We start from the raw sequence: 72,089 nt of genomic DNA, 5'->3' as shown, positions 1-72,089 counted from the left end.
GCCTCTGTTTTAGGTCCAATGGAGCTTGGGGCAGTGTAATTTTAAATATATATTCCTCCCTCTCTGGCTACTTCAACCTCGCCAACCGTGGGTGTGGCTTCTGTACTAGGGCCGCCGGAGCCTAGGGTATAGGATCCTAAGGTTGTGGCATGCAAATACAAGATGAAGGCACGATATACAGTGGTTCGTCGCTCCATGGCTGACGATTTGTCGCCACCCCTCTTGTGTGGCTTGTGTTCTAGGCTCACCAGAGCCTAGGATAGTGACTCAGAAATATACAGTCGATATCCACGAGTTGAAACAATCAGTGGTTTCTCAGAAAAACACATTGGACGTCCAGAAATTCAATGAGGAAGTTGAAGGTAGTCTCTCTATGGAGGAACTAGAATTCGTTGAGTTTAATGTCTAGGAACGTAAATTGTGATTTGTGCAAATTCAATTTTCCATTTCATTTTAAGTAATTTTAAAATCCATTGAGTTATAATATCTATTTCATTCTAAATATCGTAATTATATCAATTTATTATACCATATATCAATTTTTAATATATAATTATATCAACTTATGAAATCAGAGTGCCACGAGCAAAGAAACCAGCATTTGTTCTTTCTTTTTTGGTCATAGCTAAAAATATAAATAAGTAGTTGAATGATCAATATAAAGACCAAGCAAAATAAATGGTTTTGGTATTTTATTATTTTAATAATGAATTTTATATTTCTGGTAATCATTTCTTTAAAAAAATTAATGGAAACATTGCTGTCTGATTGTCTCACTCCCTCACACACTATGACCCACGCACGGACAGGATGTCATGCATTTCGTTGTGTAACCGATTCGAATCAAATAACAATCATAATCAATCTAACAGTATCCCTCACTCTCTCAACTGTTACGTTCATTCATCCATGGCTGACGAGTTGTTTAAGGATGCTTCAACCATGCCAACTACTGGTGTGGCCTGTGTTCTACGACCACCGGAGCCTCTCTGCTTCAACCTCGCCAACCGTCGGAGTGACCTGTGTTCTAGGACCACCGGAGCCTAGGGTAGTCACTCAAAAATACAAGTTGAAGGAACAATCAGTTTAAAGATCTTACGATCCGTGTCGATCTTATGATTTACAATTTTTTTACCTCCTTCTGATCTTAGGAAAGATCTCGATTTTAACATCCTTGCATGAATGATCGGAATTACATGTGATGCTGAAATGACATATTACTTTCATTTTTGTTTTAATTTATCATATTCTAGGAGATAAATCCAACCGTATTTCATATATTTCATGTTCCGGTGAGCTAATCTCAGTTCCATAGCAGTTTGATACAACGAAATTTGGCCGAAAAATTTCCCAGCAATAGCGGTTGCGGTTGCGACGTCGTTTTGGCATAAGGAGAGAAATGCAGTGGACATCTTGATTGGCTGTGTAAACGAAGTAGAGTTTCGGTTGCAGAGAGAGAAGGCCTTAGCAGATGAGTTGCCAATTGCCATCATCGAAGAGAAGAAAAGGAGTTGCGAACCACGAAATTTTCATGTTACCTTCTGATTTCTCGTAAGATAGAGGTGTTCGTTGAATATTTCAATGACTTCCAATCAAAATGAGACACGCGTCTCCCTTCCGGCTAACAAATTTAACCATGCATTATTCTCTTTATTTTAAAATAGTAATTTAATTTCTTAATTTATTTTTTTATTTTTCATCTAGTTTCAAAATGAGTAAAGGAAAGTATTCTTTTTGATTAAATTAGAATTCTTCTGTGTAATAAAATAATTCTATATTGACCTACGATAAGTACAATTCATAAGAATGCAATGAAATACAACTAAATAGATTTTGATATTTAGAAGTCATGAGAATAATCTGAAAATTTATTAAATTCAAAATGGCAACAAGTACTACATCATAAGTAAGTCTTAATTAAACAGGATAATGTTCAAGAGACATAGTTGTTCATAGTCTATGAAGCACCGATTTCGACATGACATTTTTGATATGTTTTCGACTCGACACTTTGATACGTTACTTCAAAAATACTAATATTTTGATACGTTCTTAAATGTCTTAGTATTAAATAATATTTTTAATATAAAGAATGTATTTCACATTAATAAAATATAATAGACAAGAGACAAAGGCACGACAAATTAACCAAGAGAATTATTAATAGAATTATTAAACCAAGATAGAATTATTAAACTAATTTGGACAAATTTTGTTCACTGTCAGCGAAAAAAGGGTAGACAAAGACATGATAAAAAAGGAAAAAAGACAATCCGACATTATTAATGTTCTTTTTTATTTTGGTAACAATATTAATGAAAGAAAAAAAAGAAAAAATGAGGTTAAAGACAAACCAAGAGAGAGGTAGGCACAACGCCGAGAAGAGGAAAGAAGAAAGAACCGCATCAAGAAGAGAAAGAAGTGAGTCGGTAGAGATGGCAAACGCAGGAGGAGAGGAAGATGGCGGACGTGAATCAACAGAAGTGAGGCGAAAGACGGCAGAGAAGCGGTAGACGACAGACGCATGGGGAGAGGAAGACGACAGATGGCAGTCAAAGAAGTGAGCTCTCAGTGATTTCGATTTAGGAGGAAGACGTTCGAGGTGAGTATAGAAGTGAGTCAGATTTGGATTTAGGGTATTTTTGTGGCGAAAACCTTCACCCTTCAGTTTGTTAATGTTCACAAACCTGCCATTTGACCGAATCGAATTTGTTGACCCAGCTGATACAAAAAAATCCGCATGGGACGCGTATCGGATATGTAGAAAATTTTTTTTGGGACGTATCAGTGCTTCATAGTTCATAGCAATTCAATTAGGTGGTTCTGTGGTTGGATTCAAATATTAAAAAATTTGTTCGAATTGAATCGTTAACTTTGATAACTAATCATTTTCAAGCTAAGGGTTCAAAAATAAAATAAAATAAAGGGAAATGTTCATAAACTCTCATGGAGTTTACTCTTTTATCACTTAAACCCCTATACTTTTTTTCAATGTTATTAGAACCGGACTGGTCATTGACCCGGCCGAGGTACCGGGTCACTGGGTCAATGGTTAACCGGTGGGTCACTGGTTGAACCGCACGAACTGGATATATATATATATAAATTTATATTTTATACTTAATTATATAATAAATATTTTGAATGAGAAAACTCGGTTTAATGAGAAAACCGGTACCACACCGGGTCACTGGGTCAAACCCGGATCACATACTTAGGCGGTCCAATGTTAGAACCGGGCCAACCGGTCGGGCCGGTCTGATTTTAATAACACTGTTTTTTTTTTATGAATTACCCTTTGTGGTTTTTTTTCTTTCATTCAAGTCCACGCTAACCACTGTTTGTAATTGAGCTAAATTGCCCATTTTACCCTTTGCCAATTACAAGTGATAAAAGAGGGGAATTTATGAACTTGCAACTATCTAAACTCCTTCCCACTAGGCTCAACTAAACTTAAACCAATTCACATTTAAAAGAATTATCTCAAAGTATGTGTTGGGTATGGCTCATAGTTCGCATGCTGATGAGGGTCTTAATTATTGGAGTCAGCATAAAGGCAACTGGTTACTATTGTGGACCTCTGTTTTATTGTAATTTTCATAGCAGTTTGGGCTTGGGCCTATGAATAGCTGCTGTTAGGGTTTTCTAATCCTATTTATATTTTTCTTGTAAACCGATTGACTTGTAACGAGTGGCGGTGATGTGAATATAGTACAGACAAGCTGGACGTAGCCTAAATTGGGTGAACCAGGGTATATCGCTGTTATTGAAGACAGTGGGTGATATTATATCACTAATAGATTTGAACCCATGTATAAAGCAGAGGAGGTAGATGATCAGAATTATCACTGTGCAATTAAAAATATTAAAAGCAGACTTACTTGATATGTATGAAACAGACAGAATCAGAGGAATGAAAAATGCAGTATCAGAGGAATAAAATCCGAGCCCACAGAACGTGTCTCCTTAAGACAATTTGCCCCTTCACTGATGCCAAAGGTTGATGGACACTTGTCTCCCAGGATAGAACGTATTTCGTCTGAAGAGTGGCGGCACTACCAGTCAACAGCCCAAACAAACACAACAAAATGCCAGAGGAAATCACACAGGAGTATGAACAAGAATATGCAAACCGGAAGGAGAAAAATTCCGGATGAGTTTCAGTGCAGGAAAAATTGGATCCATTTTCTGAAGGTGTCAGTGTCTATTTATAGACAACGTAAAGTCACGTTCCAAAAGGTACCTATTCGACGACGAAACAACACATCCGTTGGACACGAAAAGACACATTCGTTCGACACGAAAAGACACATTCGTTCAACACGAAAAGACACCCATTCAAGGATGAAACAACATGTCCGTTAGGATGAAACAACACATCGTTTAGGATGAAAAGATACATCTGTTTGTCGATGAAAATGCACACCTTTTCACTACCAAACTTCTTATTCATAACCAATAGATTGTCTATACAATTTATATATATATATATATATATATATATATATATATATATATAAATTCCAACAATCCCCCACATGGATAAGAAGTCAAATCATCGTGACAAAAAATGCACAAGAGTATAAATGCAAAATGTAATTTCCTCAACGAGAAACAACTGCATCGAGACAGGTGGAGTTACCTTTGAACCTTCTCTAGTGAAAACCTATCGGATATACTCGGTCAATCGGTGGTCTAGGTCGACTTGAACCGTCAACCTTTAGTGTATACCTAGACAATAGGAGTCACACAATTTCTTCTCTAGCATTGTTGGTCCTTTGTTGCGCCCATTTTGGCCGTGGGACACCTGCCTAGTTCTGTGAGTGTTTTAGAGAATCGGCCTTTGTAAAATTCTCATAGAAGCAGCCCTCACTTCACACTCACATAGGTGATTTCTTGTGATGTAACTCACTATACATCATCTGAACACAACAGATTAAGAAATCATTAAAAGCCTAAGTGCTTACCCTCATAAATACACTGCCTTGTCTTAGGAATGAGTATGAGTTTAAAAACTCCACAGTGTTTGAACAGTCGACCATCACTTAGTTGTCTCTTTGAACCTAGTTCATGGGATCTCCACTCTTCTAGGTAGAGTTACCGCAATGCTCAACAATTGATAGGCCTTAAACCCATTCCTTTCGACAAATTTTCAACCAACTCTCTAGGAATCCCTTTGGTTAATTGAAATGATTCCATTCGAGAGTAGTTGTCTTACGGTATCATGTCTACGACGTATGTGTCTAGACTTACCGTTATACATGACGTTCTTGGCCCTTCCAATAGATGCTTGGCTATCACAATGTATGCATACAGATGGTACCGGTCTTGGCCAATTAGGAACATCCTCAATAAAATTACGAAGCCATTCGACTTCTTCACCGGCCTTATCTAAAGCAATAAATTCTGCTTCCATGGTTGACCTTGCAATGCAGGTTTGCTTGGACGATTTCCAAGACACAGCACCTCCACCAAGGGTGAACACATATCCACTTGTGGATCTAGTGTCGTTAGAGCCGGTGATCCAATTTGCATCACAATACCCTTCTATAACCGCGGGGTATTTCTCGTAATGCAAAACATAATTCTGAGTATACTTCAAGTATCCCAAAACTCTTACCATAGCTTTCCAATGATTCTCATTTGGATTACTGGTAAAGCGACTTAACAGACTTACTGCATAAGCAATATCAGGTCTGGTGCAGTTCATAACATACATAAGGCTTCCCAACACTTGAGCATATAGCTTTTGTGCTGCAGCTTTACCAGTGTTCTTTAGTAAACTAAGATTACAATCGACAGGGTTCCTCACAGGAGTTATATTCAAACTTTTGAATTTCTCAAGAACCTTAGCTATATAGTGAGCCTGTGATAAGGTCAACCCTGCAGATGTTCTATGGATTTTAATACCTAGGATAACGTCCGCTATCCCCATATCTTTCATATCAAACTTACTATTAAGTAACTGTTTAGTAGCTTTAATCATTTGATTATTACTACCCATGATCAACATGTCGTCTACATAAAGACAGACAATGGCAAAACCTTTTTCAGTATTTCGAACATAGACACATTTGTCACATTCATTAATTCGAAATCCATTTGACAACATAACTTTGTCAAATTTCTCATGCCATTGTTTTGGAGCTTGCTTTAACCCGTAAAGGGATTTTATTAAGCGACAAACTTTCTGTTCTTGTCCTGGAACAACAAAATCTTCAGGTTGTTCTAAATATATCTCTTTTTCTAGGTCGCCATTCAAGAAGGCGGTTTTAACATTTGATGTATTTCTAATCAATTTAATGTAGCTACCGCGATCAACATCCTGATGGATGTGATCCTTGTAACAGGTGAATAAGTATCGAAATAGTTGAGACCTTCACGTTGCTTGTAGCCTATTACCACAAGTCTTGCTTTATATTTATCAATAGTGCCATTCTCTTTCATTTTTCTTTTGAACACCCACTTACTTCCTAAAGGCTTATTGCTAGGAGAAAGATTTACCAATTCCAAGTGTGGTTGGACAAAATAGACTCTATCTCACTATTAATAGCCTCTTCCCAGAATGGTCCTTCCGGGGACGTTATAGCTTCCTCATACGTCCGAGGCTCATTTTCTAATAGACATGTCATAAAATCAGGTCCAAAGGATGTGGCGGTCCTTTGCCTCTTGCTACGTCTAGGTTCATCTTCTACATCCTCTACAGGATCAATATTAGTTGTAGCATCCCGAGGTATCACAATCTGATCATCATTATTACCACTTGATTCATGTATTTTCTTATACAGAAATACTCAAAGAAAGTAACTTCCCTTGACTCAATAACTGTATTAACATGTATATCTGAGACATCAGATTTACTAACTAGAAACCAATAAGCACTACTATTAAGTGCATAACCGATGAATACACAATCCACGGTTTTAGGTCCGATTTTCAACCCTTTTGGGTTTAGGAACCGCAACCTTAGCCAAGCACCCCCACACTCTAAAGTATTTCAGGGATGGCTTCTTTCCTTTCCATATGTCGTATGGTATGCTCTTTGTCAAACACCCCCACACTTCAAGATAATTCAAGGTAGGTTCCCTACCTTTCCATATTTCATAGGGGATGTTCTTAATTTACTCGTGGGGTACTTTACTGATTATATATAATTTGTCATTAAATGACGTTCCCCCACAAACCAGACATAAACAAGATCATTTCATTTAATGTCTGGGTCTTTGTCTCAGCAATCCCATTGGATTGTGAAGCATAAGGAGCAATCAATTGGTGTGCAATACATCACTCCAAACAGAACTCCTCGAATGGTCATCATAATCTCTCCCTCAATTGCTCCTTAAGCATCTTATTTTTTCTTACTGAACATTAACATATATCAAATAATAAATGCAATTTAATCATAAAATGATATACTATTATCATGTCATCTACAATATTCAAAGTCATCCATTGACCTTGATCATGCCATCATGATAGCTCTTTCGAGTTCACATAGAATCAAATATTTCACTGGATATAAAACTCTCATATCCATTATTACCACATATTGCATTTAATTCTATGCAATACACAATTAATTTTTACATTCAATTCACACCTCAATAAATGCAATTAGTCACAAAGTATTCATATACATAAACATAAATTAATGATATCCAATGCGATCAAATTCATCAAGCACAGTATGTACCATAAAACGAAATCAAATTCCACCGCAATTATGATAATAAATGCATTCGAGGTTGCCTTCACATTAACGGGTAATAAAATGGAAGTTTTGAATACAAATCATGATGCACCATTGCATCGGTACATGAAATCGGTTACTCAAATCATGATGCACCATTGCATCGGTTCATAAAGGAAATATCTCAGTCACGATTACAATAATTAATTTGTAACCACAAGACATTAATTGGTTCAAATGCCATTAAAGACTAAAAATGCATTCAGACAAAATGTCACGAGGTCAATGTATTTACATATTCAATACAATTTAAAACATTAATCATGTGAGACATTTAAATGTATGATAAAAAATTAAAAAAAAATTAAATACCACGAGGAACAGTTCCATAACCATTGCGGATATCAGGAACATGATCAATGCAACATACTATAATCATTCATCCATCCACACAGGAAGCAAACGTTCAATCCCAGTATTTAAAGGATACAACTTTTTACATAATAATGGTGCAGCAGTTTTTTTTTTTTTTTTGAAATACTAGTGTAGGTGTTACACTTACAATGGTTTAACATTACATATAATCATCGTTTTCGTATCGCTTAAATTGGTACGCAATTTTCGAATTCAAAATGTCAGCGTCAATGGAATTTTTAAATTCCAAAACACGATAAACAAAAGCAATATGTATTGCACCATCTTTAACTTCCAGTATTCAAGCACAGTTTAAATATGGAAGAATGTTGAAAGCAAATTATGGTATCAACATCAAGTAAAACTATTTGTGTCTCATGTGTGATGTGTGTCAATTGGTTTGATTAATAATAAAAGAGGCTTTAAGGTAATTGACGTTTCGCATTAATGATAATTGACGTTTTAACGTTTTGCATTATGGTAACGTTTCGCATTAATGGTAATTGACGTTTTGACGTTTCGCATTAAGGGAAGTTAATTAGAAATAACTGTGATAGGCCAGTTATATAATAGTTTATATGGTCAGTTTTCAAATAAGGGTATCTGATAGAAAACAAACGTCCTTCTGAGTCTGCCTAGAAAAGTTGTATCCTATCCCTATCAAAGAAGGTACAAGAACGGTAAAGTTGTATCCTATCCCTATCAAAGAAGGTACAAGAACGGTGAAAGGGTTAAGGCTTAGAGAAAGCATTCTACTGTTAAAGATCTTCCGCAATTATGGACAAAGGTATGTTTGTGTGAAACTCATGAATTCTGAAGATCCTATGTCATGTTCTTGACTGATTACTGTTGAACATGAATCATGAATTACTGATTAAACTGCTTACATGTGGTATCAGATCATGTGTTTAAGAATTTGTGTTTTTCCATAAATAATTATGAATGAATTTCTGATTCATGAAAAGTTAGGGTTTTTGAAAATAAAATCCACGATCATCATTGAAAATTTTCGATCATCATGCTTAAAGGTACTTCTCGATAGCCATTCGGTTTTCAATTTGGTTTCATGAATCACTGCCATTTGTGTCCACACTTGATTTTGAAAAGAATCGTGAGTTTTGAAGGAAAAATTCAAATTGACTTTGTATTCACAAAAGGACAAAGTTGGAAAGATTGCCATTCGGTTTGTATTTGAAAATAATGCATACTGTATGCAAAGAGATTGAATCGGCTTGTATTATCAACTTGTCAATAATCGATATATATGCATACAGTATTGTTGCTCATTAATTTTAAAAGTCAATCGGTGGGTTTCATTAAAGTATAATAAGAAGACCCATAATAGTTTTAGCTATTGATTGAATCGGCTTTTAGGTACTGTATGAATATTTTATTTTTATTTTTTCCTTCTAAACCGTGAATGTGAATCATTATATGATGTGGTTGGATTAAAATTGAATATGAAAATTTAATCCTATTATTGTTTATGAAATATTAAAGTTTTGGAAATTAAATTATGATAGATTTGTTAGTCACCAAAGTGGCCAAATCTTGAAGAGTTATTTTAATTTCAAATATTATGAATTTTATTTCAATTACCATGACTGTGATGTTATGAATAGTATGATATAATTATTATAGTTATGGTATATTGAAGTTCATTATTATAGAACAGTTGGGGATCAACCCAAAGGTTGATTATTTGTTTTATAAAATAAACATGGATGTTGGTATTGTTGGCATATTTCCTCACATTTGGACATCCAAAGATGACAAATAATTATGATAGGGGTATGCATCATTGCCAAATTATGTGAAATTTATATAGCATCATTATAGTTAATGTTGTATGTTAATGGATCCCCAAAGGCGAACATTAATATGCATAGCAGTTAGTATAGTTGAATCTATGAAGTATGTCAGTATGTGACATGTATGACTCAAAGCATTAAGTCAGCTCTTCCACAAACTGAAAGTACCATCGAAATGATGAACTTGTGGAAGAGCGCTCCCAAACCGCTGATAAGTATCTTGTTGGGACACTTATGAGTACACTGACCACCATGAAGTTTGATGGTTCGCGCACTATGCATGAGCATGTTATTGAAATGACAAGCATTGCGGCAAAATTAAAATCATTGAGCATGTTATTAAAATCATTCTGTCAATTATGTAAAGCATCAAGAAGCTGAAAAGTTTAAAGGTAAGATGCATGAGAAGAAAGGAGGAGGAGGAGAACCCCTTAAAGTGAATGAGGCCTCTTCTTCTAAAATCCACAAGGCCAAATGAAAAGTTTGTCTTTATGGGCAATAGAGTGAAAGTTCCGGTGGAAGCTGTTGGGACGTATCGTTTAATTCTCGACAGTGGATATCATTTGGACTTATGTGAAACTTTGTATGTCCCTAGTATATCTAGGAATTGAGTTTCAATTTCCAAACTTGATGTTGCTGGATACTCTTTTAAATTTGGTAGTGGTAGTTTCAGTTTGTACAAGCACAATCATTTGATTGGTAATGGTACTTTATGTGATGGATTATATAAATTATGTCTTGATAATCTTTATGCTGAAACACTTATGACTCTGCATCATAATGTTGGTACTAAACGTACCTTAATTAATGAGTGTTCCGCTTACTTGTGGCACAAACATTTGGGACATATTTCCAAAGAAAGGATGAAAAGATTGGTAAATAATGAAATCCTTCCGGATTTAGACTTTACTGATTTGAATGTTTGTGTGGATTGTATTAAAGGAAAACAAACAAAACACACAAAGAAAGGAGCCACAAGGAGCACTCAGCTTCTTGAAATTATACACACTGATGTATGTGGTCCGTTTGATGTTAATGCCTTCAATAAAGAAAAATATTTTATCACTTTCATTGATGATTATTCACATTATGGTTATGTCTATTTGCTGCATGATAAGTCTCAAGCTGCAAATGCTTTGGAGATTTATATTAATGAAGTTGAAAGGCAATTAGCCAGAAATGTGAAGATTGTCAGGTCTGATAGGGGTGGTGAATATTATGGAAGGTATGATGAAAGTGGACAACATCCGGGCCCATTTGCTAAATTTCTGGAAAAGCGTGATATTTGTGCTCAATACACAATGCCCGGTACACCGCAACAGAATGGTGTATCAGAAAGGCGTAATAGGACCTTATATGAGTATGCTACCTACACTATCTCTTATATGCTATCATTGTGTATACACATCACCCTCTTTGGCTACGTCATTATTCTATACACAGTGATCTGCAACCTCAAAGATATCTTCTCTATAGATACCTGAGAGCACTTAGATCCAAGATCAATATACTAGTCACCTACTGAACATCTCTATCCCCTAGATACAACCATATTCATAATTAAAAGAGTTTGATTAACTTGTGTCATTTAATAAATTTATCTCCTACACACATATAAAAGTGTGTGGGACATGTGCGGATAAGAGAGAGAAAGAGAAAAACATGTACCTCACATACTTTTATGTATATGTAGAAGATAAATTTATATCCTACAATATGAGAAATATTAAATCATTATTTTTCGGGGGTTTCACAATGGGGTCATAGTACTTGCTTTTGTTTTTCTTTTCTTTTATAAAAATTTATTATTTATATACATTTACATATAATATTACTTTATTTTTTCGATATCTCCGCCAATTTATCCATCATCCAATTTAATCATGAGTTTGATGTTTTTCATATTATAGGAGATAATTTGTCTCCTACACATATATAAAAGTGTGTGGGGCCCATGTGAAGAAAAGAGAGAAAAAATAAAACATTGGTCTCATGCATTTTTATGTGTATATAGAAGATAAAATTATGGGAAAAACTATTCTCATGTTACATGAGATAAATTTTTCCTCTTACACATCATTCGATAATTGTGCGACTTTTTTTTTCCAGGTGGTGAAGCTCACAAGTTTGTCTCTATGATATGAGATAATATATTTCTTTTAACATGAGATTAATAAAACCCTAAAATTATTTCTTATAATATGAGAAACATTAATCCCTTTAAACATATTAGATATGGTTGGATTGGATAGGAGGTGATTCTCCTAACATTACTTTATATAACTAAAATTTTTATCATCTAATCAATTATAACTATTGTCTTTATTCTCTGCTTACTTGCATTCTGATACAGACAAAGGATTTGGAAGGTACAAGCTAGAGAGGCAGCGTGTGATTGAATCCCCCATTGGAAAAAAAAAAAAAATTATAGGAAAGAAATTATCATTTTAATTGTTTTGATGATAATCCGCACTCTTTTGGTGACTTGTAAGAATTAAGAAGAAACACACTATGGTGTACAGAATTGGAAATATTTGACATTTTTGGCAGATACATCTTTTTGCTGCTCTGAGTGGAAAATGGGTACGTACACGTTTGGTCACTCAAGGTCACAATCCTTCTCAGTGCGAGGTCAATTATCTTATGGCAGCTTTGGCTAATTGCAAGCTGTGTGAATCACAGCAAGGAATCCCGAGACCTCGAAAAGGAAATTGTAAAACAAAAATAGTTCCTATACCCTTAACCTTATTTTATGTAAAAAGCTGCTTGAGTTTTTTTTTTTTTTTAAACAAATTATATATCAGCTTGGTTTTTTTTCCTTTTTTTTTTTTTACGGGTTTGAAATTGATTACTTTTTTCTTATTTATTTATTTTGTTGTTTTTTTGCTGTTGAAGATTTGGGATTGATTTTTTCACATACAAAAGTGGTTATCGTGTAGGCAAAGAATTAAATGTTTGTGCTGTGGCGCTCATTCACCTTACTGGAATGCCTACTAGTTCAATTGAATATTGGCAATAAAACAGAAAACTACGTCAAAAGTCAGAAATTTTTATGTCAAGCAGCATTGGTTGATAAAATAATGAGTTCGTTTTTTCTACATTTAATATAGATAACTTATCTACATTGAGCTCAAAACGATGTTATTTTGAGACAGAAATCAAAGTATTTTTGTAATTATAATTTATTTCAGGGTTATAATAATCTTTTTCATTATAATTTTTCAATGCAAAACGACGTTGTTTTGAGAGCGAATGTAAATAATTTATTTACATTCACTTTAGAAACATTAAAGCCTAAAATAATATACGTAGCTAACTACCAAAATAATAATAATATATGTAGCTCAACTATTTTTACGTTTAATATTATTTTCTCCGAATCCCAGTCTACTTTTGTATAATAAATTATACTTGAGAGTGACTTAATCTTTTAGTTTATTTATTTTTAAAAAGGAAACATGTTATTCTTAACTTTTATTTGTTTAGAATTCAAATTCAATTTTTTCGAATTAACTATATATATATATATTATACTTTTCAATTTTCATCTTTTAACTTCTATTTTTTAAATTTTATTTGAATTTATCATGCATATATTATTTATAATTTGGAATGTTTTAAAATAATACTTTTTAAATTTAAATACTCATTACAATATACAAACTATTTGTTATGTAAATATTCATAACATATTATAAGAAAAAATTATTTAATATTAAGATGTCTAAGATTTAATTATAAAAAATTTATATTTAATTATGATTTGAATTCGTTGCTATTACTCCTCTCCCTCTTAAATTATAAATGTATTTTACATCTTTTCAATTGTTCAGTTGCATTTATCTGTTTATAGTAGTAGAAACAAAAACCCTAAACCTCAATGCAGGGCATGACTAGAATTGAACAAGAGACTGGGACCAGCGGTGAATCGCGTGTAGCCGGCTGTATGGAGCTCATGGCCGTGAGATAATAGTTAATAGTTATATTGCATCAATACGAAACACGAGACAGACACGATACGACGTTTTGACATGTCAAATTTTTTAAAATATCGGTGTTTCGTAGATTATTAGGCTAAACGATAATTTTATGATAATAAATGAGTTTAGTTTTTTTTAATATTGAGTATATGAGTCCCTCTGCTTATTCAGTTTTTACTTCACCCGTTTCTATTTAATATGGGATTTTACCCCTTACATTTGAAATCTCAACATAGGGCTTTGTTGTTTACAATTAAAATAACTTACTTTTTTATTTTTTATTTAAATATCAATTCAATAAAATATCATATTATAGTCAGTTATGTGAATAATTTCAGTTAAAATTGAAGGAATGGTTAAAATAAAAATAATATTTTTCCAATTAAAAAAATTAAAGTATGGTACAATTCATCTTTTTATTTTTAGGGTTTTTTAATTAGGGATATTTTTAAAATTTTATATATAGATTAATATTTTACATATTAAGGATGTTTTTGATTTTTTATACAATACAAATATTTTTAATATTCAAGGAAGGAATCAAGTTATACACATTACACACAGCAACCATAATGGTCTAGGTGATAAATTTAAAAAGTGATAGATGTTATAATTAAAGGCGGTGAAAGTGGAGTTTTTTTTATTTTATTTAATATTATTTATTTATTATTTAATTTTTAGTTATTAATGATATTTATTTATATTTATATGTGTCTATTATCATACGTGGGACAAATGGCGTCTTGTTCACTTTTAAAATCGCACATGATTCTTCCAAGTCCAATTAGGGGTGTAAATATGCTAGATTAGACTAGGCTTTGATTTAAATAAACCAGGTCTGTATAAAAGATCTTATGTCTAACTTGATCTACATTTAAAAAATAAAAGTTTTGGCTTAGGCCTATTAGCCTGTTTAAGTCTATTAAACATTCAATAATTAAAAAAATAACTAAAATAATATTACTTTATTCTTCAAAATTATTAAAAAAATAATTTTATTTATTTTATTTAAAATAAATAATATTATATAGGCTAGTCTATAGGCTTATAGGTCTGACATGTACAAAAAAGTTTATGGCTTATTTTTTAAATAAGCTTTTTTAAAAACTTAGACCTATTTTATTTGACTATTTGTAATAAGTCAAATTTAACCTAATATAAACTAGGTCGTAGACCTCTGTAGACCGTCCTAACCCATTTACACCCCTAAGCCTAATTGATTCAATATTTTAAAGTGGCAAGAATTGCATATTTCTCAACATTAATTATGAAACGGAGTGGAGGATTTTGTCTTGATTGCTAAACTAGCATAACATATAAGCCTTTTTTTAAGTGCTCCCATCAGCGCATACCTTTCACATGCAGCCTAGAGAATACACCATTATATTACAAAATGTTGTAATACAAATAGGTCTCCTCCTAAATGGAAGACCCATTTTCCGCCTAACTTCCAATCAGTTAGCGCTAGTAGGGAAACGACTATTAGGGGGCATTTCTTTGTGGAAATTTTTTTGGAACAGTAGAGAAATGTAATAGATACAGAAATGATTGGAAAGTGAGATAAAATGAGATAGGTAGAAAAATATAAAAAAAAGTTTACTGGAAAAATTAAGTAACTTTTATGAAATCAACAGTGCATTAAAAGTGAGATAACCGGTTTTCCAAAAAATCTCACCTTCAAACTGGGTTTCTAAACAGTGCGGATATCTATGTTTCTCATAAATCCATACAAATTGGATAGATGGATTTTTGGTGAAAATATGTTGAAACAAACACGGTGTTTCTAAAAGTCATACTTGAGAAACATAGATATTTCTTGAAAAGCTCCAAACCAAACACCACCTTAGGTATATCTTTTTCTAAGTAGTCGTTATGAAAGTTATATTTACAAACTTTTATAAATTATATTATGTCTGACTGATAATATATTCTTGAATGAAGTATTACCGGCAAGACATGATGTAATTTGTAAAAATTTATAAAAAAATTTATAAACAGATCATTCGCGATTAATTATATCTAAATTTGTATTATATCTAAATTTGTACAGATCACTTAACACAACAGTACTTTATGCACATATTATATTCACAACACACATACACAGACGGACATATATAATATTTGTTACTTAAGTTAATCCTTTATCCATAGGCACGAACAGATAAACTAAAAGAGTCACAAAATATTAAATATCCCTGATGAGACTCTTCGATCAGTAGGAGTTGCATTTATTAGGGCAAATTAATAAATAAATGTCAGTTTGTAGTTAGTCATTATTAATTTCTTTGTCTATCATACACAATTTTTTTTTTTTATACAAAGTTGGGATCTTGCATGCTTAAACTTGCAAGAAAAGGGTAAAAATAAAATTTTAAAATTATAAATATTATTAAGATTAATAAGAGATATTAATTATTATAAATATTTTTAAGGGAGTAGTTAATTATTAATACTAATAACTTATTATTATTAAAAAATATTATTTTATATATAAAGTAATAATAAATTAAAATTTAAGGAGAAGCGATTGCCAATACTAACCCTTCCCTCGTTCTGCCTCTAATCATGGGGAAACTCTCAATTGAACAATGTAAATAATTAAGTCAAACGCAGTCAAACCCATAAATCGGCAAGAAAATGAGACGAAAATTAGATAGCATAATAAATGCCAATTTTAACTACCATCTGTCATTGTAAGTTATGTGTTTTATTTTACCTACTCTAAGAAACAAAAATCGTTTCGCTTTCAATCCAGCTACTTATAACCGGTCTCAAACTGCTAATAATAGAATACTGGCCAAGGGGTCCCTTCATACTGATGTGGATTCTCCCAATTTGTTTACCTCTATTGAATCGTTCCTTTCACTTTTTCTGCCACACTCTGCATCCTCTCTCTCTCAGTGTGTCCACTATCCCTCTCTATACTACCCCTTCTAATTTATGACTCTCCTCTTTCTTATTGCCATACTCGGAACAGTGATTAAACTATGAAACCATATTTTTTATCATATTGTGACGTGTGATGATTCGTTATCACTAGTAGTGAATTTTAGGACTAATAATTTCAAGACACGTGATCATATTGCGTACCAAACATATAACAATAATTTGCTACCAGTCGTATCAAATTATTCTATATAACAGTCTGGTAAAAAATATTGTTCCGCCATGCTCCGTAACAAGAAAAACCATTAATGACAACACAAACTTAAATTTTCAAACCATATTTTTTTTTCTCTCTCTCTTTGGTTGGGTTGTTTCACAACACAAGTTGAGATAGTTTATAGAGTACTACTACTACCATTAGGATCTCAGTTAACTCATATTTAATTTTGCCTCTTAGTTTAGATGGGGAATGACTTCAAGAGAGTGACATAAAAGGCATTCATGGCTTCACTTAATTCATATTATAACTTCACCATCTTGCTTATCATAGTTCTAGTGAACCACTTGATGTGTTCAGTTTCTTGCTTCAATCAACCGCAGCCTGCAATTCCTTCAAGGGTAGGCTTTAATGTAAAGCAATGGTGTTTTTTCCTCTTCACTCCCTTTGCCTCTGTTTTATGTGTGTGTGTGTGTATACTTTGGTTTGAAAAGGATTCAATTGGGTATGTATGTTATGTGCAGGACTTGTTATATGAAGAGGAAAACAGGTTAGGTTCAATTCCTCCTAGATGCCACAACAAGTGCAACCAGTGTCATCCATGCATGGCAGTGCAAGTTCCAGACTTGCCTAGCCATGAGCGGGTTCAGCCAGATCTTGCCATGGAAAGTTTCTTTCTTCAAGGTAATAGGTACTCCAATTACAAGCCTTTGAGTTGGAAATGCCATTGTGGTGGCCACTTCTTCAACCCTTAGAAATTTTTTGTTTCTTATTCTGATGGGGATTATCCTCACACCTTCATTTGTAAAATGGAAATTGCCCCCCCCCCCCCCCTTTTATTTTTTGGTTTTATAATTATAAGTTTTAATTATAACTGATATTGTGCCTGAAGAAGGGTCAATGGGAATGCTTAGGTTTCACAGATGTGTGTAACTTGCGTCACCATTGATTGTATACCTTGGAGTTTGATACACTTGTACAGTGTTTGTTACGGACCTGAAATCTTACTTTATGGTTGAGTCTAAATTTTGTGATAGTTTCCTTTGTACTGCTTTTCTATGTGCTTATTTAATTCTCCTTCCAGTCAATGAAGACTATATGCTAACCTTGGGGGTCCTGATTCCTGAACAGAAGGCGAGTGTGATTTGAAAAAAAATAAAAAAGGTTTTGCAACATAAATAGACTGTTAATATGTATAAGGTTGTGTGAGTCAAATACACTTGTCCCTACAATTTATCTTTAAACATGATAAGTTGTGCCTACATAAAATTGTTTCGTTGTGATAGTTCTTAGTTGTCCATAGGAAATGTTCTTTTCCTTCTTTATTCCCTTTTAGTTTCCCGATGACCCTTTAAGCTCTTTCTTGAAGGGAAAGGCCGTAAGAGAGCATGATGAACTAAACGGTGGTAGTTCAGTTGGCGCACAACAGCTGAGCATGTGAGGATGAGAGAATGTATTCAATCACTTTCAGTATTATCTTTGAGAGAAATTTAAAACTTTAATCCTGACTTTGCCCCAAATCTTGATTTATCAAAAAATAAAATAAAAAAGAGAGCATGACCAACTATTAAGCATGTCATTAAAATGTTAGCGTATAATCTTAACCGTGATGAAGTGACGGATGACTTAGGGTGGATATCGCCCCATTATATAAGAATCTTTATCTTATTTTCTATTTAAACTTAAGGGGGTATTTGGTAGAGGAAAAAAAAAATTTATCCGGGAATCTCAATTTTCAAAAATATGATTTTTACCTTCAGTTTACGGTAATATTTGAAAATACAAAATTTAAAAAAATTCAATTGTCCAATAATCCTGGAAAATTCCGTATACCAAACGTGTCCCCTAAGAGAAATGTAGAATAATAAAAGTTTACCCTCTCAACCTTAATCTTACAACTTTCGTCTTTATTATTTCTTATATATAAATAAAATATGAAAAAAAAATCTGACTACTTATTAACCCATAATCATTTCACCCTATGTGAGTTGTGTAAATTTAGTTTTCTTCCCCCTTTTCATAATTTTTTTTGTTTCCACAATTGAATCATACGGGTGTAGACGGATGGCTACGTTCAGCTTGTCTGTACTATGTTTATCTCACGGCCACTCATTACAAGTCACTCGGTTTACAATAAAAATATAAATATGATTAGAAAATCTTAACAACAGTTATTCATGGACCCAAACTCAAATTACTAAGAAAATTATAATAAATCAAAGGCCCACTACAGGCATGGGGGCACTGACCCCCGAACCTCTGCCCGCTCACTTGAGAACGGAATCTTAGTTGTCTTTATACTGACCCTGACAACAAGAACCCTCGTCACCATACGAAGTATAAGTCATACCAACAATACCCTCCCTTTTTAACAGCTTTACGAAAATATCCATGCACTGTTTCTCTCTTGATTCCAAAAATAAAAATTGGATAATAAAAAAGTTTAAAGATCCCTATTTGTAAAATTATTCTTTAAATTCCTTATTATAATGTAATAAAGTGACGTGAAATTCACGCACATTAATTGGAGGAAAATGATTCCTATTGGGAAAGGTTTTTTTTTTTCTTTTGGTGGCTTTTACAAGACTTCAGTAACATTTCACCTACAAAGAGAAAACTGACACTGACATGTGTTATCGCAAAAATTGTTACTGAAGCATGACTTTAATGCTTCCTCTTTCGTGCTATGAACCTAAACTCCTATCGAATATTTAAGCAGTGTCTTCCGTTTATGTGTTAGGCTAAACCCACCAGCCATCAAGGGAATCTACTATTTCAGCTGACTGAATAAGACGCCAATAACTACCACACCAACATTCAGAAAGTGTCTTATTACTCCTTATAAAGAAGCTGTTCTACCGTTAAATGCTGCAATACCCTTTGCCCTGTTAGCTGTAGCTGTGAACTTTGCCACGTTCATTCATTTTCTTGACATTAAAAGATGTCGAGTTTAGCTTGTACTTCGTGCTAGTAACACTAATAGTGAGTTTTTATTAAGCTTGATAGGAGAGAAGTTCTCTCTTATTCTGAAAAATATCTAATATATTACTGTCTCACTATTTGCTTGGTGCTACCAGTCAATAGAAATTCATGAATAATTGTGATATTTGTACACATAAGAGAGAGAAATGTTTTTTTATCCAAATGTCACTTGTTCAAGGAAAGAGCTACCTACTACAGTTGTATAGAAGATGTTGTCCATATTGTATAGAAGATGTTGTCCATATTCTGACACAATGAAACGAGGTCTATCAATTTTTTGTTTTAGAAAAATAGCTCATTTTTCTATGTCAGAGAAATATGAGTGTTTTCTTTTACTTCATAAAAAAATGATTTTCCTTTCAGTAATCTTAAGACGAAAAAAATGGCAGCTCGTGCCTCATCAATTATTTTAGTAGTTTCAATATTTTCTTAGTTATATATATTGTAAAGCAATTAAATGCGAGCTGGGCCTGACCGCATGGATATGCAGCTTGTAATGTTGATTTGGGTTATAAAGTTTTTTTTTAAAAAAAATAAAATAAAATACATACACACTAATAAACAATCGTTTCACCCAACAACTTAAGTTTATAGGTGAAGAACCATCAAAGGGCATGAAGCATTAATATTGTACACGTCCATTCTTTTTCTACCTTATATTGACTTGATTTCACTAAAAAATGATGGGCGATAATTATTGAATTGGTAAATCCATAATCAAGAGGCTCTGATATTAGGATAAACAATTATCTCACTCAATAACTAAAGAAAGCTTATGAGTGAAGGCTCGTTAATAATTTTTATATTTCTCTAATACTAACATAAGTTTTAGATTGGGAAATGATTTTTATATAATTCCTTATGTTGGAAAAACTAAAAAGAAAAATGATTAAATAATGTGTTTTATATATTTTATTATCTTGCTAAAATAAAATATATAAAAAATGATGTGTAAGTAAAATTGTTTAAGATTTGTCCGCATCAAAAAACTCACACCGTTGACAGAAGTTGGCATGTTTTGGCATCTGTTCTTAAGCCAAGCATTCCAAAAGAATCTCTTTCTCAACTATTGATGTCATCACTTGTGCAAACTTTTCCACAAGGACACGTTGAAATCATCAACTCAACCACTTCCTTTGATCTATTAATTAATTATAGTAATGGAATATTGATCCCATGCTAGCTTTTGTCAATGAATAAATCTACAAAACGCAGTAAACTGCATAGACTAGAATCAGAACATTAGAAGAAAAAAATGAAGTCTTCACATACAAAGTCCCAACCCCATGTAGTGTGTGTTCCCTTCCCAGGACAGGGACATATAAACCCTTTTATGCAATTGGCCAAGGTCCTTCACTGGAAAGGGTTCCACATAACTTTTGTCAACACTGAATCCAATCATAGACGTTTGGTCAGGTCTCTGGGACAAACCTTTGTTAAGAGCCAACCAGGTTTTGATTTTGAGACTATCCCAGATAGTTTACCACAAAGAGATGGTGATACAAACCCAGATGTCTCAGCCCTGTGTGATTCAACCCGAAAGAACTTTTTGGCACCATTCAAGAAGCTTTTGACCAAGCTAAACACATCTTCAAGGGTTCCTCCTGTTAGTTGCATAATATCTGATGGGGTCATGAGCTTTGCAATTAAAGCTGCTCAGGAATTGAACATACCTGAAGCTCAGTTTTGGACTGCATCTGCTTGTGGATTCATGGGATACTTGCAATTCGGTGAACTAGCTAACAGAGGCATTATTCCATTCAAAGGTTGCTTTTTGTTATTGATTATGAATTATTTTGTTATAATAATGTTGTTGGAGATATATAAAACCATTAATGTAGTCTCACGTAACAGTTTAAGCTTTTGAGTTGAATTGATTTTTTACATGGTATCAGAGTCTCGATGTCCCGAGTTTGATCCTCGCCGCACTCCATTTTCTTTATGAATTTCTTAGCAGAGGTAGGCTGAGCTGATGCATCATCAATCTTTCAAACTCAATGTGCTCTTTTGTGAGGGGGCGTGTGAGACATATATAATATCATTAACGTAGCCTCACTCAATAGCTTAAACTTTTGGATTAAATTAGTTCTTTACACATGTTTTGCATTATATATAAATGTTTGGATTGGTTAAGTTGCAATTATTTATCATCTTGTTTCAGATAATGAATCCATTACTGACAGTGCACTGGACAAGCCCATAGATTGGATTCCAGGTATGAAAAATGTTAGACTCAAAGACATGCCAAGCTTTATCAGAACAACAAATCTTGATGAGACCATGTTCAATTTCATGGGGTCAGAAGTAGAGAAATGCTTGACATCATCAGCTATCATTTTTAACACATTTCAAGAGTTTGAACTAGAAGTCCTTGCTGCAATAAAGGCCAAGTTTCCCAACATATACAACATTGGCCCACTTCCCTTGTTATGTAGGCATGTCCCTGAGAACAAGTTTATGTCCCTTGGGTCAAGTTTATGGGTGGAAGACTCCAATTGCCTCAGTTGGCTAGATAAATGGCAACCCAATTCAGTTATATATGTGAATTATGGAAGTTGGACTGTGATAACTGAGCATCACCTAAAAGAACTTGCTTGGGGTCTTGCAAATAGCAAGCACCCATTTTTATGGATAATTAGGCATGATGTAGTAATGGGTGAATCAGCAATTTTACCTAAGGAGTTTTCTGATGAGATTAAAGAAAGGGGATACATCACAAGTTGGTGCCCTCAAGATAGAGTACTTGCACATCCATCAATTGGGCTTTTCTTAACACATTGTGGATGGAATTCACTAACAGAAGCTATATGTGGGGGTGTGCCTATCATATGCTGGCCTTTCTTTGCAGAGCAGCAAATGAATTGTAGATATGCGTGTACAAATTGGAGAATAGGGGTGGAGATAAATCATGATGTAAAGCGTGGAGAGATTGCTGAGCTTGTTAAGGAAATGATGGAAGGAGATAAGGCAAAGGAAAAGAAGCAAAACGTTTTAGAATGGAGGAAAAAAGCAGTACAAGCAACGGATATAGGTGGCTCATCCTATAATGATTTCAATAGGTTAATAGAAGAGGCTCTTCATTTTGGAGAGTGATTCAAAATTTCATCAGTGTTATGGTCTTGTAAGAGGCTATTGTAATAAAAGCCTCTTCTTCTTCTTCTTTTTATTTTGTAGAGTAATTTAATAAATTTAGTAAATGTTCAGGTCGTGTAAAAGTAACTCACACTTTTTTTCAGTAACTGAAGGGTATCCTCACCCCCTTCGGGGGTGAGATTAATCCCAAACGAGCACCGTAGGACCCTTGCGGGGGCGGCTCTACCCAACCCTTTTTTTCCATACCCAGGACTCGAACTCGAGACCACTGGTTAAGGGAACACAGCCTCCGGACCAACTGTGCCAAAAGATTTGAGTAAGTAGCTCACACTTTAAGTTCTTGTTCTATGTTTAATGGAAAGAACCACGCAGGGGAAATAATAATAAAATAAAAAATTTGTGAGCTCTAATTAGAAGTATCTAAGTAAACCAAACCATAGTAAAATAAAGTACATAAATCGCAAATTATGTCCATCAAATTTACTGTGAGAAAACCCTCCTCAACGTGGAAAAAATTATTCACAGGACTATAAAAGCTATGCTATTGTTACCAAAACCAGAAATGCAAAGGAGTTTATGCAGTCTCAAGTAATAGATATAAAAATATTATCAACACATTCTTCAATACTCTTTCAATTATTTTGTGAAGTTTCTTACTTAGTCCACTAAAAAAATAACCTAGCCCACTCTATATTGGTGTGGCCAGAATGAAATTTCACTCAAAACTAGTGTGTTATGAAGCGAGTGCCAGAGAACATGTTATCAGTATTTCTCCAAGATCAAAGAGTAAACCACTAAACCACAAAGACCTAAAGTTATCAACAAGATAGCAATAGTCAAAAAGAGTTAACAAAGGTCACTACAAAAATCATTTCTGTTCACGATTTATCAAGGAATTATACAGGGGAAATTCAAATCAGAGTATCCAGCTTGAAGAAAAATGAATGAAATGTATGAAGAATCTCAAGATAAAATTTCAGCTCAAATGAAATATATATATGAGAAAAACTAATATTACGTAACATGATATAACAATTTTTACCTACTCACCCATTGATTTTTGCACCAGCATTTTTTATTTTTTGTTTTTATTATATGTATGGGACCTACATGATTTTTGTTTGAGTAGGAAAAATGCTTTAGATTATGTTGCAGGATAGTAGGTTTACCCTATATATATATATATATATATATATATATATATATATATATATATATATATATATATACTATTTAAAGTAAGAATTTTCTCCTAATTTTTTTTTAAACCTCCCCTTTTTTCTTCTCAACTCAATTACCCCCTCCCTCCCCTTTAAAGCAGTCATAAAAATGTACTGAATATTTAGTATACGATCTTAAGAATTTTGATCCAATCATAGAAGTTAGTTAAATTTAAATATTGATAAGAATTACTCCAAAAACAATCTATTGGGATTGCTCTAGGAAAATAGATTTTATTAATGAAAGAACAAATATAACAAACGTGCTATATAATGCTTTAGTTGTAAGTTTCTCAAACGAAATCCCAATATGGAATATTAGTTAAATTACTTTCAACAGAGTACAGGTAAAACCAAAGGGGTGGTGGCGCAGTTGGCTAGCGCGTAGGTCTCATAGCTTCTGAGTTATCCTGAGGTCGAGAGTTCGAGCCTCTCTCACCCCATCATTTTTTTATAGCCCCTTTATTTATTTATCTTTTAGTGTTTGTTATTCTCAAACATTTCTTTTGTACTTGTTGAGTTGTTTGAAAGGTACTTGCTCTTAAATATCCCTGCAAATGACCACTGTCATCGCATGTTAAAAGAATTCAAGTCGCTTCTACTTAGATCAACACGCGCGCATCAATCACTGCAACTCTTAATCATCACAATTGTCACATATTACTACTTCCAAATTTTCTTGCTTCTGCTAGTGCTGGAACTTGCTGGAACTTTAACTGATATTAGCATAAGTTAACTGGGACGTGCAAAATATGCCAACAATAAGGGATTTTGTATTCTTCTTTCTTTATAAATAACATTAAGTAAATGAGTGCACATCATTCGGCTTTGTCTAAAAGAAATAAAGTTACAAAAAGCAAGTAAATTCCAATGAAGAAAAATATCTCTAGTTTATTCTGCTCTTCATATCCATGTGTCTATAACGACTAATAACCTACACCCACCAATACATGCTCACCCCTCCAACATTTCTATAATAAATAGCTTCTCCAAGTTCTCAGTCTAAAGGTCAAGAATGGAGCATCCATAAAAAGGAAAAGAATATTTATGGGGTTATAAATACATAGGACATAAAGGTTCCCACAAAAAATTATCTCGTAATGGTGGCAGCCTTCTTGCCTTTGCTTAAATCAGCAAGTTCCTCAATAAGTTTTTTCTCATCGCTGCTCAGTCTTTTAGGGATTTCAACTTGCACTCGAACCAATTGATCACCCCTCATATTCTTTTTATTCAGCAGGGGGACACCTTTCTTAGCCATAACAAGTGTTGAGCCTGGTTGAGTCCCAGGTGGGATTTTCAAATCCACCATGCCGTCTACAGTTGGAACCTTAATTTTAGTCCCCAAGATTGCATCAATATAAGACACCTTACATGAGTATAAAATGTTAGTGTCATCTCGTTTAAGCACAGGATCTGGGATAACTTCAAGAACAACAAAGAGGTCACCAGGAGAACCCCCGCGCCTTCCAGCATTACCTTCATTTTGGACCCTTAAACGGCTACCAGAATCCACACCAGCTGGAATCTTTAGAGTTATCTGCTTTGTTTTCCTCACTCGACCATCCCCAGAACATGTACTGCAAGGTGTTGAAATTTCTCCAGTACCATTGCAAGAAGAGCATGTCATTGTCTGCTGAAAGATACCTAATGGAGTCCTTGTTGACGAGACAACACGACCCTGACCACGACAAGTGCTGCATTTGGATGATTTAGTCCCTGGTTTAGTCCCTGAACCCTTGCAAGTTCCGCAGCTCTCTAATCTCTTAATCTCTATATCCTTTTCCACTCCAAAAACAGCTTCTTTAAAGTTCAAAACATAACTGTAATACTCATCCTCACCATCAGCTGCTCCATTCCAAGAACCTCTGGTGTTCATGCCACCATTCATGCCCTCAAATAGTGTCTCGAACAGATCAAAAGCATTACTGAAATCCTAATATAACAAAGATAATCTTTCTTTGAGAAACAGGAATATGTGATAACAAAATAAAATTCCCCATCACCTTCAGATGTAACTTACCCCCGTTCCCATTCCTGAACCTTTAAGCCCATCCTCTCCATATCTGTCATATATGGGTCGTTTCTCATCATCTGATAAGACCTACAAAAGAATTTAAAATACAGAAGATCAATTATGACTAGAAATGCATAATGGCCAGCTGTGTTCAATAATCTGTAGTTTTACCTCATATGCATTACTAATATCTTTAAACTTCTGTTCTGCACCAGGTTCCCTGCAGCATAAAGTGAATATACAATAGTTCAACAATAAGCAACATTAATCAAATGATTATGACAAGAGAAAATCATGCAACTAGCAAAATTGACATGTGACGAGGTAGGTACTTGGCCAAAAGAATTTATCCAATAAGCAGGTCAGGAAGTATACAAAAACATAAATTTTTAAAAAGGACAGCCTGCAGGCATTATAGTCCAAGACATCTGAAACGCTGTGTCCACAGCAATAGTGAGATAAAAAAGTTAAAAGTTACAAAAGAAAAATACAGTGGGGAGCAAGGAAAAGGAAGGGCATTAGAAAGTAGATGATGTTCAATATGAAAAAGGTCGAAAAAACTCACTTATTCACATCCGGATGATAATTTCGGGCGAGTTTCCGATAAGCTGAAACGTCAAAAGTAGATCGAAATTTGATATTGTAATGACAGAGCAGCAAACTAACCCACAAAAAATATGTGTAATCAAGTAAATCATATGCACGATCTAGTTAATAATAATCTCTTAATCACAACCATCTATCATTAGCCCTGGTTGTTGATGTTTCCCATCCATCACTAACTATAAACTATTTTTGTAAATCTATCCACTACAAAGAAATGAAATCAAATGGATGTTTAGTATCAATTTCTGGAGTCTTGGGTGCAAATTTTCCTAGAGGATCTTACCAGAACTCTAGTTGATGTTTGTCCTATTAGTCTAAACAAAAGTCTCATCATACCATACAATACCAAAGAACAATCAAAGGCATAAAAAATGCAACTAATTTTTAAAATTTCCAATAGTTGGTTCGGAAAGCTAATCCCCTTTACTTAAATCACTAATCAATACTACACATCTTATTGATATCATTACTCTAGTTCTCATCCTAAGTTTTGGCAGATTTCTTAGGCAGTTTTCTTTTAGATTTCGTTATCAGTACATATCCTGTGCACTTCACATGCATTTTAGGTGCACCTTTTTTAGTATTAGTATTTTGATTTCTCAAGATTAAAGGCAGCAGCAAGAGTTATATAAAAGGTGATAATCATTGAGTAATTAACAGACTAAGCCTGCCGTGGTAAGTGATTTTCCTTTACACAGAGATCACTGCTATACTATAAAAATGGTCATTCATGAAGTAATCAACAACTAATGAGTAAATAAAAACAATAAATATGAACGCATCAATTGTTGATGATGGAACCATAATTATATTAATCAGAAAAGGAAGGGGCTGTAGAAGAATACCACTCTTAATTTCAGATTTAGTAGAATTTCTAGACACCCCAAGGACAGAATAGTAATCCTGTATATTGGCACACATTAGATAATCAGTCTAATATATTGAATTTCATAAACAATTTAAAGAGTACTTTCATAAGGCACAATTGTATAGAAAAACCCAAAAGAAAAATCATTGTTGTTTAGAAATGCACGAGCGATTCGAACTTACTGAATCTGCTCTAACTATCAATCTTGATCCCTTGCGATGATGCAAAGTTTGAGATGAACCTATGTCAATTAGTCCACGCAAGGATTCCCGAGAAAAAAAGCTTGAACTTGGGGCAGCCATAAAGCTTACCCTGCTTGTAAAACTGCAAGGAAAATGTGTTAATTTAATTACACCCACCAGCACAAAGAACTATGCAGAAAAAAATCATCTGTACCTATTGAGTAAGACATTGCAGAATAATAATAATGATATCTAATGACAGGTAGGATAGAAAATAGCCCCTAGTTTCCAAGAATCAGAGTATTTACTCAAACAACAAAAAGATAACTATGTTCGACATTTTATGACAATTACAGTAACAAAATCACATCTTATGAACAGCTTATGGTCATATCCCGAGGATAATATGAGATATAACTATGTTCAAAGTAATTAAGCTATTTTCCATGTGCAAGAGCATCAACATTAATCAAGAAATATATAAACATAAAACTCACTTGTGGCAGGATGATGCAATCTTGCCAATTGCACTCGATCTCGTGATAAGCTGAGGACGAATTCCCCATTGAGTAGCTGATGCACTACCAAATGGTGCAATAGCCATCTAAGATATTTTCACAAAGACAATATGCTAATCAATATAAAATTTCTTGATGAAAAATTCTGATAATTTTGGACTGAAAATTTCTGTGCCAAACCTGGGAAGAGACTATCTGAATATATCTAAAAAATTAAAGAAGCAAAACATATGTCCCAATGAATTACAAGGTACCTAAATTCGATTAAAATAAAATAAAGAGGAAAAAAGCACTTTCGAAATGCCAAGTAATGACTAATGAAGGACAAGCTAGTATACCAGAAACCAAAGGAACGAAAAAAAACTTGTAATTTGGCGTACACAAAATAAACAAGAATAGGAATGGAGTTTTGCTTAACCTTAGCCACTGTTACGCGCTGTCTCTGGTGGTATTAGAGAGAAGGGAAGGGCACGGGGTAAGTATTGTTTTGTATGTGTACGTTTGGAACACAAGTGGGAGTTGGAGGATGAGGATACAGTGTTCAGTTTAGTTTTACACCTCACTATCTACTTCGCGGCTTTTAGAACCCTAACAATGCATTCTCCCTTATACTCCAATGCTAAAATACATTCTTGTCACCACGATATTAATTACGGAAAAAATAATATTTTTCCTTTTCAAATGATATAAATTTGTATCATTTTAAACAAAACGACATTATTTTGATGCATAAATGATAAATTTTTGTCTTTTCTCTCCCATATTTTCTCTCCTTTGTGGATTGGAGAGAATATAAAAAATTACTAATTATGCATCAAAACCATATCGTTTCATTTAGAATGACATAAAGGACAAACGTTTTTTTTCATTATATATAAGAAAGAATATTTCTTCAGTAAACTCAAAACAATGTCATTTTGTGATTGAAATATTTAAAAACTAATATAACTCTAAAATAAATTAGAATTACAAAAATACTTTTTTTAAACCCAAAACGATATCATTTTAAACTTCTTGAAAATAAGTTATCTCCCGTCATTAGAAAAACGTTTAATCTTTATTTATAACGGATTAACTATTTAAATTTTATTTTACCCAATGACATAGTTTAGTTGGTGGAATGAAACTAAATAGGTAGAAAAAAACGTCAATTCTATCCCATCAATATCATTTTGTTGAGTATATAAAATTTTAATTCTCGACTTGAGCCTAAATATCAATTAGTCCGAAGAAGGCTCAAATAATCTGTTTTTACCGGTGGTGAAAACCAAAAAAACTATATAAATTTAATTTTATATGTACAATTATTTTTAACATCCTCTTTCTCATACCTTTATAATGTTATAAAATTGAAGTAAAAGTTGCTAGATTATATAAAAAATATTTTATAATATCTTGGTTGTATTTTATTTATTTTAGTATTTATATTATTTCTATATTTCATAATTAGAAAAAGTGTGTATCATTTTAAAGAATGTAAAATTGTGTCATTCTAAAAGAGAAAAAAATAGATAAAGGAGGAGAGAGAATTGACAAAAAAATAAGGTGTGGGTCCCACTTCTTCATGAGAGTAAATGATATAAGTTGTGTCATTTAAAAGAATAAATATTTTTCCCTTTCTAATAAGGGAAGGATCCATTTACAAATTTTTTTTACAAATTGCACTATGTTCTCCGGGAAGAAAATAGTGTGACTAGTGTTCTCTCAGAAGAAGATAATGTAGTTTGTAAACAAAAAAGTTTGTAAATATAACATCTCACTTCTAATATCACAAAACAATCGTGAATGAAGTGTACTTTTTATATATTTATATTTTCTCAACTTGGCTTCCAACAACAACCGACCTTAGCTCAGTTGGTAGAGCGGAGGACTGTAGTGGGTCATTCCTAGCTGGTATCCTTAGGTCGCTGGTTCGAATCCGGCAGGTCGGATTTTTATTTTATTTTTATTCAACAGAACAGATTCAAAGTCTTTTATTTCTCATCATAACGTGAAACCCTATCTTTTTTCATGAATATCCAACAAAATAGTATGTTTCATCTGGGAGACAAACACACTACTAGTCTACTACATATAACATTTGCAATATACTCCTAACAATGTGAGAAAAACATGTCATACACACATTATAAGTTTTTCAATATGTCGAGGGGAAAACAGCAACAATCAGCCCATAATATTACAAAATTCCTGTATCATACACTTTCCAGAGTTCAGAGTGTACTTAGCCTACAGCAATAATTTAACTAATTTATATATAGTGGATGATCCGTTAAGTTTCCTTTCCGATGCTCATATGTATGCCTCTTCATTCTCTCCTTTTTCCCAGCAGCGAACCAATTTTCCAACCTACACCAATTTTCCCAGCATGGCTCATAATCGTGGGGATAAAACAATAGAGAAAAATAAGTATCCACAATGCAGAAAAGTTCTCCCATTTCTAAGGGTCAACCTTTCTGGTCCACCTTGTGACCATTGCTGTGGTTTTCTTGCTTAGATGGATTTAAGGGATCAATGAGGAAGGATTTTAAACTCTTGTACAGTTCATTGGGCTTCTCTGCATTGATTGCATGCCCTGCATCCTTAATGACCACAAGTTGTGCCTTCTCTCCCACAAGACTACACATAAGTAAAACAAAAAAATGAAATTCAAAATTCAAAACAATCAGTTAAATTCACAACACAATAAAACCAACAAAGCTAAAGAATGTGTTTCGAAGATAAATCAATAGTGAACTTAAATTTCTTAAAATTACCGTTTCAGTCTGTGAGCTAATTCCAGTGGGAATACCTGGTCATGTTCTCCCCATATAATTTGTGTTGGCTGCACCATTGAAAAATGATGCCTTTTAGAAGTTACAATGCAAATTAACTCAAAATATAAAGTCAGAAGCAAAAATCAAACCTGGGTTATCTTAGGAAGATCAGACATGTTTCTATCCTTATGCAATGCTTGGATCAGTTCTTTCTTCTCCTGCTGGTATTCCATACACATCACCTGCAAGCAAGAAAAGCCGGTTTCAGAGAGTTTTGTTAAATGAGTAAGCCCATGTTTGTGACATTCAAACCAAGGTAACTAAGCAGTCTCAGTCATTTTCAGTCAAGAAAACAATCGGAAAAGATATAAACTTTCTCCGATCCAAATGTTGCATATCAAATAGGATAATACAACTAATCAGCTACTAAACAAAGCATTGCTCAAGTAACTAATTGATAGACGTTGCAAATCATCAACTTGACATTCAATCATTCATGACAAATATAGTCTCAAAATAACTGTACTGCCCTGCATCCATTGTATAATATAAATCCACATATTATCTAGTTCATTCCTAACCAACATGCCACTAAATTTCTCATCACCCATGCTTGAATTTATAACATACAGGTATATTATATATAGCAACCACCTTCAACCATATATTAAATTTGTAAGAGAAGTATAAAACCATTGAAGTAAACTCACCCAACACAGCTTAAGCTTTTGGATTGAATTGATTCCTGATTGTCACGGATTCAATCCTCACCGCCTCTCTTTAATTAACATTAATCAAATCTTATGGAGTTTTTTAGCACAGTTGACCTCACCCAACAGGCTTTTGGGTTAAATTGATTATTTACAAAATTAAAGAAAAGAAAACTCTGTTTTAGGATAGAAACCACTTACATCAATGAAATCTTTGAGAAAACAAGTTGGCAACACTTTGATAGGCTTAAAGAACGTGAGCTGAACCAATTGCCTCATCTTTTCTGGGGTCAGTGGGAGCAAGATACTCGCAGCATCGTCAACAGATTTCACCTTAAACATCCCTTCATCCATGTCCTTATCTTCCAAGCACACACCCGCACAACACAGCACAACCTTGTCAAAACACTGTGGGAACTGCGCCGCCATGCTATACGCCACAAACCCACCATAGCTTAACCCAACCACGTTCATTTTGCCTACCCCATGAGCCTCCATCAGACCCATGACACACTTGGCTTGGAACATTTCGGATCTCTCGGGTCGGGTCGTGTAGGAATCCCCGAAGAAAACCAAGTCAGGCACGTAGACATTGAAGTGGCACGTGAGTGGGGAAATGAACTGGTTCCACTGCCACAGTGCATTTGCTCCAATGCCATGGATTAGAAGAAGAGAAGGGTTTGAATCGTTGTGGGTTTTGGGGACCCAACAATGCATGATGGTGCCATCACCAAGATCAGTGGTTGTTGATTTGAGACCTGATTTGGAGAATGAATTACGGAAGCACCAGTCACGCCAAGCAGTGAAGCTTAAACATCTGTTACCCATTATTTCAGCTTTTCTGTTTGTTTGTTTTTCTCTTAAATTTGTGTATATGTTATTGTGTTGTGTCGTTGTTGCAGAGTGGAAGATACTGAGAAGGCAAAGAGTCAAAGACACAGTTCACTTCCCAACCACATAGGTAACACGACAAAAGTAGATGAAGAAATACCAGAATATATGTAATAATGGAAAAACTATTGGAGAGTAGGTTTATTTTTCCACACTAATCGATGTTCGTGTTGCTTTATTTTCATTTATAATTATATTTATGATAGAAGAAAATTTTATCACATAAGATTAATAAAACTTATATAATAATCATATTTGTATTTTATTTTAGGAAAATTATTTTTTCATATTGTTGAATATTGTTTTCTCATGCCCTCGGGGTACGGCCCGTTTGGGCTAGCCCCTCATTGTAACAGTGGGTGTACTAAGCTTCGCAACCGGAGAAAGGACGAGACTTATCCCTCAACCGAACATTTTTTTTGGCTTATCCTTTGGCCCCCAAAGATTTTCCAAGAAACTGCTTGATGCAGGGTTTGATCCCTGCACCAAGCAATCCCTTGAGGCAAGGTTTGATCCCTGCACCAAGCAATCCCTTGGGAACTCAGCTGCCAACTGAGCTACCCTTGGCGGTTAATTTATCTGCTATGCACATGTGCCTTATTTTATTTTTTATTTTTCTCTTTACATGATTTCGCATATTTTTATGTGTATATATAAGAGATAAAATTATTCATGAAAAAAGTAGTTCCTTATTTTATATCACTTTTTCTTAAATAATAAAGCAAAATAAGAAAAATAAAAGTTTTCACGCACTATCACTTTACCTTTTTGTTTTTCAAATTATAAAATAAAAGCATTCAGATAATGGAAATATCATGATGAGCAACTTCTAATATATTATTATTAAAAAAAACACTTTCGTAACGTATATATAATTTTTTAACCGGTCAAAACAGGAAAATTACAGAAAAGGAAACCAAGACATCGACTGGCAAGCAACCGGGTCTTATAATTTTGAGTTGGGGTGTTAAAGTGATAGAGTACAACACGAAAGTGGGTGGTACACTTCTTTTTTAAGAGTACATTCTTTCTCAATAAAATTAAAAATATGTAAATTAGCATTAAAAATAAAAAATGGGTGGATTTACAATACTTATCTAATAATTTTTCCCATTAAAATTATAAAAAATAATATTAAAAATAAAAATTGAGTATAGTAAATACGTTAAATAAATTATAAATTTCTAATTTTAACGAGTGCAACACTTACTTCTCCATCCTCAATTTTTTTTCCAATCACTTGTCACTGTCTCATTTGTATTCTTATTGTACATTTTAACCAAAATGCATCAGGAAAGATTTTTTTAAAGATTTTCCTACTAGTTTGAGGGTGTTTTTAATTACTTATCTTTCGAATTTAGTTAGAAGTGAGTAATTCATAAAAAAAATTAAAGAATTCGTATGAATGTTACTTATTGTATAACTATAACTATAAATAATTAGTATAAATAAATTTTGAACTTTTGACTTGCATATTTTTTTTAGTTAAAGTTAAAAAAAAGAGCTTAAAAAATAAAGTTAAAAACTGTTTGATGATTATATAAAATTGTTCTAAGTTTACAGGAAAAAAAAATGTTCTAAGTGTTTTGAAGGAGGGAAGATAAAATAATTTATTACTAGAATAAATTATTAGGGGTAAAGAATACAATTGATAGATACAATAAAAGTGAAACTAAAAAATAAATATAAGAACTCTAAGAAACTAGTATATATCTTTAAGAAAAAAACTCCTCTTGGGAGTTTTTAATTTTTTCTTTTTTCATTTATAAAAAAACTTTTTTTATAATAAAAACTTTAGTAAAAACATATTTGGCTAAGTTTTTGCTTATAAGAAGAACAAAAATAAAAAATAAGAATTCTCAGGAACTTGTGAAGTTCAAGTTGAATTCCAAAAACTAATAAATAATATTAAGCTTTTGGCTTGTATTAACCTTAGATTGAATAAATTAGGAATTCCAATTTAATGTGTTCTTACCGTAAAATATTTTATACAATTATTTTAAATATAATGACATTAAAAAAATTGAACTTTCTTAACGATAATTGTGATGATATTTGAACAATACAAAATTAAATGATTGTATGTAAAATTTATCATGACAATGCATTAGATTTAAATTGATGTAATACATCTACCCATTTGTACAATTTCCTACGAGAAAAAAAAATCGATGTTATTTTTATGCTACATAATTTTAAAAAAAAAATTAATATAATTTTTTAAGAAACTTGTTTTAAAATGAAATACTCTATCTAACATATCACATTATTTTGGTCATTCAGAAAATTAAAAATCATCAATTCAATCTGTTAATAAAAATATATCAAAACATTAAAATACAATTTATCGATTTATTTTTTAAAGTATTTAGTATAAATATATTCATAAAAGACTTCCGAATAAAGAGGACACTGGTGACTAGGTAGTAGTTTATTCTTTGGATTCTTGACTTATGAGACAGACAAATACTGATTAGTTAAATAAAGTTCTTTTGGAAAAGAATGAAAAAGACAAATTATACAAGACGAAACGAACGTGTAGACAGCTAGGCACACCTAAACCCACAATGCAGCGCCACTTGGGTGTATCTCATTCTCATAGTCATTTTTGGAGCTTGAACTTTAATTTATTTTTATTTTTTTTTAAATAACTTTAATTTTTTTCTTTAGAAATATAACTTACTTTTAAGTTTATATATATATATATATATCACTTTAATTTATTTTGTAAAGCTTATTTTAATTTATCATAAAAAATTGTATTATCTCTAAAGAAAGTTTTTGTATGGATAGTTAATAAATAAGATGTTTCAACATGAATAAAATTCTTAATTATTTTTAAATTTTATCACATAAGAATAGCTTTTTATTATTAGGGTTCAAATTAAATCTTTTTTCAATGGTAAACCAAAAAAAAAAACTTATTTTTAATGGATATTATAAACTAAACTAACGGGGAGTGGATCACGTGGAAAAGTAGTCATATGATCATGTTATTTGATCACAATCACTCATTTAAAAATTATACATTTTTTTTCTCTTATATCATCATCAATAAGTAATTATAATCAAATAATATGATTACATGATTTTTTTTTACATAAGATGATGTACTCTCAAACTAATGATAGTTTGTTAACAGAAAGTAGTTAAATCTTAAGGACACTGTCACACTGATGTCATTTAACGGAACCTAAACAAATGATTTAATTACTTTTTCTGTCTTCTCGATATTCTCCCTTCTCTCTCTACTCTGTCTCTCTCTGCAGTAAATACTCCACGTTGAAATTTTCGCAAAAGTTTGTGCTTACCGCTCTTGGGTCACTTTGGTTCTAAAAAAATAAAATTGAGAGTGACATGACATGGATAATAAGGCATACCTTGCGTGCTATGTTATTAAAAGGGATTTAGACGTTATTTTATTTATGTTGCAGCAATATTATTCCTCTTTCTTACGCATACTTGAAATTTTGTACCATTTTTTTTTTAATTTTTTTTATTTTAAGTGATTGCCTTCACTTATTGATGTCTCAGCAGGAAGCATAATTTCTTTCCTACAACTGATGAAAAGTATTTTCTTTATTAAATATACATTTACATAAAAATTTAAAAAAGAAAGAAAGGAACATTTCGATTGTGTATCCTCCAATTTCACTCCATATCATTGAGAGTGACGTGCTGTATATGTTATTAAATATACACTTACATAAAAATTTAAGAAAGAAAGAAAGGAACATTTCCATAGTATATCCTCCAAGTACATGCTCCAAGACACCCCAAGTATTTGTGAATGTATGGACAATTGGAAGAGACAAAATTTAATGGACTCCTTATTCCTCGTTATTGGATTCCTCATTAGTCTTTAGCTTTTTCCTTCCCCAATTTTAACTGTAAACTTGATAGTCATGCGACGCAAAGCAACCTATGTTGCAGCGGTTGCAACTTACAACTAATAATACGTTGATTAAAATATATAGTGGTTTTGATCAGGACCACAAAAAAAAGGAAACACAATATGAAATTATTAAAGGGTAAAAAAATTTCATGATGGAAATAAGTTATATTCGGTGAGCCCAAAATAATGTCGTTTTGAGATAAAAATCAATGTATTTTTGTAATTTTAATATATTGCAAGGTTGTATTAGTCTTTATCATTATAATTTTTTAATCTTATAACTCTCAAAATGACGTCGTTTTGAGTTCATTAGAGATAACTTATCTCCGGTGACTGAAAAAATATTTTTTCCATAATTAAATTGATAATTTATGAATAATTTAGTATTTCTTCATTAATCTAAAAGAATGCGTGGAAATAAAATTCTAAGGCAACAATGCCTTCTTTTTAGCCAGTCAACATGAAGATCTTTTTTTCGTAAAAAATTTAAAATATTACTAATGCGAAATATAACTGTAGTGTTGCTCGAAGAGGAATAGTATTTCCTGCACTAACATTGATTGTCGTGCTTAACTTTTTTTTTTTTTTCAATTTGGGGTCTTGCCTAAAACTACGTGGGCAGGAATTTGATCTCATTCTTATAACATGATACTTGCAACCCCCATTACTAATTTATGAATAATACAAGGGTTTTATTTTTTTATGTCATATGATGGGATCCATTTTATTTTTATTTTTAAAAAAGAGAAAAAAAATAAAATATAAAAATCAAAATGAGAGTTGGAAATAAATTTTCTCTTTATGTGATATAAAAGAAATAAAACCCACAATACAAGTGGTGTAATACTTAACAAAAAAGTTTTGTCCAATTTTCTGTCCGCCGGTTGGGTCACATCAATTTATGTTATGGAGAAAATATCAAATTGGAGAATTGGTGTCGTTACATGGCCAGATCACATTAAATTTATCAAAATGCTCCGAGCCCTACACTGATCAATATATATAGAAGAATTATTAATTGCAGGCTTTTCTAATGACATTTAATGCATATTAAGTAGAAACCAATGAATAGTACCCCCAAAAAGGAGAAGTAGAAACCAATGAATACAATATTTTTAGAGGCTTAACTGCTTAAGTAACATATAAGATTTTTTTAAAGTTAAATAGGTGATGTTATGGCCTCTGACTATCCAAACGGTGATAGTTTAGTTGGCATACGAGAGCTGAGTAAGTGGAGGGAAGAGCATGTATTCGATGAAATTTAAAGTCTTAATTCTGAACTCGCCTCAAATTAGATTAGTTGTGAAACGATGAATTGATTAGAATATTTAAAAAAAAAAACTATCCAAAGTATAAAAGCTTTGCCTAATATATGAGTAACTTTTTTATTTGATACATTCAAAAAGAAAGTACGATTTTATATTTATTATAAAAATAAAAGATAAGTTATATTTATAAAAAAAACTATTTACAAACTACATTATATATTCTCGAAAATACAAAATAAGGGGTGGACTTAAGCCAAATGAATATAATTTTTATAATTTATGCATTTAATATTTAAACTCTGGATGTGAATATATTTCTCTAATATGATTTGTTTTTGTTGAAAAAAGAAGAAGCAATATCTGAATAGTAAAAGAATATCATTGGATAGATATATTTTCAACTTTTTATAAATTATCAATTGAATAAGTTATACGTATTTTTATATCAAGCATAATCATATATTTCACGTTTACAGCTCCTTTAATATTTAAAACATCATGAGTTTTACGTGCCGAAACATTCGTGAGTAAAAGATTTAATGTTATAAATTGACTTATGTTAAAGATCGGTGAAAATATAAATCCATAAAATATCTAAGACTTGTTATATTAGCAATATTTTCTGCTAAAAAATATGACACCGCCCTGCTGCTAATAATTTGTATTTTGTAATAATTAGAGTGGAGACCTATGATTACACAGCTAACATGAGTTGTAGCCTTGTAGGCAATCGGTTCATTCAATATATATAATTTTTTTTGTAATATTTTATTCGGTTCATCGTTTCATGATTAGGCGATTCAGGGTAGGTCTCGAAATTAAAACTTTAAATCTCCTCTCAAATACGGTATTGAAGAGAATCGAATACATGTTTTAACTCCTGCCTGTTCAATTCCCTAGCACAAACTAATTAGCTATCATGGTTTGGTTAACGATAATCTCCTTTTGATAAAGATAATCAAAATGTCGACCATATCTTGAAGCCTTCCTTATATAATCGGCTATACGCTTGGTACATGGGCATGAAAGAAATGCTATACAGATTCGATTGAGTGAATCTGAAACGAGAAGACGAAGTTTTTACTTTGTGGCGAAGCTTAAGAATTGAAGACATGAATAAATATTGTAAGAAATACATCCAAGATAATATTGTAAGATCCTGGATGAATTACAACATCATCATTTGATTATAAATAATTCTAAAAATTGAAGATATAAATAGATAATGATGGCTTGATTTAATATAATATAAAGTTTATTCACATTTCAATCTCGGCTACACCTTTTTAAATTAATAAATAATATGACATTATTTATTTACAATATCAAATAATTTATTTATTTTAGTGTAAACGTTCAGATATCATCATTATTGTATTTCCAAAAAAAAAAAATATCATCATTATTATCATCCTCTATATTCAGGTCCTATCAAACTAGACCACGAGGGATGCAATAATGCAAGTAGGAGTTTGAGTGGAACATTACTTTCAAGTCTAGACATGAATTTAACCAACTTTGTTTGGTTTGCAAAATTTTCAAACCAATCAAACTAGTGGTGCTATAAAACAAATACAAAAAAATTTAGATTAACAGTTTGAAAAGGGAATATATATATATATATATATATATATATATATATATATATATATATATATATATATATATATGAGGGAGGATCATTTGACATCGGTGTCAAATTAATTTTTATAACTTTATTTTTTTTTTGTATATCTTTAAAACTTTATTTTTTAAATTTTTATTTTTTCTTTTCAAAAGAGGGTTGACCCGAACCGATTCCAAACCGATTTTGAACCGAACCACCATTTAAACCAATTCGGTTCGGTTCGACCCATGCACATCCCTAGATTTAACTGATAACATTCTAAAAAAATTGATATAAAATTCAAACTAAATCAGCTAACAAAATCTGAACAAACAATTGGTGGAGAACTGACCAAACCAATCCAATATCAATAAAATTAAAGGTGAACCAATTTAGTTTTTTATTTTTTTATTTTTAATTGAATCAAACTTTTTTTCAATCAAATAGTTACTCAATGTCAAATTACAAAAATTATATAAAGGTTAACGTCTGGATCACACACTGTTATTGTTGAGTTGTGTTTGGGTTGATGAGCTGTTTGTGGGATGCTTTGTGAGATGTTTGGGCTGATACTAGTGCTATGGGAAAATTAGAGGGGACTGAAGAGGGTACCTACAAGGCAAACCGACGCTCAAGTCATTAAATTTTCAAGATGTTCAAATATTGATGGAAGATAATCATAATTGGGGTTAATGTCTCTATATTTATAATAGATGAGCGTCTTACTTTATGATGCCCTAATATAACGGTGTTTGCTTCTATTGGTGGAGAGTGGTAATCTTCATAAGTTATTATCTGGATAAGATACCTATAGTTAGGCTAAGCCTTTATAGATGTAGAGACAAGTAAGTGTTTGTCCTCAAGTCATTGGTTCTCATGAAAATAAGGGTGCTCTGAACAACTGATATCATATAGCTGCAATTGATTGAGTAGCTCGTCATATGTGTCGGGTGGTTACAGATTCTCAAGATACGCGGAATAACCACGTTTCCTTCTTCACTAAGTAATAATCTTTTGGACTCTTTAAACCTTTCATTGATTAGGCCTATGACTATGAGATAGGTCAAAGATCAACATGTAAATGAAGCATGAGATGTCTTGTTAAGTTTTATATATGTTGTAAACTTACATGTTGATATGCCTCCAACATATATATGATTTTAAGCCAAAAAGATAAAGAATCTTGATTAATCTTGATTGAAAAGGGCTAGAATTGTTATTAAGTTGATAAATCTCAATCAGATATCTTGTCACTGATTTTCTTATAATTTTATAGGAAAACAGGACAAAAAGAAGGCCAAATTAGAAGAACCAATCTGACGCACCGCGCTATTAGCGTGGGAAGAACTTTTTGATCCAGAATCACCACGCTTTAGCGTGGCACTGGCGCTAGCAGCGCTAGCCATTCTAGCCAATCGCGCTATCAACGCGGGAACCACGCTAGTAGCGCAGACATGCATTATGCTGAATAAAACTCACGCTATTAGCGCCAAACTGGCTCTAGTAGCGCGGGAGGTACGAGAAAATCTTAAATTTATCTCAGATTGTATATGGGGAAAGATTGAAGCCAAGATTTACGATGAAGATTCAATCAAGATTTCTAAGCAAGGCGTAAGCTCTATAAATAGAGACTCAAACCTCAGAGACAAGGAACTTTTGGCTAGAGAGAATTGTGAGGATCAGAGAATTAAAAGAATTCTTGGAGACTTGCGCTGGAGATCAGGATTCCACCGGAGTTGAAGACTGAAGATCATTGAGCTTCCGTCCTCTTCTTCTTCTTTATTGCTTTTATTAACAATTTTTATTATTTGAATTTGTTTAAGCCAGCTATGTCTAGCTAGTTTTTTTTTGTAGTTGGGATCACGAACCCGATGTGAATCCTTTGTATTTTTTATATTGTTTTTATAATTTAATTAGTTAGTTTATTTTATTCTACCTGTGTTAATTTTTCCATATCCTGATTAGAATTGGCCACTCTAATTATAAGGCTTTGAGGGTTAGGACTCACAATAGACATAATGAGGTTTTAGTCTGGACAAGGGTAGAATAATAATTTGTGCATGACCTAGACATAGGCTTACATAGATTGCAGACTTATAATTCATTTGCTTAATGCTTAATTCAAGAGGGATTACTAAGACATTAAGATTCTAATTGGGTCAAAGGGTTGAATTCACTAAGACATCAGGGTTCAACTATTTTATAGGAAAATAATGAATTGTATGAGCAAAACAATTAGTTAATTATAAAATACAATATAGGAATATAAAGGAGGATCGGAGGTGAAGTGCATCCCTGCTACAGTCTTTTTACAAATTTTTCACCAATATTTTCTTAACGTTCTTGATACTTTTGCATGCGTTCAAATTTAATTAATTTTAAATTCTGTTTTGAAATCCCAAAATCAATTACTTTCACAATACAAACAAATTTTCTTTTTCAACTTAAGGGGAATAGTTGGATTAATACTTGGTGCATTAATCCTCGAGGAAACGATATCTTACTTATCACTTTATTACTTGAAACGAACGGTATACTTGTCGATTTCGCAACAAATGTTCTACTCACCATTTTATGTGGGACTCGTGAGTATAACACCCTCTTAGCTTTATATTTAAATGACTCAATTCATTATTGAACGTGGAACATTTAAACACTAAACATAAAAATAATCTTCTCATTACCTTACTATACTATATGTGATATTAGTTAAATGATTATTATTTAACTTCTTTTTTTTTTGGAGTTACCCAACCCTAATTATCTCTTTGAGACGAGTTGGCTCCCTCCGGTATTCTCACGAGCTTCGACTCTTTGAGCCGGCTATGAGACTAATCCGGAGTGCGGGGGAACAGTGATTGCTAAAGGTTCAGCCCCCTCACCAAGATTGCATTCAGCAGGAATCGAACAAATATGATATTTCTAATAAAAAAATAAACACATGTTATTCAATAAAATCAACAAGATATTTTACTTAATAAGAAATAATATTAGTAAAAGGTAATGTAGATACCCAGTGAAGTACTCCAATCAAATCCAAGCCAGCGACCGCCAGACAAAGATATCATAGCACTAGGCCAGCCAGGACAGACAGAGAGAGTAACCAATAACGTTTGGTCTTTATTTTCAAAGCTCTAATGATCAAGTAGTAAGTAAGTACTAAGTAGTCTAGGGAATCTGGTAATAAAAAAGAAAAAGGAAAGAACAATTTTTGAAAGTACATGAAAGAAATAAGAAGCAAAGGCCCATTAGCTTCTGTTTCAGATTTGCTGCCATCACACTGGTTTCACCCTTTGGAGCATTTGTTTCTGCCAGAAACATGAGCTGTCTGTAATCTTGTTTATTCACTGTTTCATTTCATCTACTTCTTTATTTTACTTTTGTTTTTCAACAAGTTAGAAAAAACAGGTTTTGTTTGTTCTTTTTTTTTTTTTTCTTTTTTTTTTTTGTTGAACCCTATTTGTTAGTACTAAGTTTACTAAAGTTCTTTTGGTCATTCTGGCAATTTTGCTTCACATTGTTTATCTTTACATGAAGTTAACCGTTATTGTTTAATTATTGCAGTTTAATAATGGGTTGATTATTCTGCACTGCAGAGGTGAAGGTTACTCATATGTTAATTGAATATCATGCACATGGTGCCAGAGGTTGATGTCGGTGGAAATGGACTTCGTATTTGTGCTTTTGCTATTGGCTAGTGTACGTTCTTTGGCGCTGCCTGAGCCTGATTTACAAGGTATAATCTTCTGTTCATCTTGCACTCAAGTTATTATGAAGTTATGTGAAAGTTAACTGCAGTTTTGAATTTCCTTCAATTCCCTTCTCCAAGATAGGTTCTGGGTTTCAACTTAATAGAAAATTGAGTTTTTGTCTGCATTTAGATTCAATAATCTTTTTGTTCTTCCCCTTCAATAAGATTGCCCTTGAACCCTATTATTTTGTTTCGGAGGTAGTTGACTGTGTTGTAATTTCCCTTGCCCTTTTTGTTTTCCTTCCTAATCCTTTCTGGTACACAAGTGTCTGTTTGGGTTGACCAGGTGACACTTCGATCCATACTCATTTTGCCTTTTTCCTTATATCATTCAGCAAAATCAGTTGGATTTTTTTTCTCTTCTTAATTTATTCAAATGTGCTCCATATGAATGATCATTCTGTGAAACTAAGAATAAATTGTTTAGTGCATTGAAATTAATGAAACTTAGGAATTTGGATCATTTGCTTACTGGGAAAGATAATTATAGCAGGGGGGAAAATCGTTTTGGCAAATTGTACCTTTTTACATCGTTATAAATTCTGTTATTATTGAAAATTTGAAACAACTGTTAGCATTTGCTTGTCTATTCCTTGCTAATATCCTCTTAAAGTTTTTCATTTAGACATATGCTTCTCAAAGTTTAATTTCCAACTCATTTATGGGGAATACATAGATAAAACACTTTGTTAGCAATATCTGATGATCTTATCATATTTTACAAGATTGTATTAGAAAATGTTAAGGATTTGAAACATATCTGCCTTTCCAGTTTCATCAAAGTTGCGGATGTTGTTGAGTTCTCAGTCTTAGCTCTAATAGGTGTATAATGTTCATGTTCATTTCAGAAGATGCACTATTTGCATTGAAGATATCACTGAATGCTTCAACTAACCAGCTTACTAATTGGAACAAAAATCAAGTAAACCCTTGTACTTGGTCCAATGTTTACTGTGATCAGAATAGCAATGTTGTTCAAGTGTAAGATATTCTTTTCTTAATGCATCCATTGATTGTTTTCTTTTAAATATTTGATCTGCAGAACATGTGAACAATCATTACCTTCATTGGTACTGGAGTATTTTGTGCATGCTTTATAATTATATAAATCACTTCATTGCAGTTCATTAGCATTTATGGGATTCACAGGATCTTTGACGCCAAGAATAGGAGCTTTAAAAAGTCTTACAACTCTGTAAGTATTTATAATATGAAATATCCACAAAACTGGGTCAAATTTAACAGGAGAAGTTTTGCAGCCCCTTGTTTTTGTTCCTAGTCTCATCATTCTTGGTATGTTGCATTATAGTGTTATGACGTGAGTTGTGGAATGATATAGATACATTTCTTTGTTATTTTTATATGCTTGCTCAGGCTTTAAGCTTTTTACAGCTGAATATACTATCTTCTATGCATCTGATGAAATGTAGTAGACTATCCGTTAGGGTTTCTACTTTCCAGTTATTAATTTGAGAACTGAATATGAAAATATGTATATATCATCTGCAGTCCTTAAGTCTCTCTCTCTCTCTCTCTCTTTATATATATATACACACACACACACACACACGTATGTGTGTGGAAATATGTATAATTTGGTTATTTTTGAAAAAGCATTTCATGCTCTTTGGTGAATTTAGTGATTAACTCATACTCTTATTCTTCACGAGTTCATTCTTGTTCATATATTTCCCCTTTTTTTTTTGGTTTTTTGGTTTTTTGGTGTGTGGGTGGTGGTTAGATTCACGCATTGGTTTCATTATGTTTTTGGGGGAAATTATACACACACACACACACACTGAACCTAGCAAGTAAGATTTTTAGGTGTAACCATTGGTATATGTTACACATTTATCATGCAGTTCTTTGCAAGGGAATAGCATCACTGGTGGCATACCAAAAGAATTTGGAAACCTTACAAGCTTGGTTCGATTGGATTTGGAAAACAACAGATTAACTGGTGAAATACCATCTTCCCTTGGTAATCTTAAAAAGCTTCAATTCTTGTAAGTATGGTAGTCTGTTCCTAGGTTTTGCTAATATATAACGAGTCTTAGCATCCGTTTCCTTCTGTAATGTTTAGAAGTGTCTGTTGTTTATCTTGCCACCAGGACATTGAGTCAAAACAATCTCAATGGGACTATCCCAGAATCACTTGCCAGTCTCTCGAGCTTGAGCAATGTGTATGTACACTATTCTTTGACGCTTTTCGTTTTTTACTTCGAAGTATATTTCATTATCATTTCATTATCTGATAAATTGTTCAAACTCCTCTTTTGCAGTCTGCTAGATTCAAATGATCTAAGTGGGCAGATCCCAGAGCAGTTATTCAAAGTTCCTAAATACAAGTATGTATGGTAAACTAGTATTAGATTGAATATTTAAAGCACCGTTTAAAGATGAGTTTGTATCCCTGACCCAAGTACCATATGCAAAACACTTGAAAATTGGTCGCTTGTGTCCAAAAGAACTTCAAATATAGAACTTCACTTAACAATTACTGTTATTAACATACTCAAATAGTAGTGTATGATTCTAATGGTTTAGTTCCCATAGATTGACTTTTTTCCATATACTTGTTATTTAAAATTTTAAAGATTAGAAAAGTAGTGCTTTTTCTCAATTCTTGGAAATACTACTTTTTATTTAAAGATATGTAATCATCATATATTTTGTTAACCACATAATTTTAGCTCCCATTTGATAGGAACCTAGAAACGGGTTCTAAGTTTTCAGAGAGAGATGTGAGAAAAAACAGAGAAAGGAAAGGAAGAAGAATACTTGGGGAGTGTTTATTGAATTACAAAGTAACATAAAGAGAGAATTTTTATGAAGGGTTTCCATAGAGCCTTTGCTCAGTTTTCAAACCTCAATTCCCAAATGCCTCCCTTCTACCTTGCTCCTGCTATTTAAAGCCTGAACTCCAGTGCCTAAATACCTATCCCCTTGGTAGATTCTAACTTTAACCAAGTAAACAAACATCCATCCGTCTAACTTTGAACCTGTTCCTACTTATTCTTCTGGTTCCTATCACCATCCCTTGACTTTATAGTCCATATACTAACTTGTTACTTAATATTAATTTGAATGGTACAACACTAGAAAAGTGGTTGGTTTCCTAGCTTCCTGGAAATGAGATTTATCAGAAAGAAATGGTTTTTCTTACATTTCTAATGGGAAGGCTGTTCTCAGGGACAAGGTTTTATTTGAAGATGTGTTTCAGGCAACAAATAGGAGTGATAACAATAAACAAAATATATGCTTATATTGTAAGATGATATGTAGAAACAGAAGTGTAAGGCATATGTCAATCTAAAACTCTTTTTGTCCCTCCTTTTATCCGGTGTGAGCCATGTGCCATTGCCATGTTGTTTATGGAGTCCTTAAATAGAAATAAAATATTTGAATTTAGGATTCATATGATGTTTTCCTTGTTAGTAACACATTTTATTGTGATTTGTTGTGCTCCTTGTTGCAGTTTCACTGGAAATAACTTGAATTGTGGCGTGAATTATAACCATCTTTGCGCATCTGATAATGCAGATCAAGGTTTCTTGATTGAAATATTTTGTTGGTCCTGTTTTGTTTCGTAAGGGGTTTCCCTAATCCCCCCTCCCCCCCTTCAGGCAACAAGCTGAAATCTAATTTTCTTCACTTGACAGGTTCATCCCACAAACCAAAAGTAGGCCTCATAGTTGGAATAGTTATAGGTTTAGTTGTTATTCTTTGTCTTGGTGGCCTGCTGTTCTTCTGGTGCAGGGGCTACAAGCGTGAAGTTTTTGTAGATGTTGCAGGTTTGAGTTCCTCTTTTACTCTGTACATTGTTCTTGTAGATTGTATGTAGTTGCAGTATTGGAAATTATTGATCTGGTAACCCTATCTACACACTCTGTTCTAAGCTGATCCAATACTGTAAACTCATGAATTAATATGATATAAGACATTATTGTCCCCATTTTGAGATTGATTTATAGGAATGGTATATTGCTTGGCTCTTTATGCACAATTTATTGGAATTGTACTTGTTGAGATATATAAAACCATTAAAAAGCCCTCACCCACCAGCTTAAGCTTTTGGGTTGAATTGGTTCTTTACATGGTATCAGAGCCTCGTGTCCCGGGTTCGATCCTTGCCGCCCCCCACTTTCTTTCAAGTGGAATTTCTTTGTTCGCACAGGTAGGTGGGCCTGTGCATCGTCCACCCTTCAAGCCCAGTGGGCTCTCGTGTGAGGGGGCGTGTTGAGATATATAAAACCATTAATGTAGCCTCACCCAACAGCTTAAGCTTTTGGGTTGAATTGGTTATTTACATGGTATCAGAGCCTCGTGTCCCGGGTTCGATCCTCACCGCCCCCCACTTTCTCTTGTGGGATTTCTTAGCACAGGTAGGTGGACCTGTGCATTGTCCACCCTTCAAGCCCGATAGGCTCTCGTGTGAGGGGGCGTATTGAGATATATAAAACCATTAAAAAGCCCTCACCCACCAGCTTAAGCTTTTGGATTGAATTGGTTCTTTACAGTACTTTTTCCTATTGATCAAATCCTCATATCCACTATGATGGTTAATGGCATCTGGCTGAAGTACTATATTTCTATTTCAGGGCATCTGGTTAATTAATGTAGTATTATTTTTATTGATTAGGCTTAGTTCTTCAAATATATTTTGCACTTCAGTATTGCCAATGTGTTTTGGTTTTCTGAGACATTGTGACCCACCGGATCTAATGACTACAAATAGGAATATACCCCCTCCATTCCTTTAAACCTTCCATGTCCAATGAAGATGGAATATGGTCAAAAATTTGAGATGACAGGAGAATTTAATGATTGATCCTGTCTTGCAATGCTATTTTCTTTAATGCTTTTAATTGTGAAAACTTGTTGAAATAATGTAAAAAAAGGGCAAACCCCAGTACACAAGGCTTGCACCTAACTTGCGAAGATTGTTTCATAGATTAGAACCTGTGATATTCCGGTAGCAAGGAGCAATCTCCCTCAAAACTTATTGAAACAATGCAGTAATATTTGTTTTTTTTTTTTTTTTGGTAACAATGTAATAATATTTATTTTAGAAAAAGAAGTATTATGAAATAGAAGAGAAGTGCACGAGGGCAAGGATAAGGTATCCTCAAGAGCTGAAAAAAGTTAAACAAGGAAGCTTGGAATGCATAGTTTAATAACAATATGATAATTAAAATTTGATGTGAACTATCTATTTTAGCATTTTCGAAATTTCTTCTTGCAAACTATGTATTGTAATCTCTCTCTTTTTTTTTTTGTTCTTTAACCTTCAGGTGAAGTTGACAGGCGAATTGCATTTGGTCAAATAAAAAGATTTTCCTGGAGAGAACTACAGATAGCTACAGACAACTTCAGCGAGAAAAATGTTTTAGGACAGGGAGGTTTTGGAAAGGTTTATAAAGGTGTTCTAGCTGATGGCACAAAAGTTGCTGTCAAAAGGTTAACTGATTATCAAAATCCTGCTGGCGATGCAGCTTTCCAGCGTGAAGTCGAGATGATAAGCGTAGCTGTCCATAGGAACCTGTTACGGCTTATTGGGTTTTGTACTACTCCAACTGAACGCCTCTTAGTTTATCCCTTCATGCAGAACTTAAGTGTTGCCTATCGTCTAAGAGGTACTTGGTTAAAATGTATATGATCATTACTGGTCTGTTAAGTATTAAATTTGATTTGCTATAAACTATAAAGAGAGAGTTTTATTATTCTAAGTTTTTAAATGGGATTGGAGGGGTCATTTTATATAGTTAAATAGTCAACGGGCCTTAATAATATCTTATTTTGTTTCTGTCATATTAACCATTTTAACATTTCCAAAATACAATTGGGTGCAGAAGTAGTCAAAGATTTAATCTTTGACATGTCTTGTCACTAGAACTATCCTCATGCAGGCTTGCCTAATTTAAAATATTCAGCTTTTTATACTGTTTTTACATCCTAAATGCCTGATATGACATTGATTTTGTTTGTTTGCTTGTAAAATTTTGCATATTTTCCAGTGATATTTGACTACTTGAATATTGATGCAGAAATCAAACCTGGGGAACCCGTTTTGGATTGGCCTTCAAGAAAACGAGTGGCTCTGGGAACCGCCCGTGGCCTAGAATATCTTCACGAGCAATGCAATCCTAAGATTATTCATAGGGATGTGAAGGCAGCTAATATATTACTAGATGGAGATTTTGAAGCAGTTGTTGGTGACTTTGGTTTGGCTAAATTAGTTGATGTTCGAAAGACTAATGTGACAACTCAAGTTCGTGGGACAATGGGCCATATAGCTCCCGAATACTTGTCCACAGGAAAATCTTCAGAAAGGACAGATGTTTTTGGTTATGGGGTTATGCTTTTGGAGCTTGTTACAGGTCAACGTGCAATTGACTTCTCACGTTTGGAAGACGAAGATGATGTCTTATTGCTTGACCATGTGAGAAAACCTCATTTTACTATCATGACCTTGTTTGCTCCTTTATGTCTATCTGGTTGTTTCTTATTTGGCTGAACATGCTTGAACTTGTGCATGCCACTTAGTGCTTTTGTTAGGAATTCAAGTGTGAATGTTAAAGTCCTACATTATTTAGGAATGGAATTAAGCAAGGACCATATAATTAAAATGAAGAGTAAATACCCTTTTTGGTCCTCAGCAAATTTAACGATGCCCGTTTTAGTCTATAGCAAATAAAAAGGCTATTCATGGTCCCTAAGAAATTCAAAATGGATTCATTTAGTTGAAATTGTGGTTCCTCACAAATTCAAAAAAGACCCCATTAATCCCTCAAAAGGACTCAAATGGGTTCACTTTGAATTTTTTAAGGACCACGAATAGCCTTTTTATTTGCTAGGGACTAAAACGGGTATCGTAAAATTTGCTGAGGACCGAAAATGATATTTATTCTAAAATGAATCATGAACTCAATACCTTAAAGTTTTAGGTTTAAATGTGGTGTCCAGCACACTTTTAAAGAATACATGATTTGCTTGTGAACACCCTTACCTTAGATAATCTTGCTAAAATATGTGCTTTTGCCTTAACGGTGCTTGTGCTTGTTATCTTAAAAAATAAGCTCTGTAGCATTCAGTTTATACTTATTGGTTCCTGTTTTTGCTATATTTTGTGCTTTATATAGGTTAAGAAACTGCAACGGGAGAAAAAACTAGATACTATTGTTGACAGCAACCTTGATAAAAATTACAACATAGAAGAGGTTGAAATGATTACACAAGTTGCGTTACTATGCACGCAAGCATCGCCAGAGGATCGTCCAGCAATGTCAGAGGTTGTAAGAATGCTGGAGGGAGAAGGTCTGGCTGAAAGGTGGGAGGAATGGCAGCATATGGAGGTCACTCGGAGGCATGATTTTGAGAGACTACAAAGAAGATTAGATTGGGGAGAAGATTCGGTTTATAACCATGATGCCATTGAGTTGTCGGGTGGAAGATGAGAATATTCATAATTTTAGACCATTTTTTTTTTTATGTTGTATAATAATATCCCTTTTTAACAGCTTTATTTGATTTTAAAATGTAGGTGCTATTGTATTCCAAGTGTAAAAAGAGTGAGTAATCCTCATATTATCAAGTGAAAATTATAGGTATCAATTATTCATGAAAAATGGGAATTAATACTCTAATAAGTATAAAATACAGGAATTACAATTCATATGAATGAAAATATGAAGATTAATGTTAAACAGAAAAAACAAAGGACCTTAACCCTGAAACTTATGCAAACCTGGTGTTTATTTTTTCTCTCTTAGTTATTCTAGGAATTCACTTTGTGCAGCTTTTATAATACAGGCTTCTGCTAATAGAGTTTCCTAGTGGGAATCCAGGACACTTTGTTGCTGATTATCAATTGCAGGAATTTTACCACGTTTATGCTTGTATGCGTTTCATTATCACTAAAATTTATAAAGTAGCTGCAAAGATACTTGCAATAAGATGAGGACTTATTAACACTACTTGCAATAAGATTTCATAATACTCCTCCAAACTCTCCAAAGAAATAGAATAATAAAATGAGAGAGAGAGAAATCGTCCAAGTTCTCGTTATAACTTTCATGGCATTTTCCGTAACGTGTATAAAATGAAAGAGAAGGTTATATTGATAAACTTTTTTTTTTTTTACAAATTACTCAGTCTGATCAATCGTACATTTTTTATTGAAGTTTGTCTGATCGGTCAGATACAATGTAATTTGTAAGAGTTTGTAAACAAAAAGTTTGTAAATATAACCTTCCCCAAAATGAAATGGAACTTCCTGAATTCACTCTTTCTAATGGAACTAAAATGCAGCATTTCGTTCTGTTTTTAAATTATATCATACATAGAATAGAACCGCGTTATGTTGTATCACATTCTAATACATCTACTAAACACTATACTACACTTTGCATATCTCATTTGTGACATAAAATACCGTCTCTTCTTGCTTGGAATTGGAAGCAACGGCTTTAGCCCATTCTCGAAGCTTTGCTTTCATCCACTCTGCATCCACATTAACGAAATCATTGCGCTGAGCCTGAAGGTACAAAGGAGGTTGCTCTTGGCAACGGGTATCACAGTACTCTTCCAAACTAATGGTACATTCTTTGTAATCTATGCCTGCCATTGCCATAGCTTCAATAGACATGGCTTAATTAATTACTAGGATCAAGGTGGAGGATGATTATGATTTTATGATGCTTGTAAATCGTAATTGAGAGGTAGGAGCATTTATATATACCAAAACAACCAAACAACTAAGGTTGTTCCTTGTTTAAGGTTAGGCAACTAAAAATAAAGCAAATCACGGATGTTGTATGGACAAAGTACATTTCTTTTATTTGTAATAAGGTGGGTAATGTGAATATCTTGAAGTGAGGTAGTTGATTTGAGTATGTCAGCAATTACGTCATAACTCTTATAATACTATCCTTAGTGTCTGGAACTGCATGCAAGAAACACGTTTAAAAACCTGCGATCATCACGAAAACTATTCAGATCCTAATTTTAAATGTGACCAATTCAGATCCTATTATAAGTATCTTGTAATTTTTGTTTAATTTTCATGTATCTATTCTATTCATATATTTACGTTGATGTCTCCTCTGAAGTGAATTAAAATGCTCAAAGTTTGTTTAATGATAGATCAATTTAAACCAAACAACATGTCAATTGATATAAACAAGAGAAATAAGTTGACAAATCAAAGAGCAACAAAACGAAACCCTATTCCAACCAATTCACAATTTATTTATTTATTTATTTTTTTATCAATTTTAGTCATTTTGTATTTTTCACTTGTTTTTAATATTTTCTTTTATTTTTCTTCTCCTATTTATCTGATGTTTATTTTCCTAACTGAAGTTTTTTCACTAGTAAAAATGGAAATGCCTACTAGACCTAATAAGTAACCAAAAGAAATCATCATGCTAAATTAAAAAAATCCAACCTTTTAAAAAGTAATTTAATAAGCATTAACCTGTCTAAAACCTATATCTAAATAAAATTTGTTCAATATTCTTAAAACGAAAACAGGTAAGCTCAAAAGAAAAAAGAAAACAAAACTTGTTAATCCAAACCTAAAGTAATTTAGTTGAAACTTGACCCAATTCAAAGAGACGTCAGACGACAAAGACTCGCCCAAACAAGCCCAGATGATAAAGACTAGCCCAATTCAAAATAGTTCTTTTTTTGTAAATTAAAAAAAAAATCCATGCAAACAAGCCCTAAACCTGCCTATCTCACCTCTTGAAAAACTGCAGGGTGTTATAAAATAAAGGAAAAGAGATGGAAGAGAGATATAGAGACAAATAGTAGATTAAACAAATAGGCTAGAATTCCACACTTTATTCAGCTATCATGCATATGAATGCGAAATAATTACACTTCAAGTCACTATTAGTGTGGTGGTTACAACGTATGTTAACGGTCATCAGTTACATTTTTATTCAGCATTAATATAGGGGTTACAAAGTATATTAAAAGCCATAAGAAACCAAATAGTCATCACTTGAATTTACAATACAGTGAGATTTCTTTTTTCTTTTTTTTATATATAATTAAAGGAGAAAGTTCTCTTTACAATTTTTTTTTACAAATTACACTAAGTATGATCGGTCATACACTCTTGATTGAAGTATGACCGGTCATACTTAGTGTAGTTTGTAAACAAAAAATTTATAAAGATAATCTTTCCCCTAATCAAATGTGAAAAAGGAAACATATAACGATACATTTTAAAGAGGAAACTTAATTGTATTCTAATTAAATTCTTTTTTGTTTTCTAGTTTACTTTGAAAAGACAATTTTTATTTGGGCTTAGTTGGAATAAGATTTGGGCTACAACTACAAGAGTAAATTTTGTGGGTTAATTGTTATTGTGTCATTAAATAAAAATGAAATTAAAGTTAAGTAAATTTTTTAATTATGTATACAATATTGAAAATATTTAATTAATTAATTAATTATTTTTTTAATCGGATTAAAATTCAATGTTCAAAATCGTAAGTTGAAAATAATTTATTTATCCCTAAGTATTAATAAAAATAAAAAATATCGATTAAGTAAGAAGGTAATTTAATTAAAACTGATTATATTGACTACCAAAAAAAAATCTAATTATATTTTTTAAAAAATTTATAAATTTCTTAATACTTTTTAAAAAATTAAAAGTTTTTGTTCCAAAAACCTCGAAGATGTGTTTGAGACAGAAAATTTGGTAAAGAAAAAAATATATAACCTTTTATTTTAAAAATTATTATCTAATTTTATAATTGTTTAGAATGAAAAATAAAGTAATAAATTGTCCTAAACCTTTTAACCATCTCCTATTTAATTTTATAAATACTATATGATTCTCATAATTTAAAAATAAAAAATCCATCCCCATGTCTTATGCCTTTAAAACCCTACATCCAAACATTTCCTAAGAAATATTAAATTTTGAAGTAAAGTACTAGGAGAGAGATCATTTGACTCCAGAGTAAGATTTATAAGTCTTATTTCTTATCCTAGCCGTTGATTTTTGTCCATCCAACGGTTATAGTTTAGGAAATTATATTTATTAATTAATTATTAATTACACTATTAATGACAGCCATTGATTTTCGTCTATCAACGACTGAAATAGGGAGTAAGACTTAAAAGTCTTACTCTGGAGTGAAAAGAATCCTCCCAAAGTACTAATATGAGGCGCAAAACAGCGAAGCCGATTCTACGGTTCAAAGTTCAAACTTCAAAAGGCAGGGCAATGATAAAGATTGACGAATCCAATGACCTGAGTTATGCCTTTGAACGGTGGATCTGAATTAAAATCACGTGACCATGTTATGATAGAAATTATAATTATATAAAGAATTAAAGATGGATTAATAATAATAAAAAAAAGAAAAAAATATTAAAAAAATATTTACAAAATCATAATCGGTAATTTATCTTTATATAATTGTAATATTTTCATATAATTATATCAGTTTTTTTTCTCATAAGGAGATTTGTTTCAGCACACTAGTACTGGAATATCTTTTTGGTTTTTCCTCCTTTGTCTTTGAAATTATCGAAGAAAGAAAAGATTTCAGAGAATCGCAAAACTGAATAATTGTTTCATCGAAGTTCAACTATGCACAGTAGCTTATATACGTATCACTAGAGGTGGCAAAGCGGGTTGTCCGTCCTAGCTCGTCATAAGTCCACCAAAAAGCAGGTTGGTCTGTCTCACCCTGCCTTTGAAGGTGAGTTAGAAATCTCAGCCCGCTTCATTTCGTTTGGGCGAACGGGAGGGGCTGCCCGTCAAGCCCGTGACATTTTATACTAAAAATTAAAAAAAAAAAAAAATCAGCCCGAGCGGGCTGACAAGCTTGACAGAACAGACAGCAGATTTGAAAAACTCAGTCCGTCCCACTCTATTTGACAGACGGGACGGGCTAGCCCGACGGATTGAGCCCATTTTGTCACTTCTACGTATCACCGTAGTAACTGAACGCTATAGCTGCTAAAAGTTAAAACTAATAAGGCTGCTAAAGTGGAAATACAAGCTGAAGAAAAAGTTACACGTGTAAGAAACTAAAGAAAGCAAGAAAGGTGAGACTAGACCGCAACTAACTGAAACTAATCAAAAACTGAAAATTAACCAATCAACCACTAACAGTAAAGCCCTAAAGGCTGATGTGGCAAGTAATGTACATCAGTTAATAAAATACCTTTCAATTGGCCACTGGTAATAATCTCCTTCTAGCAATGGTTCAAACCTCAAACCTCAAACGTTCTTACTTGTCTTCTTATTGTGTTACAATAATGTGAAGAATGTAACATCAACCTAAACTGTTAGTCTGTCACACCCCGTAACGGAAATTAAAAATAAATTTTTTGGTGTTATTTTTAAGAATAAATTTAAATAAACAGTAAAATTTTAACAATAAATTTGAGTCAAATGTTATATATTACAAGTACGAAGAGGAAGATGTGTACGCAATTAAACTGAAGTTCCGTGTACAATATTATGAAGTAGTTTAAAACTAGAAAAAAAAATGATTTTTACAAATATTTTTTATTTTTTCTTATATTCAATTTACAGGAAGGAAAAAATGTTCTCTAACCACTACAGACAAAAAAAAAAATTATTGACAAAGTCTCTCACTCCACTTTCTTTATTAATTTTTTCTTTTATTTTTATTTTTCAGGTGGTGGAATCCACAAATTTATCTCTATAACATGAGATAACTTATCTTCTTTAATATGAGATTAATAAAACTCATATATATATATATAGGGAAGGTTATATTTACAAATTTTTTTGTTTACAAATTCTTACAAATTATATTAAGTATAACCGATCATACTTAATATAATTTGTAAAATAAATTTGTAAATGAATCATTCCCTTTTATATATATATATATATATATATATATATATATATATATATATATATATATATAGGGCTACAGCCCGGAAGCAAAACAGAAGAAAAATAAAACGGCAGCAAAAACAGAGGCAAACTAAGAAAGACCCTTTGGGCCTAAATGGTCCATTCTCTGAAAATGCACCAACTCCCAGAGAAGAACAACCAGGCCCTTCAAAAGTGAAGATAACACAAAGTTTTAAGCTTCAAAACTTGCAAATAATTATTTGTGTGAGTGCATTATTTGGGTGTGAATGTGTGTGAAAGAAACAAGAACTAAGAACTAAAGAACAAGGGGTTTAAAATTCAAAAAAAAAAGAAGAACAAGGGGTTTGGAAACTGCATCACTTTCAGCAACAGAAAACTAAATCAGCCGCAAATCCAGAATCTAAGATATCCGCCGACAACAAAGGGAGCAATCTATGATTAGGACTTTATTGATGTGACGCCGATACTTTATTGATTTATTTGCAAGCACAGGATGGTGAGCATTTCAGAAATTTCACTTGGCCAGTGTCTCCTTTTTTAGTGTCGTGTTGTCTTAGATTTGCTATGGGTTTTTGAAAAATAAAGCTCTTGTAAGATAACTTACAGGTGTACCTTTTCTGTTTTAAATTTAAGAAAAATATATATAAGATAGCTTAATTTTTAATTTTTTATATATTTTTTAAAATATCAGAGAAATTTTTTTTCTTGAATACATATAAAAAAAATACTAAAAAAGAGTGTTTCCTGAACAAGTAGCGAGAAAAAACTCTTTTACTAAAAAAACACCCTCAAAGATTAGTCATTGCGCACAAATTTGGGCATAGAATGATGGATGTGTTTCCTTCCATCTGAAGTCACTAATAAATGAGTTCTGATACGTTGAACGCATTCACATTCCCATTTACGAAGTTTCCTGGAAATAGCTCTATAGCTCTTTCTCTCTAAAATGACATGATCAGCAATTTGCAACAACGGATTCTTTTTATGGTGACACTTTTTAGTCAATGAACTAAAAATTCCAAACGGTGATCAGTAAATTTATTTATATAAAATAAGAAATTTATAGTAGTTTCTATTAGATGCACTCGTGAATACTTGATTGAGAGATTCTTGTAATTAATTTGGGTGTATTGCACAAATGTCATGTTTGTTGGTAATTAATAACTATCCAATACTTTGTGTGTAAATATTATTTTACTACAAATAATTAAATTATAAAAAGTATTATTTTATATAAAATATGTTGTATAAATGAGATATGAATAAGAAGTTAGAAGAGTCATGTCTCTTAGGCACAAATAGTCGCATCAGCAATGTACCGTGAATGCAGAGAGGACCTAGCCAAACTTATTAACCTTAATCCTCTTCTCATCACGGACATATGGGTTAGGCCTACATTGTTACCCACACTAATTAATTTATAGATATCCAAGCCAAAAATAAATAGATCACTCAATTAAGTGGGCTTTATATTGCACCCCCCATATGGATTATGTCTTAACCCATTTTTATAAAAATAAGAAAATAAATACAATTGACTGCAACTCATAATAATTATAAAGTTTTTAATATTCTCCCACTTAGGCAAAATTAATTGTATAATTTTAACTTAAAAAAAAGGAATTTGAAAATGACTATCGGGCTAAGGACTAATTTTATAATGTGACCACATTTTAAGAAAATATATGATCCAAGGTGGGATATCTGAATACGACTCCATTCAACTAAAGTCAAATAACAACGAATCAGGCGGTGATTATATCCTTTATCAATATAAGACCTTCTATTGTCACAAATGTTATTTGACTCTGATGGCTAATCATTAGTGTGGAGTGTAGCAAGAAAATAACATGCTAATATGATCCAACAACAACAAAACTGCTATTTTATCTGTTAGTCCTATAATTTCTCTCAAATGCCTTAAAAGCCAGAGAAATTCCATGGTTATCAAAAAATCATCATACAATCAAATATGGTGTCGATAATGGACCCTGTAGTCCTAACAACACCATTATGCCTCAAACTTCCATATAGTGTCAACCACAGGCATGATTGTTTCGAAACACTGAGTTCTAAAATCATACCTCAAATTCCAGTATAGTGTTAACCACAGGCACGGTGGTCCTGACGACACTGAGTTCCAAAATCTCGATATCATGCCTCAAACTCCATTATAGTGTCGATCACAGGTATGATGGCCCCAACAATAGTTAGAGTTGTCAAAAAGGGCCACAACCCTAGGGCTAGCCCTTTTAGCCCTATGAAAGCCCCATTAATTTTTCAGCCCTTTGTGTGAAGGGACATCTTAGCCCTAACCCATAAGGCCCTTCCATTTATTGGGTTAGGTTAGGGCTGGCCCATGGATCAAAAGAATTCAACTCATTTTCCATTAGAGTGCATAATTTTCTCGGGAAAATAGATCTTCTCTTTTTTATCAAACCCTAATTTGGTTGTGTTCTGGTAGATTCACCATTATCCTTCTATGTGATACTCATATTGGCTCTCGCACTCTCACCCATACAGCTATCTAATACCCATTTCACCCAAATTCAACAAATCCTCTTCAAATTTGTGTCAGCGACGAGATGCACCATCGCTTCTCAGAACCTCGACTTCGCACCCTAGTAGAGATGGGTCCGACAAGCTTTAACTGAGTTGCAAGAACACCTTGACCATTTCTTATTCAAGCTTAGATGACTTTTCACCATATTTTTCTTTACTGGTGTGCAATAAAGAATCAGTGAGTTTCAATCGCTTACTTTGTTTGTCTCTAGTTGGCAAGCTACATAATGCTTCTTGTTCAAATCTAGGTAAAGTGAAATTGCATCCGATAATAAGGATGTGAGGGTTGAAATGAATCATTGAGGAAAGAGTCTGTAAAAGACTGTGTGTCTAACGAAAGGGTTAGCACACAATATGGGAATTGGTGATGATCTTACGATTGTCTTAAAGATAAGGAATCTGAAAATAACATCATTATAACTAAACAAGTGTTGATGATGTAAGACCATGATAGTTTGTGGTTCAGTACGACACGGAAAGGATAGAGACCTTGATAGGGCTAAAATATATAAGCTTGAGGAGATCGAGCACTACTTATAAGCTAAAAGGCTTACACCTCGTGGCAAGGTATTGCATAAATACAGAGATGGGAAAAGTTGAGAGATAAACCATTTCAATGGTCGAGGTGCAATAGGAAGGTAAATCGCCTAAACGGGCCATTAGGGAGCGGGAGGATGAGTTTCTCCGATTGTACCTTGAGTGCAGGGACAGTTATGTTCCTGATTTTGCGGACAAAATCACTAAAAAGGTGAGGTGAATATAATATCCCTAACCAATTAATTAATAAAGTGCATGTGACTAAATAATTAATCATACATTATTTGGTTGAATTAGATAAAATATCTAATTAAATAAATTAAGGTCACTTTTGAGATAAAAGTGCAGTCAGTGAAAATTAAAGGGTAAAAATAGGTGTAAGCAAAAGTACCCAAAATATAAAAGTAAAAGTAAAAATATCCCTAGAAAAATATTCCAGACCTTTGAGTAAAGTTTGGAAGAGAACGGAGTTAAATAGATAGATAAGCTTATACCCCGTTGAAATAATTTAATATATGTAAGTGGAGACATTAGACCCACTTCCATCATTTTCCTTCTTCCTCCTTCATCGACCAAAACAGAGAGAAAAGAGAAGGAGAGACCATTTACAAGCTTCAAACCCTAGCTCCCTCATTTCTCAACGGAATTCATCCGTTCCAAAGCCAAAAACGTAGAGAATTTTCTCCTCATTGCAAATCCTAGCTTGGTTTTGAGTGGGAAGCATTGCGGAGTGAGATATCTCCCTCCAAGGATTTCGACCCTTGTGAAGATTTTAGGAGTTTGATGGCATTTTCTTCCATGGGAGCTTAGGATAACACCATCCCTTGGTTGTGTGATGCTTTGGGGTAAGTTTTCACTTCTTAAACTTTGTTTTCATGGAGATTGCATGGTTGAGGAAGATGATGAATAGTTTCATGGTGGGTGGTATGAGTTTGGGTTTGATTTAAGCTTAAGCCCTTTGTAAAAGTTGTTGTAGATGATAAATAAAAGGTAGAAATGGATTTAGATTGTTATTTGGTTGTTGTTCAATATATTGGAAAAATTCATGCTTGAAATGTGGAGTTCTTGCATTGTTGAGTCATGGCTTGGATTGTTTTTTAATGGTGTCTATTGTGTTGATAGGATTGAAGCAAGTGAACCCACATTGAGTGACTAACCATTGGTGGAAGCCATGGAGCTTTAGTAACTCATTTGGATTGGTAAGTTCATGCCTTAATTATGGTGTGAATTTGAGTGTATGATTTTTGAATATGTTGTAGGTATGTTGAATTGATGGGTTTCACACTCTTGAATAGGGTGTATTGGTGATTGAAAGGAATTGCCAAGTGGACATACCAAGAAAGGTTGGTGTGGATAAGTGAGCTAGAAGAAAGCTTGCAAAGGAGAGGAAACATCAAGAGGTAAACTTTTGGATCTTGGAGGTTAATCCCTCTTGTTGTTCCACCATTGCTTTTACGGAAGTAATGGTTATTGAATGGATGAATGAGTGATAATGTTAGTATTATGGTATGGTTGCATTCATATAGTATTGTTGTGTCATTGGAGAAAGGGCCAATGGAAAAGCACTAGGGGCTAGGTTGTATGCTTAGTGGAAAGGACTAAGATGCAACTGAAGCGTGTGTGATGATTCGATTGTTTAATTTTTTGGCCATTTGAATGCACGAGTATGTTGTGATTAAATCATTACTGTTATTGCCTCTGGATATATGATGTAGTTCATTCCATGTGTATACTAACCCTTCATGCAGGAAGTGAACTCTGGGGTTGGAACAATTCTCCAAGAACCCTGGGTTTATTGAGTTTTATCTCACCCAGTTTGGGGACTGCTATTTCAGGTGTAAGCAGAGATGATACTGGGCGAGGCAAAGGGCATGAGTAGCTTGCATATGATAGATGATAGTTGAGATATTTTGATGAATTAGTAATAGATGAATGCAATTAGGACTTACAGGTTGATCATTGATGTTGTATTGCCCTGATGGGACTTTGATCACTTGTTATTTCTAAGTCTTTGGTATGTAATCATTTTGAAGTACATTTGTGTAACTAAGCCCTTTGGATATCATGCGAGCCTTGAAATGGCAAGAATCATGTGTTGAAATGGTTGTACAATAACTATTGGTGCAAGAAAACCTTTGAGATTGAGAATTAACATAAATATAAGGATATTATGGCTTGTTGTCCATTTTTAATATCCTATATGATAGATTTGGACCCTTGTGTTTTAATGGAAGTTGTAGATCTTTTTCTTAGGTTTCCAACGAGACCAAGATTGCGTCAATCGGATAAGTATAACTCCTGTTAGAGGTAAAATACTAAGGCTAGGTGTAATCTCAGAACTTTGGCGCTATTAGCGCCGTGGTGCCGCTAATCGCGCCACGATACAGTGGGAAAATGCATTCTCGGTGCCATTCGCACCATGACTACTTGGCACACTATGGTAGCAGAATATGGTCTAAATAAAACTTGTAATAGGTGTTCCACATATAGTTTAAGTTATGATCACATTTATGGGAATTGTTTTAATTACAGAATTGATTTTAAACAAAAACGTTTATGAATAAAAAGGAAAAAGTTTATCCGTATTTTAATTCAATTGTTGTGATTTTAACTGCGCTTAATGTCGTACGTAATGTTAACAAACCGGTTCTAGAACGGGGTGTTACACAAAGCACATAAAATCTACGCTAAATTAGGGAGTAGTTACTAACATAATAACCACCATAAACTATAATAATTTTATATTAATTAAAATTTGATAAAAGGAAAATAAACATTTTTATGTATCAAAAATGAAAATTTGTATTTCAAGAACATTGAATAAGAAATTATTTCAACACGCTTACAAATTGATTCAAAAGAAAAAATAAATAGAAAAGTACAATATGAAGGCAAAAGAGGTATGCATTTGAAGAAACCACAGGGCAAGATACAACTTCAATAAAAGCAAGATATCATAATAAGGTAACATAATAGTACACTCCCCTTTGAGCAGAATGCACTAACCAAGGTCAAAATCTCAGATGAGTTAATCAATAAGCGCATCAGGTTGTCATAACAAGGTCAACATAATAGTACATTTTTCTTTGGACAAAATGCACAAGCTAAAGTCTAAATCAAGGTCAGAACGACAGATGAGTTAATCAATAAGCATAACATTGGGTTTAAAAATTTATCCCCTTTGGGCAAATAGATCCCTGGATCAATAAGCCTCCAATAACTTCATCTACAACTTCAAAGAAAAGTTGCGCAATGAGCATACACTGACTTTAGAGATCTGTCCTCTTTGGGTAGACAAATCACTTAGACCAATACACCTCTATTAACTTCATCCCAAATAAGTTCACAATCATGACACACAATTATCCTATTTTGATAGGAAATTGCATGAAATAACCAAAATTATTCGTCAAATATTTCTAAGAAATTTTCAGAAACCAATATAAGCAATCCCACTTTGGCGGTAATTACCTATAGTAATTTATGAAAATTCTTACACATGAATTAATTTTCTCTTGCCTAAAATCATGATATAGACAATAAGATGGTAAAACACCCCTACTGATCATGAATTCAAAATAATAGCATTCTCAAATAAGTTTTGCACAGAAACAAATATATAATAGCATGTATTACCAACTCATTGGTAGAGAGTGTCTCTACTATTAGGGAAAATCAACAGAATTGGGGAAGAGAAGAAAGAAATCAGAAAATGAAGATGAGAAAAGAATGCTTAGGTTTATTGAATTTCATCAAAAGATACAATGTATATCCTCCTCTGTATTTTTATACTCCCACTACTTCTAACCACCTTCCCACTAACTCTACCTTTCTTTACACGTCACTTTCAATACAACAATGTGTAACTACCTAATGTCTACATGTCATCTGTGAACCTTATTGGTATTTTCTTCACACGTGTCCCTTTCCTTTGTGCAATCCTTTGCTCTTTTATTTGCTCCTCCTCTTCTAATTGCTCTTCTTCTGTTACTATTGTATCAATACCTCCCCCATTGAAATCAACCTTGTCCCCAAGGTTGAAAGAAGGGTACTGCTGCTGAAAGTCCTGGACATTTTCCCACGTGAGGACCTCCTTGTGCATGCTATCCCAAAGGATCTGAACCTGTGGCAGCAGTTGTCCATTTTCCTGTAAAACACGTGATGCTACAATCTCTTTTGGTTGCAAGATTGGTAGACCCCCATTAAAAAGGTCTGGCAGAGGAAAAGGATCAATGTTGTGATCTCCCTTAAATGGCTTCAATAATGACACATGAAAAGTGTGATGAATTTTGGCAGTAGGTGGTAAGTCCAACTTGTAAGCGACCTTGCCAACCTTCTTAAGAATAGGAAATGGGCCAAAGTACCTATGAGAAAGTTTGTTGGACATCCGATCTGCAACAGACGTTTTCCTATATGGTTGAAGTTTCACCCAAACCAACTCACCAACAGTAAAATTGACCTCCCTTCGATGTTTATCAGCCTGTTTCTTCATGGCAGTGTGTGCTTTGTGTAAATTGTCCTTCAGTTGTTGTAATATGACCTGTCTATCTTGTAATACTCTATCCACTTCTTCTGAGACAGTAGGTGAAGGAATATAATCGAGAATTGAAGGTGGTTCTCGACCAAAAACCACCTTAAAAGGTGTCATTCCCGCAGCAGTATGAAATGTGGTGTTGTAACAGAATTCAGCCCAATGCAGGATCCTAGACCATTGCTTAGGAAAATCAAAAACAAAGCCTCTCAAATACTGTTCCAAAACGCGATTGACAACCTCAGATTGCCCATCCGATTGGGGGTGGTATGCAGTTGTTCGTTTCAATGATGTGCCACTGAGTTCAAAAAGTTCTATCCAAAATCTGCTAAGGAAAATTGGATCTCTGTCAGTAATAACAGATCTGGGCAGCCCATGTAATTTGCATACCATTATAGAGAAGAGGGTAGCTACTTTTTGAGCTGTAAATTTCTTTGGAAGACAGCCAAAGTGAGCTTGTTTAGAGAGTCTATCCACTACCACTAAGATTGTAGTGTATCTATGGGACAATGGCAAACCAATAATAAAATCCATAGTAAGATCCTCCCAAATTCTATCAGGAATTGGGATTGGTTGAAGTAGGCCTGCTGGTGCATGGGTGGAGTACTTTGATTGTTGACACACCACACAAGAATTGACAAATTGCTTCACTGCCTTCTGTAAGCCCTTCCATGTAAAGCTGCTAGCTACTCTTGCAGCAGTCTTCTGGATACCCGTGTGACCACTTGACAATGTAGCATGACATTCATGCAAAATTTTAGGAATCAAGGAAGATAAGGGATCCAAAAGTAACTTACTTTTTTGTAATAAGAGTCCATTCCTGACCTCTAACTCAGCATGCTTTTCTGGATTGGTTTCCAACTCTGCATATAATTGTTGGAAAAAAGGAGAGGTCTGATTTTCTGTTGTCAATTGCTCCAATATGTCAAATTGAATAAGAGAAAGAGACATTAGACAGAAAATTGTAGGCATTCTAGAAAGTGCATCTGCAACCCGATTATCTCTTCCTGGCTTATACACAATGGAGTATTGGAATCCAAGAAGTTTTGCTAGATAATACTGTTGCTCAGGGGTTTGGATGACTTGATCCAATAAAGCCCTTAAACTTTTCTGGTCTGTCCGAATAACAAATTGCCTTCCAAGGAGGTATTGTCTCCATTTTTTGACCCCCTCTGTGATTGCATAGAGTTCTTTGACATATGCAGAAGCCCTTTGCATTCGAAGAGAGAGCTTTTTGCTAAAATAAGCAATAGGGTGTTCCTCTTGTAATAGAACCGCACCTATGCCTACATCTGATGCATCTGTTTCTATGACAAATTCTTTGTGGAAATCAGGAAGAGTGAGGACAGGAGCTGCTGTCATGGCATTTTTGAGTTGCAGAAATGCATTTTGTGCCAAGTCTGACCATACAAAATCATCTGTTTTCAACAATTCTGTTAGAGGAGCAGCAATGGTGGCATATCTATAGACAAATCGTCTATAGTACCCTGTAAGACCCAAAAAACCTCTAAGTTGTTTGAGATTTTTGGGTGTAGGCCACTCCAGCATAGCCTTAACCTTGTTAGTATCCATACTGACCCCTGCATATGAAACGATATGTCCTAAGTACTCAACTGCAGATTGGCCAAAAGAACATTTAGATTTTTTAATGTAAAACTGATGAGCTTTAAGTATGGATAATACTACCCGTAGGTGTTGTAAATGGTCCTTCATAGAAGAACTGTAGATGAGAATATCATCAAAGAAAACAGCCACAAACTTGCGCAGGCAGGGTTGCAATATGATATTCATGGTTGCTTGGAAGGTGGATGGAGCATTTGTCAAGCCAAATGGCATGACTAAAAACTCATAGTGACCTTGGTGAGTTCTAAAAGCAGTCTTATGGACATCATCTGGACTCATTCTGATTTGATGATATCCTGCTCGAAGATCTAGCTTAGAAAAAATTGTGGAACCTCCAAGTTCATCCATCAACTCATCAGCCGTTGGTATGGGGAATCTGTCCCTGATAGTAATGTTGTTCAATGCTCTAAAATCGATGCAAAATCGCCAGGAACCATCCTTTTTCTTAACTAAGAGGACTGGAGAAGAGAAAGGACTTGTACTGGTACGAATAAATCCTGAATCCAACATCATCTTCACCTGTTTTTCAATTTCTCCTTTCTGAAAGTGAGGATATCTGTATGGTCTCACATTCACTGGTGCTGAATTTGGTTGTAAATGTATTTGATGATCAAGCTGTCGATGGGGTAGCAATTCTATAGGTTCTTGAAAGAGTGTATCAAACTCATTGATCAAAGTGGTTACTGCTGTGTGAACTGCAGGAACAGTAGTGGTTGTATTCATATCTATAACAGATAATTGGAATAAGGAAGCTACCTGTCCTTGCTGTTTTATTTTCTTAAATTGATTGAAAGAAATGGAAGTAGTGTGCTTATCTCCTTGCAGCCGAATAGATTCTCCTTCCCAAGAAAATTCCATTGATAATTTTTGATAGTCCAGTACAATAGGTCCCAGCAGCTGCAACCATTGAACCCCAAGTACCAAATCTGCATCCTGAATAGATAACACATAACAGTCTACAAGGAAAACATGTTGTTGTACTTGGACTGGTACTGCAGAACAAAATCCTTCACACTTAAGGATTTGACCATTACCCACCATGACATCAAATTGCTTGTCATTCAGTATAGGTAGCTGAAGATCTGAGACTACTCGAGGTTGGACAAAATTGTGAGTACTCCCACCATCAACTAACAAAACGATTTCTGATTTCCCAATAAAACCATTAAAACGTAATGTCTGAGGAACTACAAAATCAGATAAAGCATGCGTACTGATTTGTGGTGTATCCATCTTAATTGGTTCCATATGTAAGGGTGGAGGATCTTCACTGTGTTCATGAGTTGAAAGAGTCCCACAATCAACATTCTCTTCATCAGGAATTATCAGCAGATGCACGGAAGCTTTGCATTTGTGACCTTTGAAATATTTCTCCCCACAATAAAAACACAAGTTCTTGTCTCTCCTTTCTTGCATCTGGCTTTGGGTAAGTTTATGGGTCAGAGGCTGATTTTGGGTAGGTGTGGTATTTGGAACAAAAGGTTTAGTTGTGTTTGTTGTTTGATGAAAACGTGATTGTGGTGTAGGTAATAATGGAGGGTAAAAGGAATGTAATTTTGGTGGGTTAGTTTTGAGGAGTAGTTTGGATTCGTAGATCTTAGCTAAAGATATTGCATGGGATAAGGAAGAAGGTCTAAAAGCAGAAACATCATGTTGAATATCTTTTTTTAATCCTGAAATGAAATAACTCACCAGAAAGGATTCAGATAAACCATCAACCTGGTTGGACAAGTGTTCAAACTGTTCCTGGTATTCCAATACCGTTCCTGTTTGCAGCAATTTGGTCAATTGACCTTGATAATCTTCCATTTCGGAAGGACCAAATCGGATCTGCAATGATTGCAGAAATTTAGGCCATGAATCAATGGTGGAGTTCTTGTGGAACCACTGGTACCATTTTAAGGCCTTGCTTTCAAAGTAAAAAGGAGCAATCTTCAATCGCTGTTCCTCTTCCATATCATAGAAATCAAAAAATTGGTTGATTTTGTAGATCCAACCCTGTGGATCAACTAATCCATCATACCGTGAAACCTTGAGCCTCAAGTTCTTCGCTGCTGCATGATCTTTGGATGTATGTGGTTGATTTATGGAACCACTCGGTGATGATTGTTTGCCTCTGTAGTTATCAAAAATGGCATCCAGTTTACAAGTTATTTCCTGAAAACGCTTGTTCATATGCTCCTTGAACACATCAACTTCAACTTGTGTGTTCTCCCACCTATCCTCCATGGGTCGCGAACGAGTTTCAGGAGCCATTGTTCAAGATGAAAGCACTAATTGGTAGAAAGTGTCTCTACTATTAGGGAAAATCAACAGAATTGGGGAAGAGAAGAAAGAAATCAGAAAATGAAGATGAGAAAAGAATGCTTAGGTTTATTGAATTTCATCAAAAGATACAATGTATATCCTCCTCTGTATTTTTATACTCCCACTACTTCTAACCACCTTTCCCACTAACTCTACCTTTCTTTACACGTCACTTTCAATACAACAATGTGTAACTACCTAATGTCTACATGTCATCTCTGAACCTTATTGGTATTTTCTTCACACGTGTCCCTTTCCTTTGTGCAATGCTTTGTTCTTTTATTTGCTCCTCCTCTTCTAATTGCTCTTCTTCTGTTACTATTGTATCACTCATACTACAAACTATTATAACTACACTTAAGAAGGATGAATATCATCGTTGAATGCCAAATATATACTAGATACAATATTAGGCAAGCCAACATTTTTACATATCAATGTTTTCCATCCACTAGGGTGAGAAATTACAAAATACGATTATATGAAATTAGAACACTAAAGGGTTTAGGCTTATTTCTTGAAGACATAATTCTTGATTTCTATCTTGATTGTTCCGATGTTCCTGCAAGGTTTAAAAGATCAAAATCTTTCTCTACAGTTCACATCATTCTCTGATCACAACTGTCGATGAGGTAACTTGTGGAGTGACTATTTTTCAAATGTACTGTGAATGCAGAGGGGACCTAGCCAAACTTATTAACCCTAGTCTTCTTCCTATATGAGCCTATGGATTATGCCTACACTGTTACACACATTAATCAATTTATAGATATCTAAGCCCAAAATAAAAGAATCACTCAATCAAGCGAGCTTTATACTGCACTTAATATGAATCATTACTTAGCCCATTTTTTATAAAAATAAGATAATAAATACAATTAGGGTTTAGTGTGTGTCATTTTAAAGGATGTAAGTTGTGTCCTTTTAGTTTTTTACTCTATGTACTTCCGGTAGTACATAGTTATAACATAAAAAGTTGCTTTTTTTTCACTCTTCACTTCAACTGATGTGACTGAAGAGAGAAAAAAAAAAGCAACTTTTCATTTTATAAATATGTATTAGTAGGAGTACATAGAATAAAAAAAACTAAAAGGACACAACTTACATCCTTTTAAAGCACAAAAAGCTTTTCCATACAATTAAGGGAAAATAGGCTCTCCTCCTATAAGAGAGATTGTTCTCCTGCCACACTCACATTAATATAGTAGGTCCCACTATCTTTAAATAAATAAGTAAAAAATAAACTTAAAAAAAGAAATCTTGGGAGGGTAGATGGGGAGAAAATAATCTCCCTACAATTAATTGCTGCCCATTTTGAAATTTGGAAATTAGTTTCAAATCGAAACCGTATAGCAGATAGAGAAAAGACATGTGCGTGAAGATCACGCTCTAACCCATTTTCCTGTAGTGCAAAACGAAACATTGACCAAAATGTCACTGTTCTTCAAGTTTTTTACCTAAATACCATGCGGACAGCGTTATTTTCTAATATGTCACGTGGACAAGTTCGCTAGGCGCTGTAGTGAACTCAGTTTGCTGACGTGTCACGTTTTTAGTGGACACCAAGTATCAAGTTTGCTACTTGAAATAGCGAACTTGGTTGCAATGCATAAATTTTATGTATTGCAACCAAGTTCGCTACCCCATGTACCGAACTTGGTGTCTACAAAAAATGTGACACGTCAGCAAAGCAAACTGAGTTCGCTACAGTGCTCAACAAACTTGCACACGTGACATATTGAGTAAAAAACTTGATAAACAGTAGCATTTTAGTCACTGTTACCGCAAAACCTATCATTTCAGCGAGTTTATCTACTTAGAATTATGTGATCTTCTCTTCTCATCCACCAATGAGACAACAAAAAAGGGCAAGGGTTAGTGGGTCGCTTAGTGCCACTTAGATGCTTGTGTTTATAAATTAAAAAACGCGTAGCGTGCTATGTTACAGTTCCTCACAAAGACAACGAGATAAAAAAGGGGTGGTGCTACTGCCCCTTATATATATATATATGCTTGAGTAGCCCCTTATATGCTTGAGACAAAAGGAGCTTTACTCTAAATTAAAAACAGCCAAGCGTCCAATTTTATAGTTGATCTGTTTACTACTTTACTCTCTCTTTGTCCTGAACTTCAACTTAATTTCAACATAAAATACTAATTTCCACAATTAGTGCGAAAATTAAGAGAGAGATAGAGAAGCGAGCACCGTCCTTACGAAAAAAAGGCCACCTTGTAATCTGTTTTTGCTTTTATCAATAAATGAAGCTTTAATGCCAACTTGACTCCATATTAACTCATCATTCCGTTTCATCTTAAGTATATAAGCACTTCCACTTCTCAGACCCCCTATATACGTCTATATATAAGTATATTTGTGTGTAAATATTATTTTATTAAAAAAAATTTAAATTATAAAAAATTAATATTTTATATAAAATATTTTTCAACACTTTGAATCTAACTGACGAGTTTGTCTACTTAGAATGATGAGATCTTCTCCATGCATCTTGATATTTATTTATTAAAAGATAATGCATCTTGGGCATGTTTGGAACATAGTATAAGATAAGACCTGATAATATAAGACCTGATAGTATAAGACTTGATTAAATTTTAATACTATCCAACATTTAAAATGGTATTGTATAATCATTTTAATATATAAATATTGAAATGATATATTAGTTCTTAAAAATTGTACTTGTAAGCAATATTAATATAGGGTGCATATTTTCTTATGTTGTAGGATAGTAGGAGAGAAAAAAAGTAGAGATAAGTTAAATGTGGGTCCCACATTTTAAATTAAAAAAGAAAAGAAAAATTAATTGGCACGGAAAACGAATTTGTGTAGGAAAAAATTCTTATCTCATGTAGAAGGAGATAATGATTTCCCATTAATATATCAACTCCTTATCAGGCCTAATCCATCACTCTTATGCCTGATTAAGTTATACATAATTTTGATGTATAAAGGGATCCTGCTGTATAAGCTTATACTATACGATAGTCACACCAAACAACTGAAAATGTCATAACGTATAATATAAGCTTATACTATCAGGCCTTATACATCACACCAAACAGGCTCTTGATGTTTGGAAATCAGCTTCAAATCGAAACGCTAGCAGATAGAGGAAAGACGTGCGTATGAAGAGCTTTTTTTAACCTATTTTCTTATTGGATCAACAGCTATATATCATTGCGACGAAAAAGAAGAAGGCCCCAGGGTACTGTACTACTTTACTGCCACTACCGATCGGTTATAAATTAAAAAACAGCCGAGCGTCCGGTTTTGTATATAGTTCGTCCCAGAGAACTAGCTTCTTGAAAAACTATGTCTGATCAAAGGTGATTTTGCATTCTTCATTTATTTATAATATTGTAATCGCCTATGCATAGCATTATGTATTTACTCAATTAGCTCATACGTACATAATTATATGTGATTGTTCATGCATGAATCTTGCAGGTTTATTGTCCGCAAAAGCTTTTATTTCAAATTCATCACCTTGCTGTTAAGTGCAACTGAAATTATGATGAATCAAGGCTTTCGCACCATTAATCCTTCCCAAGAACAGACGTCGGCAAAGTATATTTTCTTGATAGCCCTAATTTATCATCTCTTTGCTGCTGTTTCACTGAAAATTGAGAAACACTTGCTAGCTGAGACTACTCTCTTCCATATTTCTGGAGCAATTGCATGTGAAGCGCTCATGTGGATCCTGATCCATGACTTATCAGGATTCATCATCGTTAATATGCATTTCTTATTATTGGTAGTGGTGCTCCCTTTATGCTATCATTATATTTCCAAGGTTCAAGGTACATCCTTATCAACAGAAGAGAGAACATCTCATGAACTGCAGAATGAGGCTGATCCGTTGGAGATATCCCAAGGTGGTTCAAGCAGTGCTGATCAAATGCCAGATTTGGAAGCACAAATGGGATAGATATGATCTTGTCTTACGTTCCTCCTATGTTTGCTGTGCTTTAGTCCCACGTCGCAACATTTAAGAACGCAATAACCTCCTATATATGAGGTCCTTCATTCCTTGTTTCGCTTTCAGTGAGTTTTTTTTTTTTTTGTATAACAGTGTGCTTCTCTTGTAATTTGTAAGATCTTTGTTTTTCTATCTTATAATGATGAACTCGCTCTAGATGAGTCTGATAATTAAGAGCTATTAGCATCACCTTTCATCCCAAATTTTGATTTTCTTTTCCTCTCATTTCATGACTACTTAATTTACAGTAATCACAATGAAAACTGATATTTTTCTCATTG

The 72,089-nt window shown here is 33.5% G+C and overlaps 5 protein-coding genes and 2 non-coding genes across 7 annotated transcripts; 5 read left to right on the top strand and 2 right to left on the bottom strand.

Annotated features, from left to right (window-relative positions):
- The first annotated feature begins 17,285 nt into the window (after positions 1-17,285).
- LOC133283673 (EPIDERMAL PATTERNING FACTOR-like protein 1) lies at positions 17,286-17,756 on the top strand. The gene is made up of 2 exons (XM_061480568.1): positions 17,286-17,402; positions 17,526-17,756. Exons 1-2 carry the CDS (start codon positions 17,286-17,288, stop codon positions 17,754-17,756), a joined length of 348 nt encoding a protein of 115 aa, XP_061336552.1.
- A 3,471-nt stretch (positions 17,757-21,227) lies between these two features.
- Positions 21,228-23,181, top strand: LOC133283716 (linamarin synthase 2-like). Its single transcript, XM_061480623.1, has 2 exons — positions 21,228-21,749; positions 22,145-23,181. Exons 1-2 carry the CDS (start codon positions 21,239-21,241, stop codon positions 23,074-23,076), a joined length of 1,443 nt encoding a protein of 480 aa, XP_061336607.1. The 5' UTR covers positions 21,228-21,238; the 3' UTR covers positions 23,077-23,181.
- Positions 23,182-24,654: 1,473 nt separating this feature from the next.
- TRNAM-CAU (transfer RNA methionine (anticodon CAU)) lies at positions 24,655-24,739 on the top strand. The gene is given in 2 exon segments: positions 24,655-24,692; positions 24,704-24,739. It is a non-coding gene; the product is annotated as a tRNA-Met (tRNA).
- Positions 24,740-25,055: 316 nt separating this feature from the next.
- On the bottom strand, positions 25,056-29,051 carry LOC133283687 (chaperone protein dnaJ A6, chloroplastic-like). Its single transcript, XM_061480585.1, has 8 exons — positions 28,903-29,051; positions 28,464-28,570; positions 27,967-28,108; positions 27,762-27,819; positions 26,876-26,918; positions 26,482-26,530; positions 26,317-26,397; positions 25,056-26,229 (listed from the first exon to the last, which is right to left on the bottom strand). The coding sequence occupies exons 2-8, from the start codon at positions 28,568-28,570 to the stop codon at positions 25,387-25,389; spliced, it is 1,323 nt and encodes a 440-aa protein (XP_061336569.1). The 5' UTR covers positions 28,903-29,051; the 3' UTR covers positions 25,056-25,386.
- A 1,272-nt stretch (positions 29,052-30,323) lies between these two features.
- On the top strand, positions 30,324-30,415 carry TRNAY-GUA (transfer RNA tyrosine (anticodon GUA)). The gene is given in 2 exon segments: positions 30,324-30,360; positions 30,380-30,415. It is a non-coding gene; the product is annotated as a tRNA-Tyr (tRNA).
- Positions 30,416-30,563: 148 nt separating this feature from the next.
- On the bottom strand, positions 30,564-32,874 carry LOC133283672 (uncharacterized). Its single transcript, XM_061480567.1, has 5 exons — positions 32,152-32,874; positions 31,390-31,482; positions 31,241-31,308; positions 30,937-31,103; positions 30,564-30,833 (listed from the first exon to the last, which is right to left on the bottom strand). The coding sequence occupies exons 1-5, from the start codon at positions 32,776-32,778 to the stop codon at positions 30,793-30,795; spliced, it is 996 nt and encodes a 331-aa protein (XP_061336551.1). The 5' UTR covers positions 32,779-32,874; the 3' UTR covers positions 30,564-30,792.
- A 9,894-nt stretch (positions 32,875-42,768) lies between these two features.
- LOC133283671 (probable LRR receptor-like serine/threonine-protein kinase At5g10290) lies at positions 42,769-50,932 on the top strand. The gene is made up of 12 exons (XM_061480566.1): positions 42,769-42,936; positions 43,207-43,346; positions 44,210-44,342; positions 44,485-44,556; positions 45,224-45,367; positions 45,473-45,544; positions 45,644-45,709; positions 46,840-46,910; positions 47,024-47,155; positions 48,656-48,997; positions 49,409-49,803; positions 50,504-50,932. The coding sequence occupies exons 2-12, from the start codon at positions 43,262-43,264 to the stop codon at positions 50,816-50,818; spliced, it is 1,827 nt and encodes a 608-aa protein (XP_061336550.1). The 5' UTR covers positions 42,769-42,936; positions 43,207-43,261; the 3' UTR covers positions 50,819-50,932.
- The last annotated feature ends 21,157 nt before the right edge of the window (positions 50,933-72,089 follow it).

The sequence above is a fragment of the Gastrolobium bilobum genome, unplaced genomic scaffold (assembly GCF_033153095.1).
Source record: "Gastrolobium bilobum isolate Gb01-03AN ecotype WA unplaced genomic scaffold, APGP_CSIRO_Gbil_v1 utg7888, whole genome shotgun sequence".
Classification (NCBI taxonomy): Eukaryota; Viridiplantae; Streptophyta; class Magnoliopsida; order Fabales; family Fabaceae; genus Gastrolobium; species Gastrolobium bilobum.
This window is presented reverse-complemented; position numbering and strand designations above follow the sequence as displayed.

What these genes read in the sequence shown, in the direction of transcription:
- LOC133283673 (XM_061480568.1), top strand. Translation starts at nt 17,286, where the DNA reads ATGGCTTCACTTAATTCATATTATAACTTCACCATCTTGCTTATCATA. An exon ending in AGCCTGCAATTCCTTCAAGG is followed by an intron (nt 17,403 to 17,525) that starts GTAGGCTTTAAT and finishes TGTTATGTGCAG; the next exon opens with GACTTGTTATATGAAGAGGA.
- LOC133283716 (XM_061480623.1), top strand. Translation starts at nt 21,239, where the DNA reads ATGAAGTCTTCACATACAAAGTCCCAACCCCATGTAGTGTGTGTTCCC. An exon ending in AGGCATTATTCCATTCAAAG is followed by an intron (nt 21,750 to 22,144) that starts GTTGCTTTTTGT and finishes ATCTTGTTTCAG; the next exon opens with ATAATGAATCCATTACTGAC.
- LOC133283687 (XM_061480585.1), bottom strand. Translation starts at nt 28,570, where the DNA reads ATGGCTATTGCACCATTTGGTAGTGCATCAGCTACTCAATGGGGAATT. An exon ending in ATTGCATCATCCTGCCACAA is followed by an intron (nt 28,109 to 28,463) that starts GTGAGTTTTATG and finishes TTTTCCTTGCAG; the next exon opens with TTTTACAAGCAGGGTAAGCT. An exon ending in TAAATCTGAAATTAAGAGTG is followed by an intron (nt 26,919 to 27,761) that starts GTATTCTTCTAC and finishes TTGACGTTTCAG; the next exon opens with CTTATCGGAAACTCGCCCGA.
- LOC133283672 (XM_061480567.1), bottom strand. Translation starts at nt 32,778, where the DNA reads ATGGGTAACAGATGTTTAAGCTTCACTGCTTGGCGTGACTGGTGCTTC. An exon ending in TTAGCTCACAGACTGAAACG is followed by an intron (nt 31,104 to 31,240) that starts GTAATTTTAAGA and finishes ACTTATGTGTAG; the next exon opens with TCTTGTGGGAGAGAAGGCAC. An exon ending in TCACAAGGTGGACCAGAAAG is followed by an intron (nt 30,834 to 30,936) that starts GTTGACCCTTAG and finishes AAATTGGTGTAG; the next exon opens with GTTGGAAAATTGGTTCGCTG.
- LOC133283671 (XM_061480566.1), top strand. Translation starts at nt 43,262, where the DNA reads ATGTCGGTGGAAATGGACTTCGTATTTGTGCTTTTGCTATTGGCTAGT. An exon ending in GCCTGAGCCTGATTTACAAG is followed by an intron (nt 43,347 to 44,209) that starts GTATAATCTTCT and finishes TGTTCATTTCAG; the next exon opens with AAGATGCACTATTTGCATTG. An exon ending in TGTTGCCTATCGTCTAAGAG is followed by an intron (nt 48,998 to 49,408) that starts GTACTTGGTTAA and finishes ATATTGATGCAG; the next exon opens with AAATCAAACCTGGGGAACCC.